The sequence below is a fragment of the Salvia hispanica genome, chromosome 5, assembly GCF_023119035.1.
Source record: "Salvia hispanica cultivar TCC Black 2014 chromosome 5, UniMelb_Shisp_WGS_1.0, whole genome shotgun sequence".
Classification (NCBI taxonomy): domain Eukaryota; kingdom Viridiplantae; phylum Streptophyta; class Magnoliopsida; order Lamiales; family Lamiaceae; genus Salvia; species Salvia hispanica.
In genome coordinates, this window is record NC_062969.1 from 13,085,347 (window position 1) to 13,155,918 (window position 70,572).

General features: G+C 34.2%; 8 protein-coding genes and 1 long non-coding RNA gene across 13 annotated transcripts; 6 read left to right on the forward strand and 3 right to left on the reverse strand.

Moving 5' to 3' along the window:
* Positions 1–919: 919 nt before the first annotated feature.
* Positions 920–5,128, forward strand: LOC125189455. The gene is made up of 7 exons (XM_048086731.1): positions 920–1,286; positions 1,932–2,390; positions 2,485–2,637; positions 3,448–3,663; positions 3,710–3,757; positions 3,840–4,276; positions 4,406–5,128. Exons 1-7 carry the CDS (start codon positions 920–922, stop codon positions 5,015–5,017), a joined length of 2,292 nt encoding a protein of 763 aa, XP_047942688.1. The 3' UTR covers positions 5,018–5,128.
* A 5,585-nt stretch (positions 5,129–10,713) lies between these two features.
* LOC125186283 lies at positions 10,714–13,180 on the reverse strand. The gene is made up of 2 exons (XM_048082637.1): positions 12,401–13,180; positions 10,714–11,789 (listed from the first exon to the last, which is right to left on the reverse strand). Exons 1-2 carry the CDS (start codon positions 13,004–13,006, stop codon positions 11,388–11,390), a joined length of 1,008 nt encoding a protein of 335 aa, XP_047938594.1. The 5' UTR covers positions 13,007–13,180; the 3' UTR covers positions 10,714–11,387.
* Positions 13,181–17,179: 3,999 nt separating this feature from the next.
* LOC125189456 lies at positions 17,180–20,870 on the forward strand. Its single transcript, XM_048086732.1, has 5 exons — positions 17,180–17,453; positions 18,776–19,132; positions 19,227–19,376; positions 19,736–20,166; positions 20,316–20,870. Exons 1-5 carry the CDS (start codon positions 17,180–17,182, stop codon positions 20,868–20,870), a joined length of 1,767 nt encoding a protein of 588 aa, XP_047942689.1.
* Positions 20,871–24,489: 3,619 nt separating this feature from the next.
* On the forward strand, positions 24,490–34,576 carry LOC125189457 (N-alpha-acetyltransferase 35, NatC auxiliary subunit-like). The gene is made up of 14 exons (XM_048086733.1): positions 24,490–24,834; positions 25,278–25,345; positions 28,072–28,227; positions 28,312–28,516; positions 29,775–30,067; positions 30,159–30,302; positions 31,559–31,693; positions 31,806–31,904; positions 32,464–32,520; positions 32,651–32,855; positions 32,955–33,073; positions 33,509–33,577; positions 33,899–33,997; positions 34,072–34,576. Exons 1-14 carry the CDS (start codon positions 24,720–24,722, stop codon positions 34,309–34,311), a joined length of 2,004 nt encoding a protein of 667 aa, XP_047942690.1. The 5' UTR covers positions 24,490–24,719; the 3' UTR covers positions 34,312–34,576.
* A 2,416-nt stretch (positions 34,577–36,992) lies between these two features.
* On the forward strand, positions 36,993–41,925 carry LOC125190362 (putative clathrin assembly protein At5g35200). Of its 3 annotated transcripts, none has more exons than XM_048087641.1 (16): positions 36,993–37,138; positions 37,853–37,965; positions 38,053–38,122; positions 38,225–38,322; positions 38,872–39,013; positions 39,104–39,204; positions 39,390–39,473; positions 39,635–39,685; positions 39,772–39,837; positions 39,918–39,983; positions 40,075–40,155; positions 40,250–40,327; positions 40,404–40,556; positions 40,662–40,737; positions 41,197–41,306; positions 41,393–41,925. In XM_048087641.1, the coding sequence occupies exons 2-16, from the start codon at positions 37,867–37,869 to the stop codon at positions 41,735–41,737; spliced, it is 1,620 nt and encodes a 539-aa protein (XP_047943598.1). In that variant the 5' UTR covers positions 36,993–37,138; positions 37,853–37,866; the 3' UTR covers positions 41,738–41,925. The 3 variants fall into 3 exon arrangements, with proteins under 3 accessions (XP_047943598.1, XP_047943601.1, XP_047943599.1); XM_048087644.1 differs by having other exon boundaries at positions 37,069–37,160; XM_048087642.1 differs by lacking the exon at positions 36,993–37,138 and adding an exon at positions 37,165–37,278.
* A 158-nt stretch (positions 41,926–42,083) lies between these two features.
* On the reverse strand, positions 42,084–43,642 carry LOC125190364 (putative pre-16S rRNA nuclease). Of its 2 annotated transcripts, none has more exons than XM_048087648.1 (7): positions 43,325–43,642; positions 43,174–43,233; positions 42,983–43,095; positions 42,816–42,884; positions 42,687–42,738; positions 42,470–42,606; positions 42,084–42,363 (listed from the first exon to the last, which is right to left on the reverse strand). In XM_048087648.1, the coding sequence occupies exons 1-6, from the start codon at positions 43,583–43,585 to the stop codon at positions 42,472–42,474; spliced, it is 690 nt and encodes a 229-aa protein (XP_047943605.1). In that variant the 5' UTR covers positions 43,586–43,642; the 3' UTR covers positions 42,084–42,363; positions 42,470–42,471. The 2 variants fall into 2 exon arrangements, with proteins under 2 accessions (XP_047943605.1, XP_047943604.1); XM_048087647.1 differs by having other exon boundaries at positions 42,470–42,609; positions 43,325–43,637.
* A 151-nt stretch (positions 43,643–43,793) lies between these two features.
* On the forward strand, positions 43,794–48,028 carry LOC125190363. Of its 2 annotated transcripts, none has more exons than XM_048087646.1 (5): positions 43,794–44,206; positions 45,748–45,844; positions 46,756–46,970; positions 47,177–47,350; positions 47,747–48,028. In XM_048087646.1, the coding sequence occupies exons 1-5, from the start codon at positions 44,009–44,011 to the stop codon at positions 47,831–47,833; spliced, it is 771 nt and encodes a 256-aa protein (XP_047943603.1). In that variant the 5' UTR covers positions 43,794–44,008; the 3' UTR covers positions 47,834–48,028. The 2 variants fall into 2 exon arrangements, with proteins under 2 accessions (XP_047943603.1, XP_047943602.1); XM_048087645.1 differs by having other exon boundaries at positions 43,795–44,206; positions 45,748–45,883.
* A 1,639-nt stretch (positions 48,029–49,667) lies between these two features.
* On the reverse strand, positions 49,668–50,756 carry LOC125186907 (calmodulin-like protein 3). The gene has a single exon (XM_048083394.1). The coding sequence runs from the start codon at positions 50,613–50,615 to the stop codon at positions 49,998–50,000; it is 618 nt and encodes a 205-aa protein (XP_047939351.1). The 5' UTR covers positions 50,616–50,756; the 3' UTR covers positions 49,668–49,997.
* An 11,136-nt stretch (positions 50,757–61,892) lies between these two features.
* On the forward strand, positions 61,893–62,761 carry LOC125187619. The gene is made up of 2 exons (XR_007170642.1): positions 61,893–62,249; positions 62,617–62,761. It is a non-coding gene; the product is annotated as an uncharacterized LOC125187619 (long non-coding RNA).
* Positions 62,762–70,572: the final 7,811 nt, after the last annotated feature.

The following is a 70,572-nucleotide window of genomic DNA, read 5'->3' on the forward strand; positions in this document are numbered from 1 at the left end:
CCGATTTGCCCTAAAATATAATCAAATTAAAACTTCAAAATGTGTGTATTTAAATGGAGTGCTTTGTAATAAAGTTGTTGGAGGACCATTTACCACAGCAAGTAAGTGTACAACTATATACTATTATTGCGAAGAGCGTATATTGTTCCGTTAGATGCCTGGATTTATACATATTTAAGAGTGATGGATTGCTAACTAACTAATTAGCAATCTCAAACTCAGATTAAATCTTAGTCATTAGATTAGAAAATCTAATGGTTGAAATAATGGTTATTATATTTTTAACTAAGAAAATTAATAAATAAAATTAGAGGGTGTTAATGTCAATTCTCTCTCATTAAAATCATCTAAAAACTTTAAATTTACGTAACTCTCTCGATTTAAATTAGTTTTTCGCAAAAAATATATCAAATTAAAGATAATGTTATAGGGATTCCAACGAGATTTCAATTGCATATGTTCCGACGACGTTCGGATGATGAAATTTGATATTTTTAATTTTAGTTTTCGTAAATGTTGATAATCAGATTTTTATCAACAGATACATATAAAAATCTTAATAAAACCATGTAAAAATTTCAATAAATATGTGTTGATATTTCCTTGTACTAATGTTGATATTCTTATGTCATATCGTTGATATTTGTAATATACTATGTTGATATAAAAAAACATTCATGAAAATTATCATATGATAACATAATGGTCATATTACTCTTTTGTTGATATTTTGTCTACTATTTATTGAGATTCGTAAGATTTAATCTCATCCACTCATTTTAAAATCTAAGTATGGAGATTTGATCTTGATTTTGGATTAGGGTGCTATAAGCATTAGAATATGATCTCGTACAACATATACGTAAAATTATAAATCCATAGTGTGCGTTGGTTAGTTGATAGAGTCGCGTTTGAATTAATGACTTTTTCAGAAGAGAAATATGCATGGCAGTGTAGTGTGAACGTAGCAAACTTTGTGACAGTGCGGCCGAGCAGTGGGGGAGATGATGAAACAAATGAATTCAAAGACTGGAAAGAGCAGATGATTTGCCTTCTGGAGAGCCGGGATGTGATGGGGTTCGTCAACAGTGAAATTGTGGCACCAGAGAAAGAGGAGATTGAGCAGTACAAGTTGTGGAGAAGAACGGACAGACTTGTCAAAGGATGGATTCTTGGATCAGTCGGAACAGACGTGCTTCACCGACTGCGGGGTAGTGAAACTGCAAGAGACGTATGGCTTCAATTGGAAAACATTTTCAAACAAGAAGACGACGACGAAGAAGAAGGCAAGACCGGTCAATTTTCATTTTCTCTCCAATTTCCCTCATTTGAATTGAATAGTGGTTTGCTATTAGGATGGCTGCGGGGTAGTGAAACTGCAAAAGACGTATGGCTTCAATTACTAGACAACATTTTAGAAGAAGAAGAAGAAGAAGAAGAAGAAGAAGAAGAAGAAGAAGAAGAAGAAGAAGAAGAAGAAGAAGAAGAAGAAGGAGGGAAGACCGGTCAGTTTTCATTTTCTCTCCAATTTCCGTCATTTGAATTGAATAGTGATTTGCTATTAGGTGGGCTGAGGGTAGGAAGATTTGGTTTCGTTTCAAAAAATTCGGTTAACCAAATAATCAATTTAAAAAATATTTTATTTATATTTTGGGTTTATAAAAAACGTGGTGAAAGGGATATGAGGAGTTTATTCATCATCAAAAACAACATTTTATAGTTACCTGGTTAATCAATTGTTGCGACAAAAATTGGTTTATCAAATAGTACAAAATATTTTTTATATTTTTGGTTTTTTCATATCAATCCAAACATTTTTTATCCACCCTTAGATTATTCAGCATCATCTCAAATAATTAAACATAAACATATATGATTAAAAAATAACAGAGAATATTGTGTAGGTGATGATTATATCAGATATTTGCCAGTATACCAGGCAATAATGAGAGATAACTGGCAGTCCACTAAGAATAACTTCCCAGACTTAAACGACTTAAGCACCAACATTATATCTTCACGTTTGGAAACAATTCTCCACATAGCCGTTTTGGCTGGAAAAAACGATTTAGTGATCAAGATGGTGGAAATAATGCCACCAGAGGCGCTGGCCTTCAAGAATTCCCGTGGAGATACTGCCTTACACAATATTGCCATTGTTGGAAATACAGTAGCAGCAATTGCTTTGGTTGGCAAAAATCCAAATTTACTTCATATTATGAACAATGATAACGACTTGCCAGTGGTCGTAGCAGCTGTAAATTGCCAAAAGAAAACGCTAGAATATTTGATATTGCAGCACGAGACCAACTCTGGCGATCACCCTTCTATATTTCAGGGTCAAATTGGAGTCGATCTCTTGAATGCAATAATATCTTCTGAATATGTTGGTGAGTTCCAAATTAATTGCTTCAGTGCTCTAATGTATATTATACACATTTCATACCATAACTGAATTATATGTATATCCTTGTTTATAATTAGATATTGCATTGGATTTGACTCATAAATACCCAAATTTGGCTCAAAGGGTACATGACAAGTCCGGTAATTCCGCACTATCAGTCATTGCTCAGACCGACACCTTATTCCCAAGGACAGACGCTTTCACCTGGTGGCAAAAGTTTGCTTACCGTTGTAAGTACTCCCCTCGTCTGCGAATAGGAGTCTCATTTCTTTCCAGCACGGGTTTTATGAAATGTTTAGAAAAGTGGGTGAAAGTTAGTGGAATAAGAGTCTTACTTGTGTATATTAGTTTTAAATAATATGTGAATAGAATGAGTTAGTGGAATGTGTGGTCTCTACCATGTATAGTACACTACAAAAAAATGTCAGTTTACCGACGGAATTACCGACGGAATTACCGACGGAACATTCCGCGGGTGAAAATATTTCCTTTTTTAATTGATGTAATTTCCGTCGGTAATTACGTCGGTAAAAACAAAATTACCGATGGATTAGGGTCTTGGGTAAATTTTCCGTCGGTAAAGAGCTCGTCGGTAAAAAAAAAAAATCGATGGAATTACCGACGAAAATACATTAATTAAAAAAGGAAAATTTTCACCTGCAGAAATTTCCGTCGGTAAATCCGTCGGTAATTTGTAGCGAAAATTTTCCGTCGGTAATACCGTTGGTAAATTGACATTTTTTTGTAGTGGTAATTATGAACAGAGACTCGTATTCGTGGACGGACCAAAATAGAAAAACGGTCCTATTCGTGAACGGAGTGAGTACATACTTACCATTACGAGGTGCCACTAAAATATAAATTAAGGCTTTAAGCTATGCTCTTTTACCATGATTTCAGTTTTCAAATTAATTTATCCTTGAAAAATTATAATTTCACATATGTTTGTTGTCGACAAACAACATTTGTTTAATGCATAAATATTTATTTTCTGAATATATGTAGGTATTCATAAATATTTATTTTCTGAATATATGTAGGTATTCGTATAAAAACCAATTCTGAAGAGGAATCTGGTCGCACGACACATGATGTATCCCATGACATTGAAAATTTAAATTGCCATAGTGCATCGCATTGGAAGTACTTGTTTCACATTATCTCTCGAGGAAAGCTACACTTATCATTTCCATTATATATATCGCTCATACTTTACAAAGTCCTTTCCAAATTTGTAACGATTATTAGAATCTATTGTTGCTGGTGACATAAATCTAAGATCCTTGTTGGGTTGATTTACAGGGTGGAAGAAGTTGGATTACATGATTTGGTATGTCATCGAAAATTTAGGTTGGTTAGCACTCCACACTCATCTTGTTTATGTAGTAATGTAATATAATTAATTCTAACAGTTTATTGGTTAACATATCAGTGCCTAACGTGAAGGAGCTGAGGGAGAAAAAATCAACGAGAGCACAAGCACTACAACTTGCGAAGCACTTGTGCGACCAAATAATAACTTTACCTGGAAATGAGGCTTTACCGATATTTGAGAAATCTATTCATAATGCGGCCATCTTTGGGATTAGTGAGCTTGTGGAAATGATAATAGACGCATATCCTTTGACTATTTATTATAGAGACCCTAAGACGAAGAAGGATGTGTTTATGCTGGCAGCGGCCTATCGCTTTGAGAATGTTATCAACCTCTTCCATAATATGAACGACCGCAAATATACGTTTTGGGGGCGTGCAGACCGTCAGAGAAACAATTACATGCACATATGTGGAAAATTAGCCCCATCTGACAGGCTCAATCTTGTAGCTGGTCCTGCTCTACAAATGCAGCGCGAATTGCAGTGGTTTAAGGTACCATTTCAAATCAAATCCCTATGGCCTTTCAACATTTTTAAAACATGAACTTGCAAGATTAGTAGAAGCTAAATAGAAAAAATAAAGAGTTAATATGTATAATAAAATAGTCACTTTGATATACAGGAGATGGAAAATTTTGTCCCTGCTTCACGCAGAACATGGAACAACAAAGAAATGCAAACTCCACAGATGTTATTCACAAGGGAGCACGAAAAGCTAAAAGAAGCTGGAGAGAAGTGGATGAAAGACACGGCTAATGCATGCACCATCGTGGCAGCACTAATTGCAACAGTCATGTTCGCTGCAGCTTTCACTGTTCCTGGTGGGATTGAAGAAGCATCCGGCAAGCCACTTCTGTCAAACAAGCCTCCATTCATGTTGTTTGCAGTGTCGGATGCCATATCCTTGTTCACTTCCATAACTTCTCTGCTCCTGTTCCTTTCCATCCTTACTTCACGTTATGCAGAAGAGGATTTCTTGTATGTTTTACCCAAGAGGTTAAGCATGGGCCTTGTTACCCTCTTCGTATCCATTATATTTATGTTGGCTGCGTTTAGTGCTACGCTCTACATGGTGCTTCAAAGAGATGCAACGTGGTTTGTGGTGCTTCTCATGGCATTCGCTTGCTTACCCATTGCATCATTCGTGCTGCTACAGTTTCCACTCCTTGTAGACGTCATTTATTCAACTTATGGCCCTGGTGTTTTTAATAAGAAAACCAAACGTCGTCTCTAATAAGCTCATATATAGTTACGGTTGTTAGTATTGGACTTATTTTCTTGCACTTTACTCCCAATTTCCCTTGCATGTTGTTGTTAAGAATATTAAGTAGTTTGTACTTGTATTTTTGATGTATGGGTTTGTTTAATAGTATACCACTATTCTCTCGTTTCAGTAGATACATCAGTTGGTAACCGCAAATTGGTCTCGTTCCCATGAAAATGGCTTTTATATAGCCTAACGTATGTGGTTAGTTTTATTTGCAGATCTTCGAAAACAAGATTTCATCACTGGTGAGAATTTCAATCTGTTAGCTGCCATGTCTGCTTTAGAGGTAATGCTGCTTTTCTTTTGAATTGGTGTACATATTGCAAGTATGCATGCCACAGTAGAGCTGAAGTGATCTAAGGAAAAAAGAATATCAGAAATATCAGCAATAGTGTCAATTTTATTCTGGGAGAACAAACTGTTAATGCATACTTACTATTTTCAGGAAAATATATTTTTTTAAAGATTATGGTCGCTTTAAGAACTCTGTTTTGGCCGGTATGCCCTTGGCTTGTTTCTTCTATCCTCCGTGCCTAAGCTCAATTTATTTTTATGTGTGACCTTTGACCAAAGACATTTTTTACTAGTGGGAAGATATATCAATATTTTGAATTTTTTTCTTATTATCTCCATCATATAATCCCTCTTTGTTCTCCTTAGGCACTAGGATTGTTGTGCTTAGATCATGATCTCTAATAGTACTCTAAAGTCCAAAATAGAATAAGAAAATAGCTTCAATGGTACTGCAAAACTTATTCCATTTGGATTTTCGAACAAGATATATATACCCATTTTGGGTTAACATTAAAACAGACTCTACTCACTTTTTTCAGCTTTTGTGAGTGTAAAAAGTAAGTGAATAGAGAATATTCATTTAAGTTTGAGCTTGGTGTAGATGGTTAAAGTAAAAAATCACTATTTAATGCGACATTTACACTAAAAAATGGAGTTTATAGTGTAAATAGTTAGATATGCTCAGAGTCTAATTTTCATGTTTCTTTTTAGAGTGAACTACATTTCAAGGATCTATACTTTCACCGATGGACATTTGCGATACGTATACTTGAAAAGTATCTATTGCGGTCTCCAACTATACACTTTGCTCGTTTCAGGTGCTCTTGCACGTTTTTATCATTTTTTGGGATGAAAATGTCCCCAAATGTATAAAGGGCATTTTTCTGCACTAAGAATCTCTCTCTCCACTGGTTGCATGTAACGATCTTCATAAATTAATTATGCTCAACATAGAAACCTGTGCTCCATAGGAGTTGTGGCTCAGTATATAAGCTAAAACAATTTTCTTTATATAACTCAGAAAATAGGCAGTACGCCCAAGTAGATCAGTTCGACTTGTAATTCAAAGCAGGTTAATGAATGCATAGTTTTAGGAACCATAATCAAAAGCTAATATCCAATCGACTTCTTTGAATTACGATCTCTAAAGTTATTAAGCTATCACAGATGTAAAACCTTTATCTTCTCTCGAAGCATACAATTTGTAGATTACTACCTAGAACCGAAGTCTCCTTGCTAGAACTAAAGCAACAACTCCTAAAAACTCCTAAGATAAATTTGCTTCATTCAAAAGCTCAAATCTCCTAATTATATTGGCAAAGACCTCAATTTCTCCTCTTTCTAATTAAACTACTCATCTCTCGATTATTGTACTCTAATCCACATGCATTTATAAGATTGTCAATCAAAAAAATATATAAGCACAAGAGAAATTGAAATAACTACAAGAGCTAATAAGGAAAAACAATTAATAAATAACTCAAAATCATAGCATGTTTACCAAAAATTCCACAAAAGATGTTTACTACTCATAGACAAGTAAAGACAACAATTAAAGTACTAGACATGAAGAAAAACAAAACAAAACAAAACCCAAGGTTGAATTATGCAGTCTTCGGTCTTCTCTTGTCTAGATCTGCAGAGCTCCGCTCTAATGGAGGATGAAAGAATTATATGTGGAATATAGGATGGAAGAAGTACATAGAGGGAGAGGATTGGAGGCTCTGAGATGAATATTATGAATTAGGTTATATGGTATATTTAGGCTTGAAAAAGGTTTATACATGGTAAATAGTGTTCTCCAAGTAATGTGAAAGATGGTAAATTCTAGCCCTTCAATTAATAGGAAAGATTTGGCAACAATTTCTTTCCTCCCTTAATTTCTGCTAACTTTTTACTGCACTGCGCAACGTTCGTAAAATGACCATAATTTTTTTCACCGAAATCCGGTTTAGATGTTCAAGGTACCCACGCGAAGCTCTTTCATAGACGAAGAGAATGTCATGTAGTAGACACTGATTAGACTTCAAACTTGATGGCAGATTGACTCGAACAGAGGCTGTTGCACCTTGAAACTTTTGCACCTTTTTTCTGTCTTTTTCTATCATTTATCAACAAACATGTCAAAATACCAAAATGTATAAGATATGCAATTTAAGAACATAATTTTTCATGATTGACATTTAAAACGAGCCAAACCTAGGCCTTAAAAACATGCAAAATCGTTGTTTATCAATGCTTATCTGAACTTGCACTAGTTGATCAGTTGTGAGAACAAACACAAATTTCGAGTTTGTATTTTTCAATTTTATATACATATATTAGTTTTTTTTTTTTTTTTTTTTTGTAACTATGATGTTTCTTAAAGATGGTAATCAAGAGAGGTATAGCAAGATTGAGAAGGCATATTGGAAGTAGAGAGAAATAGTGTTGTGTATTTTCTTATATTTTTTATATGCTCATCACCCTAGTATTTATAGGGATATTTGAGTCTCCTTTAGTACACCAATCAATGAGGATTGGAACTCTACACGTTTAGGAACTATACACAATCTAGGAACTCCACTGTAATAAATGATGGGTGGCTATTTATGGCTCCTTTTTTCAACACTCCCCATCAAGTTGAGCAACGGTATCTCCGATACTCAACTTGCCCAAAATTTCTTTGAAGATTTTAGGACTCAAAGCCTTGGTTAACATGTCTGCAAGTTGTTCCTCTGATCGAACGAATGGAAATTCGATGATGCCGCTTTCGAGTTTTCCTTGATGAAGTGACGATCAACTTCGACATGTTTCGTTCTGTCATGTTGTACTAGATTCTATGAAATGTTGATTGCTGCTTTATTGTCACAAAAAAGTTGACTTTTCCGCGAAGGAGGAAAGCCGGTTTCTGTTAACAACATTCTAAGCCAAAGTATTTCCATCAGGCCACTTCTGATCCCTCGAAATTCTGCTTCTGCACTTGATAATGCTACAACTTTTTGCTTCTTGCTTCTCCAAGTGAATAAGTTACCCCCAACAAAGGTAAAATATCCTCCAGTGGATTTTCTATCGACTGGATTGCTTGCCCAATCGGCATTGGTGTATCCATCAATTTCCAAATCTTCATTCTTTTCTAAGAATACCCCATAGCTGGTTGTTCCCTTTAAATATCTCACAATTCTCATGACAGCATCCATATGGTCTTCCTGAGGCTGATGCATAAATTGACTGACAACTCCGACTGCTGACTCAACTTATTTTAACACAAGTGATACCCGCAAGTGTACGGGGCTAGTGTAGCAATTAGCAAGCAAGAGTATCGTATCCCACAGAGACAAATTCGTATCAACTTAACTACCACGAACAAACGTTGACTACTATCTAGACAATCGGAAAAAGTTTGGTTTTTTTCTAACACTACGAAAAGCATATAATAAGCAAATAAACAAGTAAAACCAAATAAACACGGAGTGAAAAGATAATATGGAGAAAATTGTAGAACTCAAGGATCCGATGCACAATTCCAAGCTCTTATCCAATCAAATTGTCTTACCTTTTGGTGTCTCTAGAATTACTAAGTCGACCACAATTATAGATTAAACCCCCTCCCGAGGTGAGAAACCTGCGGATTAGGTGCTAGGATTGAAGTCCCCTTCTAATCCTAAAACCCCTAACTCCCAAAAGCTCGATTAGGTCAAAGACCTCACTCAAAACCTCAACTCTCTCGAGTTTTATTGCATTAAGGTGTGAATTATTCCTATTTCCAGATTAATTATTTCATCTCCCGATTAATCTAATTAATCCTACACAATCAAGTGGGGATCAAGCAATTGAAAGGAATAAACCCAAGAATAATCAATTAACTACAAGAGCAAGGTAAGAACAAAATCAATTGGATAAAAACTATGAAATTAATGCATCATCACCAAGAATTCTACATAAAGGGTTTAGCTACTCATGTTCTTCATAAAAACCATGTTCAAAACAAAAGATCTATGAAATACATGAAGAAAAGATTAAGATACTCCTGTGAGAATGAATCTATGGAATGACAACTTCAATCTTCAATTCTCTCTCTCAAAATGTTCTTGGGAGTGTGTGTGAGTGTTGGAGGCGGTAAGCGTAGAATCTCATGAACCCTAGGCGTTTTTCCCTTTAATCCCCCATCAAAAATCGCGTTTTTGGCAAGAAAATACGCCAAAATAACGTACCTGGCCGGGTAGAATTATAAAGAGTAAAATTCACCCGGCCGGGTGATGATTTTCGACCATTTTCTGACCTTTTCAGCGCATAAACACAGTACCCGGCCGGGTGGTTAATTCACCCGGCCGCGTGTAATTTTTTGGACAGCGCAGTGTTCGTAAAACGGTCATAACTTCTTCTACGGGACTCCGATTGAAGCGTGTATGATACCCACGCGAAGCTCTTTCAAAGACGAAGAGATTGATATGCATTTAAGGCTGATTGGACTTCAAAATCTCCAGTAAAAATTGTCTCAAACCAAGGCTGTTGCACATCCACATAGTTTGTACCTTTTTCTACACATTCTTAACATAATGATCAGCATACCAACATAATAGAGAAGTATATATAAACACGTCCAATAATAGACAAATATGATCAAATTCGTACAAAACCACCCTCTAAAACCATGTAAAATCCAAGTATGTCAATTGCATATGTGATGTCAGGCCTAGTATGAGAAAGATAAATAAGTTTATCTACTAGCCGTTGATATCTTTCACGGTTTGTGGGTTTAGCTCCATCCACAATCTTCAACCCATGGTTGGGTACCATTGGAGTTTCAGCGGACTTGCAGTCCAGTAGGCCAGTTTCGGCTAACATGTCGAGTACATACTTCTTCTGCCTTAGGAATATTCCGTGCTTGGATCTCAACACTTCAATTCCTAGGAAGTACTTCAAAGCTCCCAAATCCTTCATTTCGAACTCCCTGAAAAGATTCTCCTTTAGATTTTGGATTTCTTCGGCATCATCCCCTGTTATGATCATGTCATCAACATATATTATTAGACATGTTATTAATCCGTTCCTTTTCTTTAGGAATAGTGTGTGATCTGAATGGCTCTGTTTGAAGCTATGTTTGAACATTGTCTGGCAAAATCTTCCAAACCACACTCTGGGGGATTGCTTTAACCCATAAAGGATCTTTCTCAGTCTGCACACCTGTCCTTCTCCAAATTTTCCACAAAAACCGGGGGGGACCTCCATATAGACTTTCTTGTTTTTCTCAAGTTCTCCATGAAGAAAGGCATTTGTAACATCAAACTGGTATAATGGTCATTCTTTATATGCAGCTACAGATAAAAGAGTTCTTATTGTATTTAGTTTGGCCACAGGGGAGAAAGTTTCTTCATAGTCTACTCCATATGAATGGTTTCTCCCCAAAGAGGTAGCCAATTTAGAGCGTCACTACTCGATTTTTCTGACTCAATCTCCCCTTGACCGCTAGATTGGCTATAGAAGTATTCGCTTTCAACAAAATCGCAGTACATAGTGGTACATACGATCTGTCGAAGGGTCATAGCACTGATAACCTTTTTGATTTTTCCCATAACCTAAGAAAACACATTTGACAGCACAAGGTGAGAATTTGTTACGGTCATGTTTGGGGATGTGGACAAACACAATACAGCCAAAAATTTTGGTGTCGAGATAGAGGGAGGATGGTACCGAGTTTTGGAAAGAGAAGACATCTAGATGAGTTTTGAAGTTAAGGATCCCTGTGGGGAGACGATTTAGAAGATAGACGGGGGTGGCGATGGCTTCTGGCCAGAAGGACTTTGGGATGTTTGATTCAATGAGGAGGGCACGGGTGATTTCTAGGATGTATCTGTTTTTTCGCTCGGCCACCCCATTTTGTTCTGGTATATATGCACATGAAGTTTGGTGGACAAGGCCATTTTCAGTGAAGAAAGATATCATCCTAGAGTTCACGTATTCCCTCCCGTTATCAGATCTAAGGATTTGGATTTTGAAGTTATACTGGGTTTGGACAAGACGATAGAACTCAGTAAATTTCTTTAAAAACTTCTGATTTTGTTTAAAAAAAATAAATCCAAGTCATACGCGAAAAATCATCAATAAACAACCAAAAATATCGAAAACCTTGTCCTCTAGTAACCGGAGCAGGACCACACACATCAGAGCGAACCAAAGCAAAAGGTGTTTTTTCTCTAGTGTTGTTTAATTTGAAAGAATGTCTGTGACTTTTTGCCAAAACACAAGTTTCACAATTTAAAACATGTGTAGAAGAAACTAACTCGGGAAATAGTAAGCGAAGATAACTTATAGATGGGTGCCCTAACCGACGATGCAAGAGCCAAATCTGTCTGTCAGTTAGTCCGTGAGTTAGCATCGCAGTACTCTGTTGGGCTATCTCATCCACGTAGTACAGTCCATATCGCCCAGTGCCACGTCCAACTATCGTCCCAGTCTTGTTATACTGTAACAAACAAAAATGAGGTTGCATTAGCAACTTGCAGTTCAGATCTCTTGTTACATGACTAACAGACAAAAGTTTGTGGGACAAAGAAGGAACATAAAGACAATTCGAGAGGCAAAGGGTGGGTGAGATAGTGACTGTGCCCGCCCCCTCTACTTGTGCTAACTCCCCACTGGCAGTTTGGACAAAACTTTTTGTGGATTGGGAAATATTGAGGAAGTCCGATGCATCAAAGGACATGGTATCGGTTACTCCACAGTCAAAAATCCAATGGTGATCTTTAGGTCCTATGTTTGATGAAGATGAGTACGCTAAAGCCTGGAATGTGTTTGTACAGGTGATGGAGGGCTGAAATTCAAAAGGTTGGGGTGTGTTCTTGGAATTTTTGAGAGTTGGGGGTGTATTCTCGGAAATTTGGACAAAAGGGGGTTTTTTCTGCAATTTTTTGGTCAACTGGGGCGGATTTGGTAATATCAAAATTGACTGGGGGTTTTGGAATGGAGTTTATTTTCAGATTTTCTCAAGCTTGAGGGGCTTATTTGCAAAATGGAGGGGGTGTTTTTAGAAAAACCCCAATTTTGCAATTCCTTCACAGTAGCCGCCTCCCCAACCTTCCTCTTTCTTTCGGAAGGCGTTGGTGCATCGGTGCTCCGCCGACGCTCCGTCGGTGCGCTGGCCTGGCGCCTCCTCTGCTTCTTCCTACTTCCCAACCACACAACCTCCGACGCCGACGTTCCTTCACTCTCCACCGGAGACGCTGAACATGCCTGCATCTGTTGGTTGCTTTCCGACACCGCAAATTCCATGATTTCAACAATCTCTGGTGCTTTAGCAATCGTACTCCGTCCGTCGACGGTTGGGCCACGGGAAGCAGCGGATATAGATTGTGCAGCGGCCAAAAGTCCATGAATTTCTTCACTCCGATCATGGCTGTGTGTGGCGGACTCGGTGGCAGATTCGCCGCTGGAGTCGGTGGCAGATTCACCGTTGGAATTCTTCGGAGCAGTGACAGATTCGCCGCTGGTCTTCTTCGGAGCAGTGGCAGGTTTACTGAAAGGAGAAGGGACTTGATTGAGATTTGGGGATTTCTTAGGAAGGCAAGGGCTCGTGGCTGATTCTGCAGTCTGATACCATCTTAAAGATGGTAAAAATCGCGAGAGGTATTGCAAGATTTTGAGAAGGCATATTGGAGGTATAGTAAGATTTTGAGAAGGCATATTGGAAGTGAGAGAAATATTGGTGTATTTTCTTATATTTTTTATATGCACATCACCCTAGTATTTATAGCAATATTTGAGTCTCGTTTAGTACACCAATCAATGAGGTTTGGATTGGAACTTTACGCGTTTAGGAACTATACCCAATCTAGGAACTCCATTGTAATGAATGATGGGTGGTTATTTATGGCTCCTTTTTTCAACAATGTTTTTAAATATGTTTTGATTTATGTTTTAATTTTATCATAGCACGTGAAGTGTATATTAATTTTTAAGATAATGTTGTAGATAAATGTGTAATTCAAATAAGTATGTGGGTGTAATTGAAAAGGTATAAAATGTAGGTAGGCATGAAATATTTGGATTTGAATTTGATGTAAATGATCGGAGTAAAATTACTTATGGGATTAAAATACGAAAAATTATATTAAACTAAAATGCATATTATTATGGATTCATCACAATATTTTCATTTAATGCTACAATATTATTTTTAAATAATCATCATGCTCAATTTTAACTAGATATTCCCTCCGTCCCGTTTAAGAGTCATATTTTACTATAAAAGTTTATCCCAGTTTAGGAGTCACATTTAGAATCTTCCATATTTGGACATAAAATTTTACCTCATTATTCATTAAAATTACACTCAAATGTCATTATCTACAGAAAAATAAATTCAAAAAAAAAAAAAACCAAAAAGTCAAAGCATCTCACTTTCCACCAACTCACTTCATTTATTACACACTCCACCAATTTCTTAAAATCCGTACCATAACTAATTGGTACTCCTAAACTGGGACGGAGGGAGTAATTGATATAAATATTTACTCCATATTTATAAACAAAAGTAAAATATAAAAAAGAACTAAAAACTAATAGAGAGAAGAAACTATAAAGCGATTGAGAAATTTTAATTCTTATTCAACAATAGACTCTATTCGCCAACTTCGTCTTCAACGTGTTAGAACTTAGAACATTAGAAACTCTGTCTCCATTTTAATGGAGCAAGATTTCTTAACAAATCTACCATTAGAAATCACCACCGACATCATCTCACTCCTTCCTATTCCATGTGTTGCAATTAGCAAGTGCGTTTGCAAACCATGGCTCAATCTGCTCGAGTTCGACGATTTCGAAATCAAAACTCAACCGGCCCTAGCTCTCATCCTGCAGCATTATGGGTCACCAGGTCGCACGAGATACAAAATTGAATACGAAGATGAAGCTGATCTGGAGAGCCATGATATTCTCAAAGATTTCAAAACATTATACATATCATCAATTAAAGGTGTCGCTGCTATTGGGTCGCTTCTTCTATTTGTTTTGATTAAGCAGGGGTTTATTGCAAAAAAATGCATTCACATATGTAATCCGGTCACTCGTAAATATGTTGACCTTCAATTACCTAAGGTTGACGTCTGTTGTTCGAGCTATGGAATTGGTTTGAGCAAAATAAGCGGGAAATATAAAGTGGTATGTATCAATCCACACAAAGGATCATATCTTGTATACAGAACATGAAAGTGGAGGCACCTAGAAGATGGCGCTCTTTTTGGTTTAGAATTCCAACATTTTACTGCAAAATCTGCAATATGGCAACCCCGTTGGATCTCATTTGATTCGAATGGAAGAATTTGGATTTGTGGTTTTGATGTTGAAACAGAATGTTTTAGCATGTTCTCTCCTCCTCCTCCTCCTCCTCCTCCTCCTTTTGTAGATGGGCGTAGCCGTCCAATCGGGATGTTGTCTGTTTTGGGGGACTGCCTCAGTTATTCATACACATGGAACGATGAAATTGTCATCTGGATGATGAAGAAATACTAAGTCGAGGAATCTTGGACCATAGAGTACGAGTTGAGTAATATTCATTTTGATTTTGATAGGACTAAAAATCTTTATGTTTCTCCTATCAAAATTTTCAAAGATGGTGACATTTTGATGTTGTGGAACACTAATGATCTCATCTACTACTCCAACAAGACTAAAAAAGTTGATATGATTAAGAATGGATTTATAAAGCTTACATTTGCCGTTATTTTCACTCCTAGCCTTATATCACTCGAGAGTTTTGGATTCAAAACTGTTCTCTCGTTCTAGTTTATACTGTTAGCCTCCATTTGTGTGTTACAGTTTATGTGGGTTGTGTTCGTATCTAAGGTTTCTTTGTTTGTAATATTTGGGGTTGGTCTTATCATGTAGACCGGACATTAACTAGCATATACTCCCTCTGTCCTATTAGAAATAAAACGTTTTCCTTTTTAGTTTGTCCTATTAAAAATGAAACGTTTCTAAAAATGGAAACAATATCCTCTCTACTTTTTCTTCTCTCTTACTTTATTCTCTCTTCATTAACTCACAAAATAACACTACATAAAATCCTTTGCCGAAAAGCAAATATTGCATATTTAATGGGACGGAGGGAGTATATTTTAAGGAATGTCGTAGGTAATCTCCTTATAGTTCGCAACGGTAAGTATATAATTGTAATTTATAATTATTTGGTTGTATTTGACTATAAAGATTCTTAATGGTGTGGGTTCACCTGAAAAAATGTGTTCGGCCCGATAGCCCATTTATGACATTTCTAGTTAAAGCCTTATTCTGTTTTCCAGGCCTAATATACTGTTTCTTTTACGTTTCTATTGTAGTGGCCTAGTGGGTTGGCTTCAAATGTTTCTTCTTTAACTTTAGATTAATTTATGGAAAAAAGGTCATTTAAATCACATTAATTTTTGGTGACTTCTGTCTTTATGCCAATCTCATAACTTGTGAAAATATCAAATTCCTTAACTTTTAGAATCGTCCCATAAACGTTTAAAAGTTAATGATATTTGTTTTGACTTTGATATCGTTTATCATTATATCTTCTTTGCATACATAATAATAATAATAATAATAATAATAATAATAATAATAATAATAATCTAAAATCGATCTCTATGATTTAGAACAATGCCAAATTTGTTTAGAAGTTAACCAAAAATTATGATTTAAATAACAAATTTCATTGAATTTTAATCGTATGGAACAATTACAAAAGTTAAAAGAAATTATAATTTAAATCTCTAAATTTAAAGGTTATTGGATTGGTAGAAGTCAACCAAAAATTATAACGCAAATGGTAATTCTTCCTTAAGTAATCAAACCCCTTGATTATTAATAAAAAAAAAATCATATACGTACTGCTTCCAATACTTGCGTGTATCAACAAAGTTGGACCAGAATAACTGAATAAGATAAACGTACCCCATTATTAAACTAATAATTAAATAAATGAAAGTAAACTCATCTTACAGTCAAGTTGGAATAGAACAAGAGTTACCTACCCAATTACTAAAACTAATTAAGTAGAATGTCAACTCAAACGTAATAACCAAAGTTGGATTAGAACAAGAGTTTACCTAATTATTGAAACTAATTAAATAAATGAATGTAAACTCAAATGTAACAACCAAGTTGGAGAAGAACATGAAGTACCTACTAAACTATTAAAAACTAGCTAAAAAATACACAACCTTTTAGTCAGTTTAGGCTTTTCCAGTAAACTTTGAAAGTGATTAAAAAAATATAGGAACTTTGAGTTTGTAGACAATTTCCCACAAAATTCACTTTTACTCATATTTAATCCTACGTAGCGCACCGATGTCATTGTAATCTGATTGCGGTTTGTGGGAAAATAAACAAACTTTGAATGTTGAAAAGAAAAAAATACGCCAAACTTTTTGGGTTGCAACATGTTAGATCTAATACATAATTGGGCAATTTTTTGTTATTTTTTTGTACAACCCACATTTCGTGCTTAAACAGATAATACAATATTAATATTCATGGCTAGAGTTTGTTGGCTCATGTATGCATCAAAATCATAAATACAAAGGTTCTAGTATTTGGAATATAAATTGAAAATTATACAAATTCAAAGCAAATTAAATGCATTGAAGAAAATTAAAATGCTTTACAAGAAAATTTATAGTAGTAACAGATACTTTTTCATTTGAATTATGGGAGTATGAATATTTTATAAGATTGTTTTGTGTACAGCTGCACCACGATGTCCTGATATAGTGGTTCCACATATGGTGGATCCTGAATGAGGCCAAGAGGAGTCGAATATATATGCATGTGTGTGTGCGTGTGATGCTCGTTTAAGGGTTTAACTTTGAAGAATTAATGGCTTTTTGGCGGTGTAGTGTGATTGTAGCACACTTTGTGACAGTGAGGCTGAGCAGTGAGGGAGATGATAAAACAAACAAATTCAAAAACCAGAAAGCGCAGATCAAGCGGTGCAAGCTGTGGAGAAGAACGGACAAACTTGCCAAAGGATGGAGTTTTGGATCAGTCGGTACAGACGTGCTTCACCAACTGTGGCGCAAGGATACTAGAAGGGACGTATGGCTACGATTACTGGACAATTTTGAAGAAGAGGAAAAAGACGACGAGACTGGTCAGTTTTCATTTTCTCTCCAATTTCCCTCTCATTTGAATTGAATAGTACTCCCCCGTGACTCCGTCCCACCATAAGCGATGCGTTTCTTTTTTGCACTCGTTTGGAATAAAATGATAGAAGTATAAAATAGTTACAGGGGAGGAAAAATTGGTTTGGTTTTAAAAATTTCGTTTAACCAAACTACCAATTTGAAACATCTTTTATTTATTTTTTGGGTTTTTCATTGTTGGAAAAAAGTGGTGTGAAGTGATGCGAGGAGTGTATTCATCAACAACTACATTTTCTAATTAGCCGGTTAATCATATGTTGTAGGTGATTTACCGCAACAAAGGGAGACTGATCAGATTTCATTTTCTCCAATTTCCGTCATTAAAATTGAATAGTTGTCCTATTTGCTATTGGGAGTATAAATCTGTTTCCTTAAAAAAAGACGGTTGATCAAGAAAAAAATATATACTATCTCCGTCTTTGAAAAATAGAAACATTTGAAACTATATGGGTTTTAATGCACAATTAGTAAAATAAGAGAGAGGGAGAGGAAAATGAGTAAAGTAAGAGAGAGGAAGAACAAAAAAGTAGTGAAAATAGAATTAGTGGATTATTAGGTCGGTCCTCTGCCTAAAATTCTATTTTAAGAGACGGGCCAATATGGAAATAATTTTTATTTTTAAGAAACTAAGGTAGTATTTTATACTAAAAAAATATAAACTTTTGAAAGAACGTGAGTTTTAATGCATAATTGGTAAAGTCATTAGACATTAAAAAGTTTCTTAAATTAGAAAGTTCGTAATTTCAAGGGACGAACTGAAAAAGAAATGAGTAGTTCATACTTTTAAGGGACACAACAAGTACGTATTTTTTTTGGTTTTCCATATTGATCCAAACATTTTTTCCAACCCTTAAATTATTCAGCGTCATCTCAAATAATTAAATAGAAACATCTACATGATTAAATATTATTTCCGTCGGTTCGCCAATAAATGTGTCATTTCACATTTAGTACTATTTTTGGTATATGGACCTACATTCCACTAATTCACTTCTCTCATATTTTATTACTATAAAACTAATATACTCCATAAAAGTACAATCCAAAATCCACTAACTTTCATTATCTACATTTTTTTTCATAAAGTTAAATAATTTCTTAAAACCCGAACGGGCCAAAGTAATAGAGAATATTAATTGTGCAGGTGAAGTTTATAGGAGATATTTGCCACTATACCAAGCTATAATAAGAGATCAGCAAGCTGCAAGGAATTTCTTCCCAGACATAAACAACTTCAGAACCACGATTATCTCTTCACATTTGGAAACAGTTCTCCACGTAACCGTTTTGAAAGGAAAATCGAACAATTTGGTGAACAAGTCGGTGGATATAATGCGACGAGAGGTGCTACACCCCAAGGATTCCAAGGGGAAAATTGCCTTACACTATAATGCCTTTGTTGGAAATACAACAACACCTGCTTTGGTTAACAGAAATCCAAATTTGCTAGATATTTTGTCTGATGACAACCGGTTGTCGGTGCACACAACAACCATGAATTGCCATAAGAAAACTCTACATTGTTTTATAGCTGAGCCTGAGACCAACTTCCGGCATGACCCTTTTAAATCTGAGAGCCAACAAGGCGTCATTTTCTTGAATGAAATAATAGCTTCTACATATGTTGGTCAGTTCCAAATTAATTCGTTCAATGCTCTAATATATATTATTCTCATTTCAAACCATAGCTGAATTACGTGTATATCCTTGTTTATGATTAGATATTGCTGCGTATTTGGCTCACAAGTTCCCAAATTTGACTCAAAGAGTAGATGACGATGGTGATTCTGCATTATCAATCATTGCTCAAACTAGCACCTTATTCCCAAGGACAGACGCTTTCACCTGGTGGCAGAAGTTTTTTTACCATCGTAAGTACATATATATATACCACATTACAAGCAGTATTTCTTTAATGCATACAAATTTTTTCAAATATAATGTTTGTATTCTTGTAAAAATTATTTCTAAAGAGGAAACTGGCAAATGCAACCCATGACAATGTATTTAAATAGCCATGGTGCAATGTAACTGGAAGTACTCGTTTCACATTTTCTCTCGGGGAAAGTTTCCAAATTTGTATTGATTAGTAGCATCTCTTGTTGCTTGTGACATAAATCTAAGATCACTGTTAGGCTGATTTGGTCGGTTAGCATTTCAAACCCATCTTGTTTATGTAGTAATATAACAATTAATTACTCCTATTATAGTTGATTGGTTAATGTATCAGTGCCTAACGCGAAGGAGATGAGGGAGAAGAAATCAATGCGTGCACAAGCACTACAACTTGCAAAGCACTTGTGCTACCAAATAGCGACTTTGCATGAAAATGAGGCTTTAAAGATATTTGAGAAATCTATACATCTTGCGGCAATCTATGGGATTAGTGAGCTTGTGGAGATGATAGACAAATATCATTTGGCAATTTATTATAGAGATTCTGACACGGACAAGGATGTGTTTTCACTAGCAATGGCCTATCGCTTTGAGAATGATATATACGTTGTATATAATATGAATGAATGCAGATATATGTTTTGCAGCTCCACATACCATCATGACAACAATTTACTACACATATGTGTAAAACTAGCCCCTTATCGGCTCAATCTTGTAGCTGGTCTCGCTCCACAGTTGCAGTGCAAATCGCAGGGGCTGAAGGTACCATTTCAAATCAAAACTCAATTACCTTTCAACATTTTAAAACATGAAACCGACACATTAGTAGCAGCCGACTAGAAAAAGTAACGAGTTAATATATACAGCCTCTCTCTCTCTATATATATCAAATTAGTCATTTTGATATGCAGGAGACGGAATATTTTGTCCTTGCTTCACGTAGAACATGGCCCAACCACGAAAAGCAAACTCCACATATTTTATTCACAAAGGAGCACGAAAAGCTAAAAGAAGCCGGAGAGAAGTGGATGAAAGACACGGCTAATGCATGCACCATCGTGGCAACACTAATTGCAACAATCATGTTCGCTGCAGCTTTAACTATTCCTGGTGAGATTGAACCTGCATCTGGCAAGTCACTTCTCTCAAGCAAACCTTCATTCATGTTGTTTGGAGTGTCGAATGTCATATCATTGTTCACTTCCATAACTTCTCTACTCTTGTTCCTCTCCATTCTGACTTCACGTTATAATAAGGAGGATTTTTTGTATGTTTTACCCAAGAGGTTAAGCTTGGGCCTTCTTAGCCTCTTCGTGTCCATTACATTTATGTTGGTTGCATTTAGTGCTACGCTCTATCTGGTTCTTCCAAGACAACGAGATGTGCATGATTTGTGGCGCTTCTCACGGCCTTCGCTTACCAGCTCAATGCATCATTCGTGTTGCTACAATTCTCACTCCTTATAGATGTCATCTATTTCACCTATGACCCTAGTATTTTTAATAAGAAGACCAATTGCATTCTCTAAGCTCATACGTGTTGTTTTCTCTAATAAGCTTATAATATGTAGTCATAGTTGCTAGCATTAGATTTTTTTCTTTGCATTATATTACCAATTTCCCATGCATGTTGTTCTTAAGAAGATTAAGTGGTTTGTACTTGTATTTGTAATTTATGGGCTTGTTTAATGCTAGTACTATATATTCTGGTTTCAGTAGATATATCAATTTGTAACCACAAATTATTTGACTTTTAAATAGCCTAATGTAGGAAAATGAAAATAACTGTTACATAGTACTTGTCTCATTTAATGTATGTTTAACATTATTTTTTTTATTATTCAATTTATTTTAATCCATGATTCTTCAATCCATTCAATGATCATAAACCCCAAATTAACACATAAATTTGGAAACAGCTCATTTTCCTAATTTGGTAGAATTCTCAGATTTTAAAAGTAAGTGTGAACTACACTATTAGTCCCTGATCTTGTCGAAAAATGCACCAATGGTCCCTTAAAAAAAATTTATATCATTTTTGGTACGATAAAGCTAAAGTAACCCTATGCACCACTTGTGTATAGGGATGTCAATCGGTAGCCCTCCGGGTTTCGGGCCAACCCTATTCGGGTTATCGATCAATCAGGTTGTGATTTTTTTTTCGGGTTATAAAAGTTCAACCCTAACCCTAAAAGCTCGGGTTGCGGGCTAGCCCAACGGGCTAATCGGGTTGCTACCGATAAAATTAACATGCGGTCAATCCAATAACTAATGGTGAAAATTAGTTATATTTATAAGTAAAATATTTAATTATGATATATTTGTGATATATGCTTAAACTCAAACGTAAACACGATCATATACTAATATTTGAGAGTTATGCAAAATAAAACATAAACATCAAGAAATTTTAAAGCATGTTTTAGAAATTTAAATATATTTTTTAGTGAATTTGAAGTTTCTAATTTATATATCTATTATTATGTTAATAAAAATTTAATATATAATTTATATATTTAATATATAAAATTGAAAGTTATTTTTTTAGTAATTTATATCATAAAATAACCAATAAAGTGTTGAATTAGAGTCAAACAAATAGAACGATAGAAATTTTATCGGGTTTCCGGGCCAGTCCATCGGGTTTTCGGGTCTGGCCCTAACGGGTAGCGGGCTAATCGGGTGCCGGCTAGTCGGACTGAAATTTAATCGGGATATAAATTTTCAGCCCTAACCTGTTGGGACTACCGCAGCGGATGACACGGAAAACAAACAGGTCCTTAACGGATCTATTTAGGTGATTATGCAATCGATTCCAATTTCATGCAATAAACATAGATCTATAGATATAACATCAAATAAACACATAATCATGCATATTTGATGTAGATTCAATTGTTACCTCAAACAATATTGATATTAATATCATAGACTAGAAAATACTAAACTTTCTGAAATATATTCTTTCAGTAGATAGCAATAAAGAATACATTTCGGATTAGATCCTTTCAGTGCTTTACCACACCGGTGTTATTAATCTCTTCTTAGGTAAGAGAGAATTATCACAAACACCGCAACCGTACCAATAGGTAGCCAAAGCCTATCTAGGTTGTGAATACGTTTTTCTTCTTACTAGATCTGGCCAAGTCCCCTACTGGAAAACTCATGAGGAGATTCATCGAATTTCCCTACTTGACCTTCTTAGTAAAAAGCCTTAGACTTGTTTATTATATTTCAATAATAAACCATTATATTATATTATTTATTCTCATAAATAGGTAAACAAGTGGACGTGGCGTTTCTCGTATACATGCACAAGCTGACTGTACAAAGGCATGTACGCTCGAAGCATCTTTAGTATACAAACCCCAACATAACCCTGTAAATTTGGCGGGCTATTCAGGCTGGCCCACGGGTTGCGGGCTACACTGACATCCCTACTTGTATGAATATTTAAAGATTTAGGGCATTTTGGACCTTTCTACTCTCCTTTTAATTTTTTTCATTTTTCATCCATCACCATTTTCTTTTATAAACTCAATTATACTTTCATTTAAATAATATTTGATACTTTATGATTTCAAAAATTTAAATAATGAACCATATATTTTAATTTTGCTTTATTTATTTTTAAAATTAAATATTATTTTTATGCAGATTTTTCTATATGTTTGCGAAGAAAATATTATATTTAATAGTAACATTTTTAAATATAAATATTAAAGTGCATTATAGAAAATTCTTTGTGGGATTTAATTTTACTTAAAAATTTGATTAAAATTTTTTACATTTGAGAAGAAATAATATTATAGTGGATGATGGTAATGTTTTATTTAAAAAATGTTACTTAAATATTTAAATGTTTATACTATACTTGAGTGAAAAATAAATATTTTAATTACGTTAATTAAAATATAGTATAGTGAAGAATTTTTTTTAAATATAATAATTAAAATTTAAGTGAATTATATCTAACATAAATTAAAGCGAACTCTTGCAAGTAACATTTTTTCATTAAAAATATTAAAGTGAACTATAGTAACTTTTTCATTATAAAGCTTAATCTATACACTATTCAAGTAATTATTTAAAAAATTTAAGTGAATTAATTTTAAAGAAAATATTTTTGTTGTAAAAGGTGCTTTTATGTATGTCTAAAATAATTGCATGATTGAAGAGGTACTAAAATTGTAATTTCCAGATACTGAAAATGCCCTTCATGGCATTTAGTTGATTTTTCAAATGCTGAGAGGTATAAAAGACCGACAGGTACCAAAAATGTAATTTTTATAGACCAAATAGGCTGTAAAATTTTTTTAGGGATCATTGATGTATTTTTTGACAAGATCAGAGACTATTAGTGTAGTTCACTCTAAAAGAAAAAGAAGATGCCCTTCCTTCGTGCTCAATCTTTTGCTAAAATTAGCATGAACCGCTATAAACGAACCGAAATCTGAAATGTGAAAGATTTGGTAGCATCAGATTTCATGAAAGCAGAAGAATTAAGGGTAATTTGGTCAATTTGTAAATATTATTGTATAAGAGAAATAATAAGGAAAAAGAAAAGAAAATAGACAAAAATTAAAAAATCTCTTATTCCTAAAATTCGCATGACATGATCCTATATTTTGAAATATCAACGAATTTAATCTCAAAGTTGAAAGGCCTACGAATTGAGACATTCTTTACGAAATCTCTCACTTTTATTTCATACTCTGATTTATTTTTGACGATTGTGTGACGCTATTTAATGGTATTTAATGGTGTGTAATTAATGTACTATTTCAGATAGACTAAAGTTTCCATATTCATTGCATTGCATTGTTCCACTATGTTTTGACTTGCAAAAATGATGATGTAGAATAAACGATCGCCCAACAAATTGCCGCAAAATAAATCACAATAGACAATTGAGAATGTTATAAAATTTACAATTATCGGGTTTAAAAGTTAGAATTGACTGAGATTTAAAAATTAAAAAAATTATGAAAAGTTAGAATTGACTGAGATTTAAAAATAATAATTATTAAAAGTTTTGATTTAAATGGCAATTTTCTGAAAATTAAAATATCTTAGGTGTCCCGAACCTCTGGTGCGACTCGGTTACTCTCTTCTTAGCGGTTCGGGCACTCCACGTGCCTCCAATTGCGTTTGCCCTAACACAGTATTGAATTCGGATCCATACCCGGGTCCCAACCCAGCAGTTGCCCTACCGAACTCCATAGCTGAGCAACACTCTCACTCACTCTAGAATCTCCCCCTCTCTCTCTCACACACGAACACAGAACGGGATACTGAAAACGTAGGAATCCAATTATGGCTGAAGCTGACGGAGGAGGGGACGCGAGAGCACCTCTAAGCTCTTCCATCCCTTCCGGCAAGGACACCGCCTGGTTTGACGTCTCGTCTCTCCTCCATCGCGCCTCCAAAGGTCCGTTTCTCTCTCAATTGCGATCACAAATGTTTTCTGGCTTTTATTTTACTTTTTTGTTTTGAATTTATAAATTGGAATGAGAGGGTTGCCCAGGCCGGGTAACATTCGCTGTTTTCTCAGTTTATGTTGTTATTCTATTCAATCGCAGCAGTATTTATTCCCTTCTCAGGCTAAACGATCTATTTTATTAGGGATATATGTAATATGTTTTTCTTATGCAGCAAAATTAAGCAGAAACTTTCCATATAAATACAAGCTGGTGCGGTTTGATTTGAAAAAGAATCAACTTGGAGATATATATGTAGTTTCATATGTAACTCTATTCTGTACTCCCCCTTCCACCTTCCATGCCCAAGTTCCACAAATTCCACCACCCACCCCAGAAAAGTTAATAACTACTGCAGCATCTTAATAATTTTTTACTTGTACTTTATTCACAGACCTTCGAAATGATGAGCTTATCACAGGGGACGATTTCAATTTGTTTGCTGCCATGTCTGCTTTAGAGGTAATACTGCTTTTCTTCCGAAGAGTCGAAGACCTTTCATGAAATTAATTTTGAATTAAGGTATACTGCTAGTAACGGTATAGCTCAAGTGATCCAAGAAAAAAAAATCAGAGATATCGGCAATAGATGTCAATTTGATTATGTGAGAACAAACTGTTAATGCATCCTATTTTCAGTAAAAGAATTTACTATTAGATTATCTTCTTAATGATAAAAGAAAGGTGATATATGTATTTTCTTGTTGCATTAGAAGTTATGACAATATTGTCTTTAGAAATGGAATTTACTATTATTACGAGACATGGGGCAAGAACTATGTTAAACACATTCCTGTTAATTGGCTTAGGCATGAAGTTTTCTAATTGTTAATTGCCTATTTTAGATAGTTGATGCTCTATTAAACTTTGGTTTTGAGCCTATTCTGTGATCAGTGTGCTTTATGTAGAACTCGGGATTAGATATGTTGGCTTTATTTGTCTAAACTTAGCATTTACTACTAGGTTGATTGTTGATGAAACATGTAGTTTGATAATAATCCTGAACTTTCACGCCTTCTCCTCCTCTTTATAAACCTTCCTTTATCATTATGATTTTGCTAGCACTGAGTGAATAGTAGTGTAACGCTCTGCATCATCACTAGCTATTAGCTAATGAGTCCCATTTCAAGTAAGAAAGTTTGGAAATATTCAGATTTCTTTCATCTCCTTGTTTTTGATATTTGAATGAAATGCTTAGCATTTCTATATGTTTTGTATCATAAGTTGAGACATATTATGAAAACCACCCACGAGGACTAGTAAAGAGACTTTGGAGGATAGAATAGGTACAAAAGATTTACTCATTGCTCCTGCACTAAGTCCTTTCAATATATTAAATTGGTAGACAATTTTAAATAACCACTTTTAGAACAATGTGTTATTTTTGTCACTCCCATAAAGAAAGCTTTTAGTCAGAATATCAACTACACCCTTACTAAAGGGTCCCCTCTATTCATTTAAATAGCACATCAAAAGATTACCTGATAGGTCATCACCCTCTCTATCCCAAACTCCAACCTTTCCTTCTCCATTTCAACTCTCCAATTTTTGACCCCCATTCCCCCAACCTTTCTCTCAGTTTACTTGACCATTTGTTTGTGTAATTGGAATATTGGATAAATTAAAGTATGTGATTGATGATCATAATCTTTTGAGTCTCTTACATGTAGCAACTCATTGAAACATCCAATCAACTCTCGGTTCACTAAGTATTGCCAGGATGCAGGGAGATGGGGAATACTAGCAGTTCAAAAATAGTCAATCTACACTAGATGAAAAAATAAAAATTACTAGTAGTATTCTTCTTTAGTCTATACAAATTCTCAGATAAAATGGGATACAATTTATTTTCGATCTGGAAAAGACATTACTGACTCTAATTAAATCATAATATCCAATAATTGCTACTTGTTAAAGAAATAGGGTGGCTAAGTTAACGTAGGTCAATTTTCTTTTCCCTTCAAAAAACAAAAGAAAACTACACATAGGAAATTTCAAACATGACTTCAATTTCTATAGATTTTGGCCATTGTGGATATGCCTTGTATTCAAAAGAGACTTAGAAAACAACAAATCCAGAAGCAGGTTCTTCTTTTCCTGCAACGTCCATTAGGAACTTGATTTGAAGATGGAGAAATTAATTGAGATGAAGAGAAGAACTTAAATGAGAAAGGAAAGATTAATTTTCTTGAGAAGTGGAGAAGAGCTGGCACGTTCATTATTTTTGGAGGAATGCTAGAGTAATTAATTTTGGCAATTTTAAGGGTTTCTGGCCAGATTTAAAGGTTACTTGTATTTGAGTTATTTTAGGAAAAAACGATTTGATAAGATTTGAATGGTTTACTGTTTAGTGGTTTAAAAGGTTATAGATCTCCAAAGCCACCCTGGCTCGCCCCCTTAATGTTGCTTGCTGCAGGCTCGCCTCAGCCAGCTTGGGCGATTCCAGTCAAGCCCCTGGTGCACTTTTGACACCATTGGTTCCACTATTAGATTGGATGTTTCTATGTTTCTCATCATCAATGTTTGAAATTTGTATTTTTTGTGTTCTAAGAAGAAAAAAAGTTAGTAAAAAAGAATACTGATTAAATTGAAAAGTAATTTTATTCTAGACTTTGTATACCAACATGGCTAAGAATAACTATGATCTCATGTTGGAAGTTGTCAAAAAGGAAAATTTTCACTAGCTATTTTCTATGCTAATAGTAATTTGGCACTGTCATTGGTTTGCTTAATCTGTTTTTCCTGTCCTCAAATTTTGAATTAGATTTAAATAAACTGGGTCCAATGTAGCACTAGCTTGTTTTAATAGTGATATTTGGTTTATTCAGCTCTTCTTTAACTTGTGATTCCTCATCTTATAGAAGTTTTCTTACAGAGAAAAAGTACCAACAGCGTATTAAGCACATCTTCTTGTCTTTGGTATGCAGGACTACTTGTTCATCATACTTATATGGGACAATTTTTCTTCCTTTTTAACGTTAAATAGCATGGCGTGGCATGCAAAATATTTAACATCAGATTGTATTTACGTTATCTTAATAAAATTTCTGTTTTTACTACAATATTCAGCTGTAGTCTATGCATAATTTTATGTTAAATGGTGTGGCATGGACATTTTGCTCTGTATTATGCTGTAGTTCCTACTATATTGTGGTTATGTTTTATTGATAAACCTTTTGTTTTTACTAGATAATGGACCCGAAGATGGATTCAGGTATTGTATCTACTTATTATTCCGTTGATGAAGCCATTGAGAATGGTGCTGCTCCTATTCCATTGAGCATTGATAGAACAAGTGATATTCAATGTGTTATTGATATAATGGATCATTTCCTTGCTTGTGAGGTATCGTCGATCAGTAGCCATTCTAGATAGCACTCATAAGCGGTGACCAATATACCCCTCTTAAGTTCATTTCTTTTGATGCAGGCAACATGGCATAAAGGAGGTTCATTAGCGCAAACAGTGTTTTCTTGCATCTACCTGTTGAGGCCTGAGAGAATATCATCTCATGCCCTGCTGCATTCCTTCTGCAGTGTTATACGTGCTACTTGTAGTGCTCTTGTTTCAGCTGTTTCAGAGGCACGCACAAATGAAGTAAAGTACTTCAACGAATCTTTGCTCGTTATTTTCTAAAGATACTTTTAGTGCTTAAAAAATTAATTTATTTTTTCGTAAGAACTAAAATGAATCTTCAGCTCTTTCTTCAAGGAGGTAGAATTGTCAGAAGTTCCCTAGTACCTACCTCTTTAGAAAAAAGAATAAAGTTGTAATTGTTTCAGCATTAAAGATAATAGCTTACATGTGTTTTTAGAGAGAGGGAGAAACGAAAGCAATCACAAAACTAAGTAGTCTCTTTGGCTTGAAATGAGTTGGAGGACTTTAGAGGGTCAAGAGGAATAACTAGAGGAGATCTGGGATATGGTTATGTATAGACTAGCTCGGCAAATATCAAGTCTGAGTTAAGCATATTTTGTATCAGATTTAGAGATGGAGTTGTATAATCTAAAGAGGATGATATTTATATTCAAATGATGACTCGTCCTATTTACTACTTTAATGTCTACTAATAAAATATCTTTGTTTCTAATTTTCTTTTTTTTAAAAAGCTAATAGATTCATACATTCTGTGTCAATACTTCTCTTATATCATAAACTACCCAGTATGAAGGGAAGCAGGATATTGGTACTGGAATTCATTATTTTTGTGTGTGTCTATGCTTCATTCCTTGTCTGAATTTACTGTGGTTTCTGTTCATGGGTAGCATGCCCTCGCTTGCGATGTTTTACATCTGGGTTGAAGATACTGAGATAGCGTCCTTACTTTTTTTTTTCAGCAGCACTTTGGCCTGATTATCAGTCCTTGTATTCTTTTCAATCATAAATGATGTCCACAGGCATACAACATACATGCCTTCAGTTCCGACCCCCAATATTCTTTATAAGCTATCACATAAACTTGTTTTCCTCCTCTTCCCCTTTTTGCCACACCTTCAAAAGATAATACTCCCTTCATCTCATCGAAGTGTCACATTTCCTTTTTTAATTGTAGCATTTGATTTAGCAAGCAGTAGGGTTTTTTTTGTTGTTTAATTGCCAATTCTTTTTTCCCTCTCTCTAAAAACACATGGGGGCTATTATCTTTATACTGTAATCACCTTTTTCTTAACACCCGTGTCCAAAAGAAATGAGACACTTAGAGTCACTGAGTGGGACGGAGGGAGTAGGTAATAATTTGTTTTTTTTACCTGCATTCATTACTTTTATCATTTATACTTTTCAGGCATTGGGTTTATTGTCCTTTTGTCTAATCTTAAAATGTCTCTCTTTCCTATTCTAATGTGACTTCTTTTGCATGTGATGTCCATCATTTTTCCTCCAATAACATTTAGGGATTCTTCTGTGTGTTCAGCACTTTTACCATGTATTAACATGCTTGAGGAAACCCCAAGGAAGAGGCTTGGAGTTGGCAAAGAAACATATTATTTCCTGCTTATCTGAGCTAGATTCCATGCTTAACACTGAAGAATTTCTGAGGCACAACTCTGCATGTGGAACTGTTGAGAATGAAGATGAGAAAACAACTGCCTCAGGTTGTCAACCAGTTGGTTTTGATTCTACATTAAACAGCAGGTCAGCAGCCCCAACTCCGCCCCGTGCAATTAAACTACTAAGCTGGAAGAAGGTAGTTTTATTTGCTGTTTAATTAACCTTTTAATCATCCATCCCAGACATGGAAGTAACTCTGTTATTCTTTTCACTTCTGTTTCTGTCAGGCAGTCAATTATTTCCAGAAGCTTCTGCATGATCTGGATGTTATATGTTCCTACCCTTTAGATCCTGTTTTTGAAGGTGCCATGCGCTTTGCGGTTGATGTTCAGAAGTTTCAACCAGATTTGGTGGCTAGAGCTCATATCCAGGTTCGAGTCTGGTACTTCTCCTTTTTGTCATTTTGCATATTGAAATTTGGATCCCATATTTATATTATTTGATTCTTCTTGAACTGTACCACTCAAAGAACAGTAAGAATAATTATTAATTTGTTGAGAGCATGTTTCACTGGATAAGGGACTAAATATAGAATGTCAAGTTCTGGCTCTTGAAATGTTCTTACTGAAAAGATGGTTAAGGGGATGTATATTAGCAGCTTTAATGCAAGTATTCTGAAGGTTTCCCTGAGAGCTCGGAACTAAGATCAAGAGTCCAGCATAAAGTGAGACTAGTATCTTGATGGCAAAACATCAGATGGGTTGAGGTCCTACAGTCAAAATATGCTATCAGATGGCTACTTGTTAAATTTATGAAGCATAATCTGGTGGAGCAACGACCAAGATATTTGATAAAATGACTACATGACATAAATATATGTGATACATCATAGATGTGTGGTGGAAAGTGTATAGTGCGGCTGAAAATTGAATTCTAAAGTAATGCCTGTCACCCAAAGTTCAAACACTTTTACAGTAAAGCCAAGCTCACTTGCCACCTCTCTTTCTCTCTCATTTGTTTTTGCTGCAAATATCCTGCTGCTGTCTTCATTAGTCTGAATTAAGGGAACTAAGTGAGTCACAAAGTTACAATTTAGTTGGTGGTACCAGGTTTAATATGGTTGGTAATTTGTATAAAAATACACCCGGCATACCCAAGCAACACAAAAAGTTGCCAAGTCTGTACAATGATGGAAATGGACTACTTAGAATTTCCCTAAGCAACAAAAGCCAGTGGGATAAAGCAAAAAGGCCTCAATTGACCAAGTAGATTTGCCTCCTCAAACACATTGGTAACTGTACACCAACTGAACACAAATGAGTTCAAATGTTTAGGATGCATATTTGGATGCAAATAAGTTAGTACTACGTGGAAGAGGATTTTAGTTAATATTTTTATTAAGGTTTCTGAATTGAATTCTTTCTGTGCTCTTGTTAGAGTATAGATAATTTTTTGTGGAAGAGAGACTTATGACTCTTTAGTTATCTGTGGTGGATTTAGGATTTTACCATTTTCTTGAGATTTATTTCAAACTAGCAATTTATACCTTATGTTTCATTTTCTTATTGAGATCTCATTTTTGAATATGGTTAGTCTTCAGTAAGATTTGTCCTTCTGCTGGTTTACTGATTAGTGATTTAAGTCTTATTTTATGCAATGGAATCTCATGCGAATAGCTAATGAACAGCTTCTGCTGGTACAAGATGGGAAGCTTTATGGACGTGAATCTTTGTTTGCCGTCATATGCAAGGCTGCCCTATTACCTGAAGGAGCAAAGAATCATGATATCCAGAAGAATGAGAGTGTTCAACAACTAGGGCAGGTGGACTGCCAATTGTCTTCCTATATTGGCATAACATGGGCTTTTATAAAAAAAAATTCTCCCGACATTGTTAGCCTCTAAAATTTGATGAAAGCATACCTTGTTGATGCAGTTACTTGTCACTTTGTTCCGAGTCCTATGTGCTAACACTGCATGGCAGAGGCGTAAACTAGGGAAGATCTTACAGGATTGGAGAATAATATATGTCCAGGTTTGCCGATAGTCTCAATAAAACTATAGATCACAAAGTACTGCTTTCCATGAACCTGCTGATTTGTTGTCTCGTATTGGTGTTGCATCCATGTTCCCATTTAAATCTTAACTTTGGTTCTTAAGTCTCTTGCATGAGGTTAATGTAGTTAACCCCTAGACTTACAGGTGGTAGCTACTATGGTATTCCAAACATGAATATTGCATCTTCTGTGAAGTTTTGGTTTGTTTAGTTGTGAGTGTTTAGTGCCAAGAAGGGACAGACATTTCTTCCCAAGAATGAGTTAGATGAAATAGGTGTATCTCTTCAGAAGTGAATAGATGCAGGCATGATTAAGAAGTTTGTCATGATTGTTGTTTAAATCCAAATTCTGGGGTACCCAGCCTTAATAGCATTCTCTATCATCCTGACGTATAACTGAATATATAGCAACAGTTGTCCCTCTTTGGTGTTTTTGATTGACTAGCATTGCTGCTGCCTCAGTCTTCACAGCTTTATCTGATTGCTTACCTATACTTGTGGCTGATTGATATTTTTGTTTGCAATTCCTCTCAAACAGCTTGAGTTAGCTTTTAGAAAGGAGTTCGGGGAGGCTGCAAGTACGACGGTTGAACAGGTAGATATCTGCATATTTTCTGATCATCACATCTATTTTCTTGACAACTGCATGCCCGTACTTATTTTAATTTGGTAAGTCTTTTAAGAGTCTACTTGCATGTCCTTGAATCTTTGCTCCCTTCTTGCAGGACTTGTTGTTAAGGGTCTGCAAACATATCCTTATTTGGGTAGAGGAGCAAACATATTGGATAGCTTTACGCTTCCTTATGCTTGGTTTTGAATTAGATCTATATTCAACCGATGAATATTGCATGGTATATTGGTACATTTATAACTACCTGATCAAGCTAGCCGAGAAAACTCATCTCAAAATAATGCTGAGCAATGATTCTAGTGAGTAAATGCAAAGATTCTCTTCTTTTCTTGTCACATTATGATGCAGAACATTCACATTTTTTATGAGCTTTATCAACTATTTTGCTTCATGAGCAGGTCGACGAAAATCGAAAAAGAAGAAGGATTTTGTAAAGGATGTTGGCAAAGACTATCAAGTTCCACCTGTGGTCCAGTTAATTCAGTGCTATATATACGTTGCACAAGGTCTTATGATGGTAATTATACTCTTTGTAGTATCTCAATCCCCAGTTACTTAGGTCAGCTAATTCTTTTTATGCCTGATTGTGTTAGATTCGGTAGAATGTGTATGGATTTGAGCAACAGTGGTTAGTTCAGTCAGATGACAGATAATGCTATTCTTATCAACTGTATATAGATTGACACTAATTCCTAGATTATGTTACAGGGAGCTATGGTCCCCATACGTATTAATCAGTGGACTCTATGATTTTGTACTTTAACCTTAAAAGATAAGATTAATATTTGCTTCAATTAGTCTAAACCTGCTCAGAATGGCAAAGCAGAACTTGGATATAGGAAACCTCAATCTTAGAATTCGAGTGCGTTACTCCAAGTTGAATGACTTATCTTTTACAAAAACTATCATTAGATGCGCACAAACTGCTCTAATTCTTATTCAAAATTTTCAGATGCTTGCTTCCTTACGGAACGAAAACAAGATCTTCTTGTGCCAGGGTCCTTTCAACAGCGAGCATGAGGTATTTTTATTATACTTGTTCCATTGTTTGCGCTTAAGTTCTTTAGTTGGAAAATAGATACTATATCCATTAGTGGCTAACTCAAAACTTTCCAAGCTTCATACCCTTTTGTATCTTTGTTTTCTGCAACTATATATCAATGTAAGAGTCTTTCTTGGTAGAACCTCATCTTCCCTCCCCTCAACTCCTTAGTTTTGATATTAAATAGCATGCATCAGAGGGCTGTGTCAGCAGCATTCCACAATTTTCTTTTACCCATTTTTATATTCATGAAAGCCAGTATATGCAATGATGGTTCCTTGACGTTCACAATCTTTGCAGAGATTTGTCCAGCACTTTGAGCTGTTGCAGAAGGCTTGCCTTCCTGATCATGCATCCTTCTTTTCCTTCAGTGAGACTGTAGCTAATATTCGTTTTTCTGTAAGTATTTCTCATTGTACTATACCTCCTTAAACTATCTTCTTCCATATATTGTGATCCTTATCTTTTCCCAGACCGTATCCATGCATAACTGCTTCAAAGATGCACAAAAAATTGCTAAGGATCTGCGCGGTGGTTTTGCCAATGATCCAGACAGACTGGCTGAGCTTCGCCAGATAGAACAGGTAGCTGAACATAACCATGTTGCTCTAAACCTTCTCTGCCGGTTAGGAAGTCTTGAACCATCGCTCAAAATTTCCTTCGATTTTATTCACCATCCACATTTTGCCACAGCTTCTGTGAAGAGGTCTTGATGACCTAAAAAATTTTGATACTAATCACCACCCACATTTTGAGCCTATTATTTTTTGGACCTTCACCCCAAAAATTGAAGATAAGAATTGTACTATTATTAGAAGGTGGAAGTTATTAAATGAATATACAGCAACCATAGTTTAGAAGCTTCTCTTGCTAGCAATTTTGTGATATTGGAGTTTGTTTATAAGAGAACATATACTCGGAAAAGTCTTGTATCTTGCTTTTCTTGATTGCAGTTTCTATCCAGAAAGTTTTTATATTTTTCTTGATGGTTGATTTCTGTTGAATATTACAAGCTTCTTTTTGGAGTTTTTTTGTGGAAATTCTATGTATATATCCTATATACTTGTGGAATCAATTTCAAATTGTCAAGATATGTTTGTGTTGGATTCCCCTCGTTAAAAATGATATGCATGTGTTTGACTGTTCTCTTTATAATAATGAAAGCTTTTGAATTCAAATTAAATTAATGACACCGTGTTAGGTAATTAGCATTTATTAATTCTATAAACAACAGCTATGCTTAGGGGTGTAAATTTGTGTGTGGAGGCTAATGGGGTTCCTATAATAATTATAATGTCTACTTATTAATGGTTAATAGCTCAGTTACAACTTATAACCCCAATAATTATTGGAGATTAACATCGGTAGCTCGGTACTTTAAAATACTGTAAAATCTCATCAAATTAATAGTCTTAAGAGCTTAAAATTTAGCACTTTCTTTAAAAAATTTACAGTTCAAGATATATTCATTATTAACTCAGCACTTTGTGTTTCTTATTTTGGATTAACCTGACATTTTTTGTTGAGTTAAACGCGCAAGTAGAATTATAGCTTCATTTAATTTTTTCAATTAGGTGGGTGACCTGTAATTGTAGTTGAATATTTGATAGCCTAACACAAAGTTAATACCCTCTGTGGCTCTGTTTTAATTACTTGACTCATTTTATTTTGGACAATCTCAAGTTATTTGAGTCAATTTTTTTTTAATTTAAAATAAATTATCTAATTTTACTTATTTTATTCTTTTGTATTTTATTCACTCTCTTATTTTATTTAACATTAAATACAAAAACACCTCAAGTAACATGGTTTGAAGATAAAGTTGACAAAGAACTAATTCAGCTGTCAACGTGCCTGTTGACCAATATTATTAAAACAAACGCACATTAAATTAAACAAATATATTGTCAAATCTTCTAGATTGTTTGATCTATACTTTAACCAATTACACTACTGGGGTTAAAATATTAAAATTTTTAATTATAAGTATATATTTTAGTTTAGTCGTATATAGGTAAAGCAGGAGGCTTATTTTGTCTGCGTTCCGATCGCTGTAGTAAACATACTTATAATATAAATCATTGCAAATCCTTTAAAATTAACTTAATATTAATAATGACCAATCAAATACTCTATAATTCATCTGCTCCGATTATGTATTTACTGAGTCAAAAAACACAACATACATGATTTATAGTAAATTGGTAGCTCAGGCATAATAATTTGGATTTTTAATTAGCTTCCAACAGTCTTCGATTTTGAAGTGCAAATTCAAGACGAAAATCTTTAATAAATATAAAAAACATGTTACGATGGGATAAAATTGGTGGTCGAAATTCTTAATAAACCAAAAATCATACTATTGTACAAAATGATTTTGTACTAATGTACATGTTCTATTTACGTATATTATCAACTATTGTCTAGTTTTGGTGCTCTGTAGTTTAAATTTCTGACCATAAACAAAATCGACTGGCTTCAAACCAGTTATAAAACAAAGTGCAGAGTGCAGAAGACCTTATATTGAGACCCACATATTTCATAATTTGATATATGTGTCACTATCAAGTATTAACCGACAGATTTAGATTCATCCAAACTTTTGAAATAAAAATAAAATAAAATGGTAGTAATTCTTAATGAGGTTAATAAGTTAGTGATCGATATTAAAAGTCCAAATTAAATTCTCCAATATTTAATACATAGAGCACTTTGGACGTGACGCTAATGTAAAAAATTCATGAAGCCATAGATTTATTTGCGCTGTATAAAAATACATCATATATGCAAAATATACATTTTCACCTTATTTCGATAATTTTAGGTGAATCACCATAATCACATAATTTTATAAGTACTCATTTCGTTCACTAAGAATGTATTCCAATATTGGATAAACATGATTTTTAATAAAAATATGAGATAGACATTTATATATTGTAAAAATTTCCCAATCAAAAGAAAATACTACTCCATTAAAACTCTGAGCTACAAATAAGTTTTCATGCAAACACCATTATTCAAAAAAAAATTGCACACTCTTGGAGTATTAAGTTTTTATTTGAAGCACTTTGATAAAAAAACAGATGTGGGGCATAAGATGCAAATATAATTAGATGGAGGATTTTAGTTAATGAGAAATAAATTTTCACAAATGACCACTCTCAAAAAATATATTTCTAATGATTATAACAAAAATGTAATATGTTTATCTTAAAAGTGAAGTCCACGAAATACTTTTACTAATATTAGTGGCAGAAAACGATTGATTTAATATTCAAATTACAATATAATCCAACAAAAGTATTTATAAAAACAAAATAACGACTGACAGTGCGATACAGGTATAGAATAATTGGTGTTTGCAATTAAATAAAAAAATAAAAAAAAAATGATGCCGACGGCCAACCAGAAAAGATTCATGGAAGTCTTTTTGCAGACTATTCTTTTTCCAGAGACAACAAACAAATTTATAGGACCATCTCTCTCTCTCTCTCAATTCCAAGCTAATAGTCAGAACATTTTCTGCTCCTGATCTCTGTATTGCCATCTCTCGATTGAGGTATTTTCCTTGTCTTTTTTCCTTTCCTGGCTGTGAAGGATTTGAGCTGAAAAAGCTGAGTGTTTGTGAAGAAATCTGCTCTTCTTTTGGATCCTTTCTCATTCTTCTTTGAATCACTGTTAGTTGCTGATTTTGCTATTTAAGTGTTTAATTCATGTGGATTATGGTTTATTATGTCTTGTTTTGTGGAGAAATGCTTTCTTAATTCTGATTCTCCTCTTTTTTTTCTTGGCATATGAGGTGATATTTTTGCTAGTTTTTGTTTCAGTTTTATATATGTGTGTTTCACTGATTCGAGTATTATGCGATGTTTATGGTGATGAAATTTTGTTTGTGATTCAATCGCAGTGTGTGAAAGCATTTATGAGTAAATATCAGCAAGGTTTGGTTATGGCAATTGAAATTTGGATTTTGAGTTTGATTAGGGTTTATTTGTAGATTGAGTGGAGTGTAGCTGGATTTTTTAGTCCATTTTGTTGTGGAAATGATGTGGGAACATTTTACTTCATATTTCGTTATTGTTTGAATCTTTCATGATTTATTATCTGGAGATGTTTGCCGTTTTAAATGTGCTTGATTGTGGATTTGGTAGTATGAGCTTTTCTTATAAGTTCATTTATGGTGTAATTAATTGAAAGTTGAGATATACTTAATGAGGTAAGTTCTATAGTTCATTGGATCTATGTTTGTAGAACTTGCAGACACAATGTCACGTGGCGGTACACAGAGCAGTATAAGAAAAACCCTTGGTGCTCTCAAGGACACCACTACGGTTAGCTTGGCGAAAATAAACAGCGACTACAAGGTACTATTATTTAGGTCCTATTACGTGATCAAAACTCAAATTCTATTCTGATTGCTGACTTTTTTTTTTCAATTTCTTGTTTCACAGGAGTTGGACATTGCTATTGTTAAGGCAACGAACCATGTTGAACGCCCTGCAAAAGAGAGGCATATTAAAGGTTGTTATTCACAAAATATTTAATTTACTTTTATTCGTTGTGTTTACCGGATTCCAATTTTGAAGGAAGCATCTTTAACTGTATCTTCAATCTAACTTCCAGCTGTCTTTGCTGCTGTATCGGCCACCAGGCCTCGAGCTGATGTTGCCTATTGTATACATGCTCTTGCAAGAAGATTGGCAAAAACTCATAACTGGGCGGTATGTAATTATGGCCATGTTGAGCATTGCATGATAATGGTTTCATGGATAGTTGTAATAATAAATAGGCATATGAAAAGATGGATCATAATTTAGTTTGTGGCTCCTTTTCAATTCAACTATGGCAATTATTTGTTGCATCTTTTGTTAGAATCAACAGAATGATTATGCATTATTATAACTTATTAATTTAATGAACTTCCGTATGAGTTTATGCGGGGTAGTTAGGGGCTATCCTTTTTCGGCCCTTACCTTATCACCCTTTTTGTTTTTGATAGTTTCAAATTATTCATATTATTATCTGGTTGAAGATCTGTGTGACTCGGATAAGGTATCCATGAATGATTTGACACTGATCTCGAGCCGCTTATACAGTGACGTCATAAATTGCAATAGAGGCTCTAATTATTAGGATTTTGATATGTTAAATACAGATCTTGGTTTTTTTGATGCTGTTTAATTCATGAAAGCACTATGATGCTTGTCTTGTTATAAGAAATGAACTGCCTAATTCTGATATATGTATATCTCTTTTGTTGAACTGCATAGGTTGCCTTGAAGACTCTAATTGTTATACATCGTGCGTTAAGGGAGGTGGACCCAACATTCCAGGAAGAAATCATTAATTATGGTAGGAGCAGAGGTCATATGCTTAACTTAGCCCACTTCAAGGATGATTCCAGCCCTAACGGTATGATTTTGTTTGCTTTTTGATCATTGGCAAAAGTTGTTAATGGAACAAACTTGTCATTAATATATTGCATTTCATTCTTTTGAGCAGCTTGGGATTATTCTGCTTGGGTACGCTGTTATGCACTATTTTTGGAGGAGAGGATGGAATGTTACCGTGTGTTGAAATACGACATAGAAACAGACCGTCCGGTGGGTTTCTCTTGCAAACACCGATTTACATTAATTTTATCTGTCCAAAATTTTATTTTCTTCATTCAGAGATTGATGTTACTATATCTCGTCAGATCTAAGTGTATCTTCCAATACAAAACTTTATTACATGGATAAATTTCGTTAATATTCTACATTTTTTGATATATTTCATCGAATTGCAGAGAACGAAAGACGCCGACACTCCGGATCTACTCGAACATTTACCAGCACTACAGCAACTTCTTCACCGTGTGATTGGCTGTCAGGTAGATCTATAGTTAATCAGTTCAATGATGGTAGATCGTCTGTAAAAATGCTTCTTTATTGATTTTCAAATTGGTGCCGTTGCATTGTGGAGTAAAAGTAATGTCCTCGTTTAGCTCCTCCCTGACATAATAACTTGAAGTGCGACATTTTCAAAATGCAGCCCCAAGGAGCAGCTCTTCATAATTTCATCATTCAATTAGCGCTTTCCATGGTGAGTCCCGGTTTTACTCTGCTACATATAAAATGGCTTGTTTGTACTTTGTCTATAATCCTGTACCTTTTTTCTCCCCTTCGTAGGTTGCTTCAGAAAGCATAAAAATTTACAGTGCGATAAGCGATGGTACCGTTAATTTGGTCGACAAGGTATAACTAAGAAAGCATCTTACTACTCTAAATATTTCTTACTTTGGTGGCATCAAACTTACAACCTTCATTTCCAACAGTTCTTCGAGATGCAAAAGCACGATGCTCTTAAAGCTATGGATATATATCGAAGAGCTGGAAATCAGGTACAACCTTCAAATAGTTATTTCATGTAGGATCGACAAAGCAAAGCTTCTTTCCAAATTAACTGATTTTGTTGCAATGCAACTTTTCTAGGCCGAGAGATTGTCGGAATTCTATGAAATATGTAAAAATCTTGATGTTGGGCGTGGAGAGCGATTTATCAAGATCGAACAGGTTTGACCTCCACATACTTTTTTGCCAACTATATCACTTCTATTAGCTTTGGCTATGTTTCTCACGTTGTTTATTATGGTGATGAATGGTAAAGCCACCGGTGTCATTTCTGCAAGCTATGGAAGAGTATGTTCGAGAAGCACCACGCGCTTCCACAGCCCGCAAAGATCTGGTACTCATTTCTTAATTCTCCGATTCATATATAGGCATTTCTAAATATGGAGTTTAAATATGTTCGAATTAAACAGGGTGACGATAAGCCTAAAGCAGTCTTGGCTATTGAGTACAAACCGATTTCAGAGGTAAAAGAAGAGCATCTGCAGACGCCACCTCCAGCTGAACCTGAACCAGAGCCTGTCAAAGTGGAGACTGCAGCTCCTGAGCCACCGCCTGATTTACTGGTGATTATTCGTATACTCAATGCATGAAACTACTGATTCATTCTGCTTTGCCATCTTAATATTTCCAACATTCAAGCGAGTGACTGTGTTTGTCGTTGTGCATAGGGCCTGAACGAGCCCACCCCTGCTGCAACTGCGTTGGATGAGAAAAATTCTCTGGCTTTGGCCATTGTTACTACTGGTAAGTTTTCCTACACTCGAGTTTAGACATGCCGGGCTTAGGCTTTTCTGCATCTAATTAAAGAAATGGTAATTGCTGGAATGGATACAACTTTGGACATTTTAACATGATTTTTTACAACCTTGCAACTATAAACACCAAGTTGTAACTTTTTTGCAAGGCCTAGTTTGCTAAAAGATTCTTGAACTTTGATCTGATTTTGAGCAGATTTCTTCTAAATGCATTGAATGTGTCTATTTTTACTATAAGTCAAAGAGTGGTGTCATTGTTACTATATGTAAAACATTTTTAAAAACTTAAATTAGGTTAACGTTCGTGAAGTTTTAAGCAATTAATCCTTTGTACAATGGGGAACTTCACCTATTTTACTCGACTCGCTTTAAGTTTTCGGATAAGGTTGATATATACAAATCGTCGTCTTTGTAACTCCTTACTTTCTTGCCAATACGTGTGTTGCAGAACAACCAGCCTCAACCGGACCAAGCTTCTCAAATGGAGCCACCGGCTGGGAGCTAGCACTTGTCACAGCCCCAAGCTCCAACGAGACCGCTGCTGCAACGAGCAAACTGGTATGTTTCCCCGCTCCCGTGAATGAGTTTTCCATCTACAATCAAAAGCGTCCTTCACTGACCAAACGAACCCTTTGTTTCCAAAGGCTGGAGGGCTGGACATGCTCACGCTGGACAGTCTATACGACGACGCAATCAGACAAAACAACCACAATCACCAGGTCGCGAGCTACAACCCGTGGGAGCAAGGCCCAATTGGGAACTCCATGATGGCACACGACCCGTTCCACGCGTCCAACGCAGTGGCTGGACCGCCAAATGTACAGATGTCAAACCAGCCTAATATGTTCATGTTCCAGCCGCAGCAGCATCCGATGATGATGATGGCCCCGCAGCAACCCATGAATCCATACATGACCGGTGTTCAGCCCCACCCGTACGGAGCAGGTATGCCCGTGCAAGCCTACAATCCTTATTCGGGCCTCATTTGAACGAAAATTCATCATATTCATTTGTTGGACATACTAGGATTTTAAGATGGTTAGCTCTCTTGATTTCTTATTATTTTATGTATTGCATCGGAGATAGATATGGTTGTTTGTATCATATGTTGTGCGAATGAAGTAGATTAGATCAAAATTCATTTTTGAATAATCAAGTAATATAATCTTTTTTTGTATTTTTTGTAAAAATTTCTATACCATGTTGGCTGGGGTGGTGGTTGATTTTTTTTTGGACCGTTTATTACTTTTCTTTGTTTTTTTCAATTGATAAATGAATAGAAATTTGGTCACGCAATAAATCTTGCGATAGATGATATCTTCTCCTCAAATTATATGTACCATTGCTCTTGGATAAATAAACTGAGACGCTTACTGTTTCCAAAAACGGTTATAGGAGTACTTAAGAATTCTATAAAGTAAAGTTGTTTAAAAATGTGATTTTTCATTCAAGAATTACGAAAAGAAGAATACTCCATTTTTGCTGTTCCCGCGCCAAGACAATCCTCCACGTGGCAGCTTATCCGCGCCTTGGCATAATGCTTCACAGCCTAGTCAGAAAATTTGATCTCCTTGTCATGAACTGAACAATAATAGTGGCCAATTCTTTTTCCATCCTGCTCAGGAAATTAAACATTTCAAAGGAGTAAGAAAGCATGAGGTTGATTTTGCAAGAATCAAGCTTTTCAAAGTAAAATAAAAAGGAAGATTATTGCAACTCACTACTAAGAGTTGGTGGTGGGTGAGTAAAAGTCTAAATCCTTAGGGGGACCTTCCCTGAGCTTATTCTGAAGCTCTAGCTGCTTTGGCACAACAGCCTCAATCCCCTTCCCCTCTTCTGAAAAATATCTCTCAAGCACCTTCTGCAAAACCAGCTTAACCCCATCACTTTTACACTCTACCATCATCATTATCATAACCATTCGCCAACCTCACTCACCATAGCTGCATAAGCATCAAGTTTTCCATCGCGCGCAGATTTACTCACCCCTCTGCAATCAACATCATCATCACTAATATAACAAAGCTTAAAAAGTGAGAGGAAATGGAGCTTGAAGGAGATTATAACTGAGCTATCATATGCTCCATCGCCTCGGAAGAGGTCCCGTGCTCATCCTGAAGGTAGACTCTCCAACCCCTGCATCAACACCTCATTAAACCTCCATTAATTAAGCTTTTCTTATCTATGCATTTACTCAGCCACACAAGAGTCTTGATACACAATGAATGGTGTACCTCTCTGCAGCTCGAACTGCAAACCTTCCGGCCACGCTACGAACTTTATTCGACTGCTCTGTTTCCTTCCCATCGCTGCTCTTCGGAAGCCCAATGATGAATTCATCCACTTCCTATTGTAATCACACAAAACTCAATCCATCAATACGGAGCTGATATTAGCTTTTGCAATCTCACATTATATCACAAACCTGCTTTTCAGCAAGATCAAGAAGCCTAAGCTCGAGCTTCTGCCCTCGTAATTCAAGTACCTAATCACACCAACACAACACATTTGCACGACTAACATCTACAATTTAACAGATTATAATCGAATATTTCTATTAACAGTCACGGCATTACCGTTAAGGGGCGAACCGTGAAGCCTTTGCTAATGGCAACGCCCGTCCGCGACAGCCCTAAATCTACCCCTAGGCTAAAGCCGCCGCGCCACGATGGATCGCGTTTCCGGCGAACGGCGTTTGGGGGAATTTGCTCCTCCCACGCCACTGATTCTGCCGCGGACACCGATAATTGCGATCCTCTGCGCAGCGAAATTGAATTTTTGCATTGAGGAGGGAGAAGAGGGTTTAGGGGTTTTAGAGCGATGAATTGAATCGCCATGGTTCAATTTTGTCATTCCCTCCACGCCAAAAGGGCAGGCAGATAAGAACGCGAATTCGGTTTATAAATCGCTACTTGAATTAGACGCGCTTTCGAGAAATGGACGAAGATGGATGATGACGTAACACGTCTTTTTCGTAGCAGTAAATCTGTGTCTCCACACTTTTTTAATCCATTTCTGTATGGTATATGGTGCATAGAAAGTATACAGCATTAATTTATTCAATTCTAGCAAATACAAACAGTAAATTTCCCAATTTAGTAAAGCTTTTTGAGTATGGTTTTGATGGAAGGTTTTGGAATGAGATAATCTCGATTGAACTGATTGATTCCTTTTCTGGAGATTAATTTGCTGAATCTGCATGAGAAGAGTGGTGGTAGAGAGAGAGTAGAGAGAGAGTATTTTGTTTCTGGAAGCGAAACATGTCTGCCGTAGTATGCGGAAAGAGATCGAACATCTTTGAGGAATCTCCGTCGTCGCCGCCTGTTACTAAAAGGATCCGCTGCTCATCGTCGTCGTCGCCCGGCCGTACTTTTTCTCCGCCGACGGCTGCTGCTTATACCTCCTCCACTTCTGCGATCGATCATCTTGTCGCCCTCTTTCCTGATATGGACAAACAGGTTTTTGTTTTTCAATTTCTTCTTAATTTGATGCCACTGTATTTGAGATTTTCTGGTTCTCGCACATGCGTTCTTCCAGCTAATTGATTGGGGGAAAATGGTGGTGAAATTTGTTCCTGGTTGGATCTTAAATTAGTACACTTGTTGTCGTGAATTTTTCTGGTCATTTTAACTGGTAATGTTGAGTTTTGTAAATTTCATGTTTGAGGCACTTTACTACTATTATTGATTGCTTGGCCTCGTACCGTTCATTCTCTTTTCACAATTAGATTGTGATTGTTATACCGTTCATTCTCTTTTCATGGTTAGATTGTGATTGTAAAGCCTAATAAACAGCGGATATGTTCTCAGGAAATATTTCATGTTACATTCTTGTTGACCTACATTGCTATGCTATTCTCCACACCACAGTTTTGTGCTAATTTTGAACTGGTCAGCTTAAAAAGGTTAGATTTTGATATCAACTGGTTGTGAAACCAGTTACATTCATTACTCTTTACCAAGTTTGAACGAACAAGGAAAAAGAGTGAAAGCGTGCATCATATTAGCAACTTAGTTTTGAATTTGTATGGTTGGGTAGTATACTAGTATTCAACTTTCTAGTTTTTTCTCAAGTCACAGTGGCGCTCATACACATTTTTACCCCTTCTTACTTTCTGGAGTGGGTTCTTGATTTTTGGTCCACAGGCCCTGTTCTGCCTTTAATTCTTGAGAACGATCAGGGTTAGTAGCTTTTATATGTGAGAATCTGATGAGCACTACCAGATGTCGATTGTTAAGTTGTCACTTCCTGTTTGTGGTGATATCTTTGATAGTTGTAGTTTTATATCTTGTGGCTATTTTAATAGTGATAAGTAGCATTATCAAGAATATGATTAAGTTGGTGCACAAGTACATGTTAAGATTGTCCATTTTTCTGTGATGTGGTACTGGTATCTACTTGAGAGATCTTGTTGCGCAAGTGAGACAAAATTTTGTATGTTAGTCTTCAAATTGCAACCATTATTTGCCATGTAGTTACTCATAAGGGAAGTTTGATTCCCTTTCACAAGAAGTGATGAATGTACACGCTTCTGCATTTCTCATCATAGTACCACACGTGCTTTACTTCACATTTTATTTCTCCCTTAAAAAATATGGACGAAAAGAATGTGGATCTCATAATTTATTGATTATGATGCCTTCTCGTATTAATTGGATTTTATCATCTTCTGGATTTCGATAATTTTCCAGTGCTGACAGGGCACTTTCCTTATGTAATCCATCGTTATGCTTTCTTGTTTTATATACCCAATTGCTTTGCATAACACCCATTACATGTTCAGTTGAATCATAGTATATTTACTTCAACAAACATCAAAATATGGTATGAAAATTGCTCTTCGTTCTTTGTGAATGGATATGCCATATGTGTCATCAAGTTCTGATTTACTCTCTGAATGGAAGTACTGTTTAGCGACAGTCTGATATACGTTATTCTTATTTCTTGTGCTTAAAATGTTAAAACTTATTAACTCGTTATGAATGGTTTTGGCTTCTAGTTTCTGGAAAAGGCCCTGGAAGAGTGTGGTGATGATTTGGATCTAGCTATCAAGAGATTAAATGATCTTCAACTGAGTGTTGCCGCAAGTTCATCAGGTCTTACCCAGGATATTGACAATCAGTTTTTGGCTAAAGGTGTTTTTCTCAATTTTAATGCATCGTTTGGTAACCCATGCTTCATACTACCTCCATCCTTGAAAAATAGCAACTATTTCCATTTTGGTCATTTCCTTAAAATTAAGCTCTTTCTATTCTAGGAAATTTTTCTCTTACTTCTAATGAGGTGAGACTCATTCTCCACTAATAATACTTCAATAACTTTTTCTTTGTATCTCTCTCTTACTTTACCAATTGTGCATTAAAACCTGGGTCATTTCAAAAGTGTCTATTTTTAAAGGACGAAGGTAGTATGTTTCGATATGTTTTCTGAAATAACACTTCCCTGATACTTGTAAATTCATTGATAGTATATAACAGTAATTTAAATTTCTGAAGATGTGTAGGCTCCAGGCCTACTATATGAATCGTCATTGGTTCTCTATATATCCATTAAGTTCTGCTGCCATTTCCGAATTTCTGTACGACATGGAGGCACATGTTCTTGGCATAGCCTACCTCATTTTAATTATTCTAGTTCTGCTTTATTTCCTATTGTTCTAGCTGACTCCTGAAGCTTGTTCTATTGGAGTCCTCCTGGATATCTCCTGGTGGCCCTGTCCCAAGTGAACAGAAACACTGGACTTGCCTATGATTTCTGACATCTTAACCGAGTTTATCTTTGCCCAGTTCTTTTTGCTGGATGACTGAGTGATTCTAAAACGCACGTTTCTTTGTTTAGTTATCCACCTGCCGTATGACATTTGATTTTCTCATCCTTCATATCAAACAAAAGCACCTTATTCTTTTGCTAAACTTGTACCTCATTTATATCCATTTCTGTTATGTGCTTTGTTTCTGTCCAAATGAGTACTTTATCATGAATAACTTTATTCATTATTCATGTACAGTGGTGAATGATGGGGGCCCTGCTTCAGGAGAGGAACCACATGTTGTAAACAATCTTCCTGTAGATGGAGCGGAGTGGGTGGAGCTTTTGGTTAGAGAAGTCCTGACTGCAGACACTGTAGAGGATGCTAAAGCACGTTTGTCCCAAGCACTCGAGGCATTAGAGAAGTCAATTTGTGCGAATGCTAATGCAGAGGCTGCCAAAAGCTTCCAGAAGGTGAGTTGTTTAATCACTACCTACCACAGATTCATTTAATATTCAATTTCAACTCTGCCCGTCACATGCGAGTGGATTTTTTTTATGCAAGCTCATCTAAATACTTAAGCTAGTCGAAATGAGTATCACTCATCAATTAAAATGGAAGTTGATTCAATACTTGGTAATTTTTCTATTTGCATTTACATTTTATTATTGGTTTTTAGGAGAACACAGTGCTGAAGCAGCAACTAGAAGCACTCATACAGGAAAATACTATTTTGAAGCGAGCAGTTTCTATACAACATGAACGACAGAAGGAATTCGAGGAAACGGGCCATGAGTTGCATCAGCTGAAGCAGCTAGTGTCTCAATACCAGGAGCAACTACGGACTCTCGAGGTCAGTTTTACAGTGTAAAACATGCATAAGCATGTCGATAGTTTAGTTAGCTAGCGATACTACTTTATTGTCAACCTTGCTCTAATCAATCAGGCTCAATGCAAATGAAAAAAAACATTCATTTCAAATACACAAAACATAACTAAGAGGTTGAGGCCACCCACCTTAAATATGCAATATTCCAATATACTGGGAACTATTTCCTCAACAAAAGGTTTTATACTTCAATACCAGAACATGCCAGACCCCAAAAACATGCTGATGAAAGAATCTAGAAAAAATGCAATGATTTTAGGCATTACCTTATCTGAATTTTCAGATTGGGTTATCATATTTGAATATGTATTTTTACAGAAAGTAGGTCCAGTATATGATTCATTCATATTTTTTCTCTAGGTAAACAACTATGCTCTTACAATGCATCTCAAGCAGGCCCAACAAAGTGGTTCACTCCCTGGACGTTTTCACCCGGATGTGTTTTAGTTATTCATCCCGGTGTGTATCGTGTGTGCTATAGTAGAATCAATAATACAGGATCTAGCCTAGATTCCTGGCCCTAGCTGGTATGCGTAATTTGTATGAGTGAGACCACATTATAATATTTGCTGGTTTTTGATGCCGCTCTCTGCTGACATCTGTTATACTTACTAAAGTTAATTATGGCTCCATTTGGATTTCTCTCTTCCTCTCCACACCTCCCCCTAAGTGTGATATGGGCGGTGCATATGCCCTTATAATCGTCGTTACTTTTTGTATAACATCTTCAACATTACAGCGACATACATCGAGCTTGAATATTCTCTTTTTGATTGATGTTAGCATGATCTCTTGTCGATTTGCGTCCGTATGGTTTTATGCGTTTCTCTTTGGAGAATTTGTCTTTGTATCAAAGCTACAGGGTTTGGATGCCTCTTGTAACACGTTATGATATTCGCAGCTGCAGCTTGCCTTCTTTTTACTCAAACAGCTTATATTATATTCCTATTGCCTTTTCTTTTCTGGGTGCATTTTCTTTTTCTTTGTCTTTTCATGATGGTGATTTTTCTTTATGGTTGATCTCCTATTTACCTAATTGGGTGTTTCGTATGAAACTCATCTCATTAATTGTGAATCTTTTCTCTGAATTGGATTCTTGACCTAATATTTATGCGACATAATTCTTGCAGATAATGGTAGTATAAGTATTTAATTTATTTGTGTGTGTGTACCAATTTTCATACTACATATTTACTGGCCAAATATTCAAGTTTGTCCTATTCCTATCATTTTAGCGTTTTGGTGAAAACATCTCAAGTCTCAATCTTTAATGTAATTGCACAAGGGTATCTAACACTTTAAAGGTGTCTTGCAAAAATTTTCCAAACAAATATTCTCTTAGATTTTTGAAAGAAGATAAAATGAAGAAAATTAGAATCTAACTTTGCCAACAATTTTTTGAGTGCGATTGTTCTTCAGGTGTTCAGTCAAGTAGTATCCCATGATTGTAGCAGAACTCTCCTTGGTCGTTGTAACTGATGTTGATATGATCACGAGCTAAAAGATTAAAAATCACAGAACGGTGAAATCTAAATACAACTCAACAAAAAACTTTGGATTGAGCTTTGATTTTTGGCGCATCTCCTTCACTAAATTTCAAATTGAATTGAATAAAACTGTGGACTGATTATTTTCTTTTGTTCCCAAATCTGTAGACGATTTTGCCAAAAAGTTTGTCTGGGACATTTTTAGGCTATTTAAACACTAATACAATCATATAAAATTGAATATTTACCTTTTTATTTTACAATCGTATCTTGTATCTTTAAATAAATCTCCTCTCTTTTCCTTTATTACTTAAGAGCCCTGTCATTTATTATATTATTTCAATTATTTTCTCATAGTTTATCAATTATACATTAAAACTTATATTAATCTAATTAAGTCTATTTTTATCAAACGGATAGAGTAATAAGCAAATAAGCAATAGTGTATCCAATGAGTGTGGGGCACACTAAAACCCGGCAATTTTGGTTGATAACAAGCGATCTTGCATAAAACTGGCCGGTTTTCAACTTTTGTTTTTTATTTTCTTATTTTGGAAATATGATATTTAAAACCAGATTATCCAATCAATTATATTCTTATTTATAACTAGCTAGCCACATTTATTACTGCGCGTGCGTGGTGAGTGCTGACACTAATTAAGTAACAGTAATTGTACCTTGGTTATTGCATCTTATTAGTAGCACACCATACCATAATAGATCAAATCTTGATAATATCATCTCTTCACCAATCTCGACCCTCCGATTCATTATCAAATCAATCAACATATCGGTAAAGAAAACATATGTATCCTCTTTCCAATAACAATATAGTAATATCAAATCTTGTGTGTCCAACTGTACTACACTTACTACAAGTACAGTAATAATGTGAGACACAAAGTGCAGATCTAACAGAGCCCAGAGGATCTCTCAAACCCCACATGTTAAGCCATCTGTACATCCAATTAATAATCCAAACACACTAATCAAGATTCAGGAGTGTCACTAATCAAGTTTCAGAGATGATGATGAAGAGTTAGACATGCTATATTGATGGAAAATCAGTAATAGTAGCAGTTGAATCGGAGTAGAAGAAGAATTCAAATCCGTAAAAAACCCCATCAAGAAACTGCAATAAGCCTTCCAAGGCCCTCTCTCATCATCTTCTTGAACTCCTCAAAATCAACCATCCCATCTCCATCAACATCCACCTTTCTGATCATCTCCTTGCAGTCCTCAATCTTGCTCCCTTCACTGAATCCCAAGGAGGACAGAACCATCCCCAATTCCTCCACCGTGATCCGCCCATCTTTGTTCCCATCAAACACATCAAACGCATCTCTCAAATCCCCATCCCCTCCATCCGCCGCCGCTGCTGCTTCACCGCCATCCATGGACTCGTAGAGCTTGCAGAACTCGTCGAAATCGATGAGGCCGTCGCCGTTGAAATCCACCTTGTCCACCATATCCTCCACGTCCTTCTCTCCCGCCAAAATCCCCATATTGTGGAGAGACTCCCTCAGCTCCTGCTTCGTGATGAATCCGTCCTTGTTCTTATCGAACGTCGCAAACACGCCCCTCAGCCCTCCGATCGGCGGCGGAGGAGGCGCGGAGGAGGCGGCGGGAGCAGGAGAGGGGAGTGAATTGAGCCATGGAGATAGGAGGTTCTTGGTGGGGGAGAGGAGGGTGTAGAGGAGGCCGAGGATGAAGAGGAGAGAGTAGAGCACCACTGCAATCATTTGTGTTTGCTTTCGTAATAGCAACAACAGCAACAAACACAAATTTAGAGAGAGAGAGAGGAAGAAAATGGGGGTTTGGAGTGGGAAAGATTGAAAGGGGGAATAAATATGATGAAGCGTTTGTTGATCCCACAAACCGCGTCAAACTGTCGTAACTGTTAAAAAAAAAAAAGAAAAATAAAGAGATGATTAGTGTTGGTGGAAGGGGTGATTTAATGAGATAGTGGAACTTCCTCTTCTTATTTAATTTGTGCTAATAGTAATTAGTTTGGCTTCTTTTAATCGACCGGTAATGAATGTTGTGTAGATTGATTGGTATGGAAGTTGAAAGAAGACCAGCAATGAATGACAAAATAGAGATGCTAACACACACCACACAATTAGAAATTAGAAACACAACAGCCACGAATAAGCAATAGGAAGTTCCAAGCAGACATACCCTTGCTAATTCACTCAAAATACCTGGCCACTTCATGGATTCTCTATGCTCGGTCAAACACTTGATTATGCCAAAAATTGCCAATCATCTGACTCGGCAAGAAGTGAAAGTCTGGGCACCATCCTTTAACCCCAAGTATCAAGACAGGTTACTCACTTCTCCGCTCCATTCACACCTTAATACCATATTCTTCTTCTAATTGCTTCTCAATTTTCTTCCATATTCTACTATTCTTCTCATTTTCTTTTAAATTCTCCCGTCATTCTCAATTTCTTTTATTTTTTCGGATTGATCCGATTGTGGGTGTCAGTAAACAATTCGAATAGTGTCTTAGGGCAAATGGCTACCCGTCGAACACTGTCAATGCCTTGGGTAAGAGTTGTTTGATTGGACAAAAGAAGGTTAAGCTCAAAGCGAATGAAAGGTGGCGATCACAAATATAACTCTCCTAATTGTGGACGAGTTTAGGTATCACCAAACACCTTGAAAACGTGAATACTATAATACTACTATAAGATTTGTACGTCAAAGCGTACACCAAAAAACACAATTAGAATGAATGGAACTCAATTATAACAATACATTCAATTTCTTGCATCTCGAAAAACAATCGGTACTCCACAGTTGTACTTGTAACTTTCTTTTAAATTTTATTTTCGCAATAATTTGATTAGAGAATATAAATATGCATAACTACAAATTATATGATATAAGAACGAATTAAAAAATATTCGACATATTAATAGATTAATTGATGAGATAATTATACTAAGATTGTGAGTATTAAGTGAAGAAATGTAATAATGTAAGAGATGAGATGAAAATGATGCCATATCACATATAACGACAGTTTCTTCATGATATCAAGATTCTATTCGAATAAACCTTTAACATTGGGCGATTCCCATTGTCCCTGAGGGGTATTTTGGTCTTTTACATATGCGGTTTTTTGTAATCACAATATACAACTCACAAAGTCACCAATGCAGATCAATTGTAATTAACATTGTTGCAAATTGGAATTCTTTATGACACATTAATGTCGTTAAAAATTACGTTGACATATGTGATACCATAACCACATGCGTATACTCATCCGCATATATATTAAAATAGTAAAATTTTAATGTTGTGTCTCTCTATATGTGTGTGTATATTATTAAATATAAAAAATATATTTAAAACGTAATTAATATGTAAGATTTACTAACTCGCACCATAATTAAAATGTAGTTCTCATCTTAGACTCCCCCTTTCATTGACTCGTAATTAATAAGTCTTGGAAGACTTGACATGCTTATAATTTTTAATTCAGTTGAGGTCAAATGAAAATTCCTCATACAAAAGTATTTAATTCAGATTGACATTGTCTTCGAAACATAAAATGGAATGCCACTTTTTGAATATTTCATAGATTCTAGATAATGGTTGAAGAAACATGAAAACATCAAAACAAGGCATAGGCCAAAAAGTAGAGATCATTTAAACAGCCAAATTTGGAACGCGATTGTAATTAGTAAATCACGTAAAGGATTGTGTAGGATAACTTATTAATATTTTATTGGGATCTCACATATATATCAATGTATTTGTTTTGTTTCCCAAAATTAAACAAAAACTTGCATGTGTGAAACCATGCCATGCTTAAGCATTTGTTATTTTTTTTTAATTCGATAAACAAAAATCTTCAACCGTAAAATGATGATCAAATATTCTAAAACATGCCAAGCAGATAAATTCACCACTAAGAACAAATCACAAGAACAAATATCTATTGTCAACGAACATAGACCACTAGATAATATTTCATCCATCCCTGAAAGTTTGTCACACTTTTTATTCTGCACTTGTTTTATAAATAGTTAGAGTGAAAAGAGTGTAAAGTAAGAAAGAGAATAATTTCATTAAGACTTTTCTCTTACTTTATCCTCCCTCCACTTTAACTATTTGTTAGTATTATTTTTATAAAACGAGTGCAGAAAAAAGGTGTGCAGGGACGGAGGGAGTAAAAGAAAGATACATACTCCTTCAAATGAAACGCACAAAACAAACGCTAAACCCTAAATCCACAGAGCAAGCAAGACCGAGGAACAAAAACACAAACCAGCTACCAAAGACAAGAGCAAGGTCACCTCATCAGTGGTCTTTCATTGAAGCCTTAATCCATCGCTTATTATCCAACAATCTTCTATTCTTGATAAGTGTTTTTGAAACCGTAATCCATCACTTAATCTCCAAATAATACTGTTTTTCAAACTCTTGATGTGGATTCATATTTTGATAGATAATTTTGTTCTTAAACTACTAGATAGACCGGCCCATCACGTAGGAGAGGGAGTTCCATTACTTTTTTTTATCAACTTGATCAGAAACATGTGTACATCCAATTGAGAAAGCATAAGATTGGGTCATTAGGCAAGCAAAATGATAAACTCCCACAATTGTAGAAAAATTAGCAAACACTACTAAAATGATAGTATGATCGAAATATATTTATTTGTTTTCCCCATTATATAGTACTGAGTTACCTAGGGGAGTGATCAATTGCTAACTCATCGTTTAATTGCTAACTACAACTAATTTAAGGCCATAGGATTTTAAAAATCGTGTGGTCTACAATTTGCCACGTGTAATTTTCGTTTTTATTAATAAAATCAAAAAAGATTAAAAAAAATGCCAAATTAGGGTTTTAGATGAAAATGTCAATATAGTGTTACGGAAATATCAACATAATGCTTTGAGAATGTCAACACGATGCTTTAAGAATGTTAACACATTGCTTATATTGGCATTCTACATGTATTATGTTGACATATTTTATATAATATGTTGACATTTCTGCTTTACGAAAAAATTGAAAAATTTTCGAATTTTGTTTCAAATTTTGACATCGGAACATATGCATATATGATATCGTTGGAATCCTTATAAAATTATCTTTAATTTGATATATGTTATATGAATTTAAAGTTTTGGGATTTCTTTTAAAAGTTAGTTATAACTAAACATGTAGTTAATTGACATTAATACCCCTATTGATATTTTATGGAATTAATCCTATGGCTTTATTGACGTTTTTTGTTTATCGTATTGATATTTCTTGGTTGATAATCTAGACCCTTAATTTAAATATCTAATGGCTATTATTTAGTTGTAGTTAGCAATTAGGTATTGAGTTAGCAATATAACACTCCCCGAGTTACCTATATAAAGAAATTAGAAACAAAAAAAAGCACTAATTGAATGCAAGCACAAACTCATTTATCACTTTCCCTCTCACTTAGTGACGTACAATCCACGGCAAAGCAGATGCGTTAACATTTGTATAGTGTTTAATTTCTTGTATTTTGTGACATGTTTCATCCTTTTCTTTAGTAATTTTCCAGATAGAACATAATCACACTGTGAGTATGATTTATTCCTTGTCAACTACTACTCCAATTTCACATAAATTTTAGTTAGTACTAGCATTAATGGCTTCAAGTGAAATTCGTGAAGAACATATATTCCTTCTACTAAACACATATATTTAATAATGAATAGATATCAAATGGGTCCTGAGCTTTTCTTATGTGGATCTCAATTACTCAATTAGAATTCACATAAAAGTACACGATTAATGCCAAATTCATAACTTAATACCTAACGCCACTATATGTTTTATTTATTACTACCTAACTTAGTATCTATATACCAGTGTAGTATATGATTTTACATGCATGATTTATATTAATAAATTAAACATTATAACCCATATACCGATTCATATCCAAATAATCACAATATATTTTATTTTTTAAACACATAATTAAGTTTCACACTTTTCATAAATTCCAAAACATTTCATCATCTTACGTTTTCAATATTCTATGGTTTAATTAGGCAATGACTTAGAATTTATGCCCTGAAATCGGGAGCGTGTTATGTTAATTTAGTATATACTCTACTCCTATAATATTGGATGTGAGTAGGAAAATTAAAAAAAAAACGAAGAAAAGATTGGAAATGTCAATTTCTACCAACTAGATTTATTCAAATCCTAAAATGTTCACGAGAATTAATGTATCCTACCAAGTCTTGGTCTTAGGTTTTTTCTCTCAAAAGTCAGACATTAACTACTTAATTAGATAATTCACTAGCAATTCTACAGTTCTTTGTACATACATCATGCACGTGATTTTTTTAAGAATAATTGTTTTTTAAGTGTATAATTTGCAGATTTGTACTTATATATGAGCAATGCTTCCCTAAATGCGTACCCGAATGAATTTCCTTTTTTTTTCATGACACTGAAAAAATGACAAAAAATTATGATTTGCTCCATACTTATATTTTGATTAGTTGGGCATTTAAGAAACATTTCCCAATCTGAAGTCTCAAGTCTTCGACGCGACTAAATGAATTTTGAGGTTATGTTTTGTCAGCCAATCAAAATTAACTATCTACAACCACTTATTTATTTAAAAGATAGTGAAGCTCAGCTCATAACCACTCATCATAAACTACTTCATATATACATTTTTTTTACACCATATACTACTTCATATTTAAATGGAAAATTCCTTAGAATATCACATACGTAAAATATAATTGAGACACCAATCTCTAATGGCAGAGTGGACGATTCCATTATTTTAGTGCATGAATTCTAATTAAAAAATACAATTGAAAATCCTAAAATTTGGCTCATCGAACCTATAATTAAGTTGCTTAAATTTCAGACACTAGTACAATTAATTACTTTAAAGTCGCTGTAATGGACTATACTGTACTCTGTGCATAGAGTTAACTAGTAGCATAATTTAATTATTCTCATTTTAATTATCAACTAATTCTTACCACATGATCAATTTAATTATCAACTAATTCTTACCCTTAGGCATGAAATTTTAATTCAGCACAACCTAAGCAAAAAAGGCTATTATATATTTCACTCAAGCTTTAGGACTGAGGTTAAATTTGTTTGAAATCTAATGCGGAGTTAACTTTTGTATTATAGTATGTTACTAGTAATGCTTGAACCTATCCGAAGATTAAGATACTACAACTATTTAATTGGTTACATGTCAAGTTTACTTTTATTTTAATCAAATCAAGTTAAAGGGATATAGTACAATTTATCTCACGTTTAGCAGTAAATAGCTAGGTTCATATATTGTCTCAAATATAATCTAATTTGTATTGAAATTAATTAATTTAAGTAACCAAAAGAATGCAACTTAGTTGCATTAATCCTAACTTTCTAGAGATTATTATTGCAATAAAAAACTTTATAGGGATTAACAACTATGGTTAAAAAACAAATAAAAATCTATATCAATTGAAGTAAAACACAATCAGCTTCATGAAAGAATTTGTCAAATCATGATTCATGAATATATAGAAGTACCCAGTAATAAAATTAATACAATTTTAAAGCAGAATAAATAGTTTCTTCCCCAGAGCATAAACGGGCCGTATGAGAGTGCCAAAATATAATAGTATAACCCATTAGCCATATTAAAAGGCCCATTTATTACTCATATGGGTCTTTGGGCCTATGATGTTCCAGAATTTAGGGGTGCATGGAGTTTATTAAACTTAGGAAATTGAGGTGATTATAATTTATCAATGACGGTTCTTGCTATTATATATGTCGTGTTTTCGTATGAATATTGCTATTCATTTAGCATTCACAATAGGAAGAGGCCATTTAACTAATTTATTCTCTTCACTGAAAAATCATTATGACTTCGTATTTATCAGTTGTATTGACAATAATGATATCTTATAAGAATAATATTAGAGTCCATTAGGCCCACAGAAAATGAATGGAATTGGAATTAAAATTTTATGGAATTGAGTTTGAAGAAATTGAATTACACAATTCAATTCCAAATCATTTATTCTGTAAAAATAATGTAGTAATTAATATGAAAATGAATTTAAAGAAATTATGTATACACACTCACTGTAATGTATAGTGTGCATAGCATAGCGCATGTAGTGTGTGTGTTGTGTGTAGTATGTGAAGATACCCAATTTTATAACTATTTGTAATTTCGATGATCTATTTTTTATATATAATTTAAATTGCGTAGTTGAGAGAAATTAGAACCATAATTCAATTTCAAATTTGGATACTTTAGAATTGAAAACTCAAATTCCACATCCCTAATTCTGTGATACATAAGCCTTACAGATTTATGACCAATTAATGTCATCATATTGCGATGGAATAGTAAACTCACAACTGAAAGATCATAAATCTGAATTCTACTAATATTTGTAGATCGAAAAATACTATGCTTCTATATTTATGTCAAACCAAACTTACATTTGGAAACACAAATACAATTGTCCCAACTACCACACTAAATCAATCGACAACTTAAGTTTATATAGCAAAAGAAACTTTAGCTAGCAGTATTCATAAACTATAAAATGGTAGGCAAGCTAGAAAAATAATTGGACATAGATTTGAATTATAATGTGATTATCATTGTATGATTGGTTGCAGAGAAAAAGCAATAATATTAATAAGGTAGTAGGAGTTGGAGGAATTTCGCTTTCAACAGGTTGTTGCGTTGTTGAAGAAGTAGACAAAGGATTAAAATGGGCAGCTTTAAGCATAACTTTTTTGTACAAATTAATAATTGTGGGCAACTCATACCCTAATACAGATTGGCATCTCTACTAAAGTTTGTGGTCCCTTTTTAACTTTTATTTTGCATTTTCAATTTGTTGATAATATTGTTTCTCACACATTACTATAGTAATGCATTGATAAGTGACACCTAAAAAGAAAAGGGAGAGTAATAATTAAGCTAAACAACAAACGAAATGTTAGTATTTCTCCAATTATTATAATAATTATATGTATCTTTATAAACTTATCATTGCCTTTCCTTTCTTTGTTTACTTCGTGTCCTATATTTTTGAAGGGTAATTTGCAAGTTCACTATGTCTTTAATTTGTTCTTTTCCAGAGGGTCCATTTTTCATCATAAATGTAACCAAAATATGGAGATTCCACTACCAACTCAATAATTAGTTTTGTAAGTATATGGAATTAAAGTGAATAAAAAACTAAAATTAAAATTCATAAATCTAACATAGGTATACATGATATTCCCTCCATCTATCTCAAGTTTTGATCAAGTATAGGTAATTAATTAAGAAACACAACTTTTATGGGCTATAAATTTAAAATGAGTCCCACTTCTTGTGTTCACAAATATCGTATCAACAACTCTATGGGGAAATTAACGTAGTTTTGAAAATGGTATTGGTTGCTGGATTTTCAATTTTCGAATTCAAATTTCGATAACTCAAATTTATTTATATCTAATTAGGTGATTTGCTCGAGAAAATGCATAAATTTTTTTGATATATTCTTTTAGAATAATAAGAAAAATAATTGGTGGGGGCCGAAGCCCCTAACCCGATTCACCTTTGGTTTTTGTTTTTCTTCATGAACTACGACTGAGATCCTCAGACGTTGGAGCTCTTTTTCGTTTTCATGTTTCACTATATATAAATAGTGCCTTTAGCTTTCTCTCTAGCCAAATGACATTCCCAAAATAGAAATAACATAAAAAAAACTATGCTTTTAATGATTCAATAGATGATAAATTGTTAAAGTGTTTTTTTCCAATGAGTGTTAAAATGCTCAACATTAGAAAATGAGCCTTCATACGTTGTACTTTCTCTTTATATAGATTTTTTGTAATCTTTATTTTGTGTAAAAACTTTTTTATGGTCGCAAGTGATCCGTTGTGAGGTTTAATTTCTTCACAAATGTTCCTGGTAAAAGTGACAACAACTTGAAAATCTCGTGGGTGTGATCAGTGGTGGACGCAGAAATTTTATATTGGGGGGTCCAAATTATAGTTAATATTTGTTACATAAGTTTAGTGTCAACGATGCCAAAAATACTTACTCCGTAACAATATAGAATCAAGAAATGGATAACAAGATATCAATAATTAGAGAATGAACAATATAAATTAAAGGTACATTGATAGTGTCGTCGTTCAAAAAAATTTAAGAAAAAACATAGTATCGTCGAAATAATTTAAGAATAATTACTTTAGAATAAATTTACTTTGTATAATAATACATATGCATGCTAAAGAATTATTTTTATTCTTATAAATTTTACAAATAGTTATGAATGATGTACAAATGTGCAAAAATAAAAATGCATAGCTGGCAAGTAACAAGATTTGAACCTTTCACCTCAAGATTGAGAGCCATAACACTCTACCACTTACGCCACAACATACTTTATCAATTAATTTTGTATATTAAATATATAGCTTAATGTCTAACGGGTGGGGGTTCCAAGAGAGCCCACATAAGTCCGCCATGTGATCCTTACATCCTCATATCTCTTTTAGAAAGGTATCAATCTGACAACACTACAATCACTTCAAATAAAACACCCAAAGAAGGATTTAGCCATTTTACTACATCGATGCCTAAGATCAAGACATCATCATACCTAAAACGAGTTGACTTGCTGATTTAAGAAGACGACTAAGGTTGAGGTAAGCGATTGTTTTCGAGAGTATAAATAAGCGATAACAAAAATAGTAAGAAAGAATCACACGAAGGCAAACAAAAATGCGATATATTGCTCCAATTGGCAACAACTAGAAAATTTAAAAGTGAAAATGATTAGCCAATTTAGCTTAGTAATGTCTAATATTGAGACATTGTCCTGAGGCGAATTAACTTGACGCAGCACACATAAACTTGAGGCGAATTAACTCGATTTGAGCTTGCCAAAGGCAGGTGCATAAGTCCGAGAACGTGGAAGCAGCAAAAGACATCATTAAACTCATAAGAAAAACACAAATTTAAGGCGAACTAACTCGGTAAGGAGCCCATGTTATGTCTTATAGTTATTTTTGTTTCATTTGACAACCCCATCCCTCAATCCCTTCATTGTAAACCTTGGAGAAGTTGAACTTTATCTGAAGTTGGATCAATCAGCCATCGAACTGAAATTTAAAATACAAATATATTGTTGGGGTCATTTTTTTTTTATTTCGGTCCAGATATATAACTAGACGGGTCAATTAAATTTAGTCAACAATCATCGACCCACTCAGATCCCATGTTATAAATTCATACGGTTTCATCCTAAAATAAATTAATAATAGAAGGAGTGACCTATTAAAAATATAAGTTTCAGATCTTCCTTTGCACTTATTTTTATTTTTTGCCAGCACATGGAACATTGCATGTATCTTAATTACGAATTTTATATCGAGCATGCATGTATCGATCAACTAATATTCATCTTTAATTATTTAACGTAATCAACTGATATTCATCTTTATTTATTCATTTGTTTTTTCATTCTTATTAATTCATTATTTTGATTGTATTAATGTAACAATTATGCAACAAATGCTTCGTCAAAGCAGCTCCGGCGGTCGGGCGCCGCCGTTAATTTATTAGGGCCTTCTATGTATATTTATGAGTAGCACTTAATATATATACTTGATTAAAACTTTTATTTCATTTGACATTAAACAATTAATTATTTTTTATGTCAATAGCGAAATACAAGATGCACCTACTCCCAATTACCAAACAAACATGTAGAACGAATATATATATTCAATAAATGGTATACAAATCATGCTCAAATATTTGGGATTCTACCAAAGACCATAATATTGCTATTATGTTGTGCTAAGTTACAATTACTTTATATATTAAGTGTAATTGATTTACTTTTAGGTTAAAATGCGTTTCTGTATAATTCTAGCCTTATATACATATATTCATATTTTATTGTATTTTTCATTTAAAACCGAAATTCGATGAGATATTTTATGTTTCAAATCCAATTTCTCTCCTCACGCACGTGTGGACAATTCAAAATTATTCATAAAGATATCGAATATATTCAAGTATAAAAGCTAGCTCCCAATCGACAAATATTATTAGCAAAGATAACATATGATACTCACATGAATGTATATATATGAATATATTAATGTGTATGACAAGAAAAAAACCACAAATATTGGGGTCCATAAACTCCCCCCATACCTTTTAAACCAAAAATAAATTGGTGGGAGATCATATATATCATGCCCACATGCAAGCATGTGAGGAGGGATGGGATGGTTTTATCATTTTGCCCTTTCTAATTCCACCTTTTAAATATAATGCCGTTGCACCTCATTTTATTTTCTACATATATTCTTGTTATTATAAATCACACACATTTAATGAATATCAATATTTAATAGTCTCTATATATAAGAGGTTGGTCCAGCAATTGAGCATGACATGTGATATGTAGGATCAATTACAGCTATTCATATCCTAATTACGCCAATTTCACTCAACCAATGAGATTTAACATTTTTTTCTCAAGAATTTGGTCCCCACTAGGATGCTACTTCTTAAATAGTATCAAATGTCGGGGATGCTAATAATGCAATGTATCTATATATGACTTTTAATCTGTGAGTACGATAAATAACTACATAAAAATTACGAGAGGCTGCTAGTGGAGTCATGTCGCCTTCAAATGGTTGTTAACAGACCGTTGTTCATTCTTTCGTCTCTCATTGATGGTGTAACGATATGATTGGACACGATATATATTCAATTAATTAATCAAAATTGTACCATCCATATCTTATGACATTAGTGATTAATTAATTTGCATTATGTGGATGTAAATGTGGAAAATTGATGTATAGTTGTTGTTACAAGTAGTTATGATGATGAGGTAAGTAGTGTAGTGTTGATGCATATTTATACCCCACAAGCACTCACAATAAAAGCAGACTACATGTGGGGAAAATTGGGCTTGTTTGTGAGTGAACCCTACTTTGCTTCCTCTATAAAGCTGCTTTCTCACACACACACCTTGTGTTGTAGTGGTCCTTCCTTCTCACTATGTATGGGCATGCCATTTTCATTTTCTTCCCTCCCTCTCTCTCTCACTCTCACTCTAACACTCTTCCTTCCTCCATTTCTATAAATTTCTAGCTAGTTGAAGTCTTGAAGAAGCATTACAAAGCCCACTTCATGCTTTTCCACAGCTTTCTTGAACTACAAATTGCTTCACTTCTCTCAAGAATTGGGGTTTTAAGTTCAAGAAAGCTGTGGGAAAACATGGTGATTATGGGCTACTTCTTTCTCCACCGCGGCCGCCGCCTCAATTCCACATTCTTGTTAAAGGTATATACACTTTTGATATAGTGCATACAATTCTATATGTGATATACCGATTCAATTTGAAACCTCTAGCTAGATTTGTAAGTTTTTATATAGTATATGTTACATGAATTAGTGATGATGGGTGAAAACTGGAGTTTAATTGTGGCAGAGAAGATTCCCTGCAGCTCTTTGTTTCCTCATTGTCATCAATAATTGATATACACTTGATCTTGTTTGCTCTTTTGTTTTTTGGCCCCCTCTCCCATTTCATACATTTCTGTGGAAATAATCGAAAGGCTTCATTTTGTCACCATCATTTTATCTTACAGTGAAAAACTCACTTATCATTACACACTGAAACTCATGTAAATTTGTTTTCTATATGCAGAGGAGACGTAAATGCTCCCTTGCATTCTCAACTGTCACTGCAGCTACACAATTATGACTCTTTTATACTCTCAATCTACCTCTTTTATGTATATATACTTGCTTCACAAAATTCAATGAATAAAGTTATAATGATTACTTTTCAATCAATATAATAATAGCAACTAATTAATTGGTTCATAAGTACTATTTGGTGGATAGCTATTTTGAGATGAGTTTAGACAATCAAGATTAATATCTATTGGATTTGGCTACCAAAATCCAAAAATTGAAGGAGGTGTATATTTTCATGCAAATGAGACAGTTGCTTAGTTGAAAATGAGTGACTTAGTTTTAGAAGATCAGACAAATAGGTATGGCTTTTATTTTGCAAAGTCAGAAAATAGTACTAATAATAGTTGTGTTGCAGAACGCAATCCCCTCTTTTTGTTCGAATTTTCCCTCTTATTTTTGAAGGGATTAATAATTTGTTGGACCACTTGATATTCAGTTATTACTTTACAATTAATTGTGTTACTACTTCTTTTCATATTTTAAAAAGATTTATTGGGTTAGAAATAGGGAGTGTAAAATGCTTCTTCATGTTTCAATAACCTGCTAATTTGAAGCTAGCAGCAATTATTTTTCTTCTTCTGGTTTGATCTTGGACTGAGTTTCGGCGGCACGGTAAGGACACAAGGGGGTGCTAGGTGGAGCTTAGCACCCCCAGCCAATTTTACACAATTTTAAAACTTTATTTTTATAAAATTGGTAAAACTCAATTTTAGCTCCGTTGCATATTTGTATGTGTAAATTAATTAATATGAGCACAAAATTATGATAAAAGCTCATATTTCGGTGATATTTATCTCTTCTACAGTTTTAAGTTGGTTGAATCAATGTATTGGATTTTCAAAAGGTTATATAGTATTATTGGAGATAATAACAAGTATAGTATGTGGAGTGGAACACTTATTTTTGCCAAATTTATCCAAACGAGATTTCAAGCATTATATCTATTGGCTTAAATTACACGAGCATGAATTGGCCAATAGATTCAACTTTTAATTTTATTTAATGTTTTTTTGTTTTTCTGCTTTCCCGAAATGGTCCGGATTGACTATTTATCACAAAGTCAACTGCATTTACTGTCCCAATAGAATTTGAAATGGTTTACATTTCTTTTTGACGGAAATGTAACACAAAATTTAAACTGGATTTGAATTTAATTCTTGATAGCGCACATAGATATGGACTTTGATGGCTCCTATTAAAAATCTAATTTTAAAATGTTTGCTTCTATTAAGTTGTTTGCATAAAATAGTGAATTATTGTTCTGTGAAATGTTGTTTTCATAATTATAAATTGTGTAGGCTCCTAAAATGTTTGCAGTACGAGCTCATCTATCGCACCTATAATTACTAATTTAATATCGAGTTTACACACGTGATCAAGGCTCAAAATAGTTGGCTCGTATTATGAATAAATAACCTTGCTTTACATTATTGGTTTTGAATACTGTCAATTGGTGATATGGAGTACTATATATTCACCTATATTAATTATTATCATTATTATTATAAAAAGTGTGTATTGTTAATAGTTTTGATTTTAGTTTATAAGTTTTGGTTAGTTGGAATTATTTCTATCTAACACTATTAGCTTTAGCTAGTTTTCACACGCATAATTAAATTGACAAGTATAGTAAAAATGGGAAATTAATTTGAAATATAACGGTGAAAAACGACGTGGATAATGCCGACGGAGAGCCAATAATTCCGTCCCAATGTGTTTGGAACGATAGCACAGAGTCATTGTCACACCTACTCATCCATCCAACTTGTAATCATTCACCAAATTAAGCCTCACAAAAATTATACCCACCACAAATTTAATTATATCTACATATTATTTGGTTGTGGTGGACCATACTACATCTACATATGTAGTCTTCGAAATTTTGAAAATAACATATTGAGACAAAATATCACTACCCATAAAAGCTTTTCTTTAGAGATCTATGAACTTCCTACGAAATTATTACTACTAGTGAAAAAAATATCACTTGAAATTGATGATCAACAAATTAAGGGAACTAATATATTCACAATATATAAAAGATATATTATAGTAGTAAATAATTAGGTAGCTTAAATGACAGCAAACCAATAACAAGAATTCATTATTCAATTTCAATCGATCAAAATGCTGCCTCTGGTTAATACAAAAATAAATGGAAAAAGGTAGATAATCAAATTTTCAAACCATATCTTTCAAAACCCTACAAAGACATCTCTCTATCCTAAGCAAAGGCACCACTCTAATGCAATGGTAAAGAAACTTATTGTTAATTCCTAACTCATTTCTGCACCATGAGAAAGGGTGAAAATGTACAATAATCGAAAAAGTAAAACATGAAAATATAATTGTACAGCGATTAGTCTTAACAATAAATCATGAAATAGTACAGAAAACTAAGAAAATATTGAATATGGATGAGATAAATAACTTAAAACAGAAATAATTCATAGACTCAACTCAAGTTGTTCATTTTGAAATTTCAAACAAAAGAAGCGAAGATTCAAGTGTTTAGCAACTGAATAAGATATGACAAATATTGCAAAAACAGAAATCTGCACAAAACTATATAATGCTGTGAATTAAATGATGTGGAGTACTAATAATAATCAAGATTTGTACAAGTAGGAACTGAAATTAATCAAAAGCAAGTCATTTAACATAATACTATATTCCAGCCTGGCTTCAATACAAGTGAATCAAGTTGTACATTATTATCATACGGAATAATTAAATCAAACCGATTATATATGTTTGTCATTTAATCGAAATAGTGGACAGAAGCATTAGATCAGATCCATAGTCATGACAGCCTCATCAAACAAACAAGATTAGGATAAAAATTTTAGAAAAACCTATAATTTTGTTTGTTTATTCTATGCAATTAGAATTTGTCTTTCAGTTTCCCAATAAATCGAAGATTTTTGTGCACCACATTTTCTTCTGAATGTTAAAAATGCTCGGAAATGAAGGGCAGTGGTTGAATACAAAAAAGGCTGTGCAATTGTGTGGTCCAAGAGACATATTTATATACATATACTAGCCAAAAATTATTGAGCAATTTATGGGGTTTTATTGCAATTTAGTTGATGAGATAAATTGGTGCAGTAACTACGAAATTCAAAATCAGCATAAATTATACATACAGTATGTTGGTTTTCTGTGCCGTTTTTAGTAATTTTTAAAGTATATATGTATACATAAAATACATGTAATTAAAAACCATCCATACTTCATTGCAGCTACCGAGTCAATTCATAATTAGCCCATTTTATCACATAATTGAAGATCTGAAATCACAATATTGGTTGTAATTTAAAATGAAAAAATAAATAGTAAATGTAAAATCAAGATGAGCATACAAACATTAAAATTGCATCTGCTATCAGCATAGGAAATTGATCGATAGAAGAGGGCCTTACCAGATCTGCTCTGCTAGAGAGAGAGAGAGTGAAAGGTATGAATTGAGAAGGAATTGTTGTTAAATTTGACCATCATCGTATCTTCCCACAACTTTATTGAACTACAGAGATGATTGTTGAATGATCAACTGCAAATCTAGAGATCTGCAGTTCAAGAAAGCTGTGGAAGAATAAGAAGAGGGCCATTGCTATAAAGTGCTGCAACCCTAAATAGGGTTTCTACTCTCCCATATATATATACATGTATAGAAGTGGAGAGAGAGAAAGAGAGAGAAGTGTAGGTTAAAGAGTAGAAGAATAGCAGTATTTATAGGAGAATTGGAAGTCATTTCCACCAATCCCGAGAAGAATATATGGCCTATTCAAAAGCTGACTACTTGATCCATTATCACATGTATTTTTATTTTTATTTATTATTATTATTAGTATTATTATTTTCAAAATGCTATTGCAGATTTTAGCAAAACTTATTATTTACTTATTGTAGATTCTTTAGCGTTGTAGGGTTTTTCATCAATTTAATACCTATCTCTGTTTTCTAAAAATGGTAGTACTGCATCCGTCCATAAAAAAATAAGATTGTAAGTGACACGAATTTTAATGTATAATTAGTAAAGTAAAAGAGATAGAGAAAAAGGTGGTGGAAGTAGTGTTAATGGATTGTGAGTCCATATTTAGAATGATGTGTAGGAATAGTATTTGTTTAAAACTTTCCATATTTAGAATTGGTCTAATTTTGGTGGACACCCCAAAACGGTAAAATTAGTCTATTTCTTTAATGTGTGGGTAGGATCGATGCAAGGTAGCGGATCCAACGGTGGCTAATGCTTCACTTTTGGGACACATACAAAAAGGTCCCTACATAGATCTGTCCATTCGTGGGCTTGCTGCGTATATCTAAGTATATATATCACCTTAATTTTATTATATCTAGCTATATCTAGGGCGCAGTGTTTAATTATATCTCTATTATAGTCTTATAAATGTGTCTTTAATTTAAATTAATTCTATTTACATCTACCGTACGTTAGTATTCAAATTATCAATTAGAACGTGATCAAACGGCGACCTAGTATTCAAATTGCTTGATTTGTGGGAATCATAAAATTATAAATTATAAAATGGAGCTGGTTTTATAAATAATCTCTCATTATGTGATATATGTGTCTGCTCGAATATTCAGATTAATGTCTTAATTACACAATCTAACCATGAATAAGTCATAGTATTGTATACTCCATATATATGTTTGTACTATTATCGATTTGCATTAGTTGTCTATTTAATAACCATCACTTGTATTTATGTTCTAGCTAGAATTTCTTTAATTTACACCTAATGATATTCTCCTTAAAATCACATTTAATATCTAACTAATGTTGAGTTCAACGAAACATGCATTATAAATTAATCAAGAATAGTTTATTAGTTAGTTTGTCTTTAAATAATAACACGTTGTACATCAGAACATTAATTATAATTAACTACATTACGGTAATAGCTTGCAGTACTTAATTACCTTCTTGAAGACCATTCGAACTATCCGTGCGGACAAATTTTTGAATATCTTCGTAAGTATCAGAAATTAGGGTGAACCCAATAACCCTAATATACTCCATTGGTAGTCAAAAAATAGACAAACTTATATATGATACAAGTTTAAGGTGCAATTAGTAAAATAAAAGAAAGAGAGTGAAAAAGTAAGAAAGAGAGAGAAAATCATAGTACTAGAATTAGTAGTTAGTGGATTATATTGTTGGATCCACATTATTAGTGGTGTGTAATTGATTAAATTTTTTTTCTATATTTAGACTTGGTCTAATTTTAAGGGACGATATAAAATGATTAAAATTAGTCTATTTTTTTAGGACAGGTGAAGTATCATACGTGACTACTACTAGCTAGTATATACCAGTACCTAATAATACTACATCGCTACTTTTATTTCTAGTATAATTTTGTGGGTGAATTTGAATTATGAAAGTGTGACGATCTCACACTAGCTAGATTCAGATAGATCAATTCTATATTTTCTCAAAAAAAAATATTTTTATGGTGAATGTTAGTAATTTATTTACATAAAGAGCGTCCTGGTATTTTTAATGTGTGTGTATGTACCGTGGAATCATATGTTCAAAGCCCCCACCAACAGAAATTAATTAATAGTACATCCAAATTATATACAATAGTACTATATACTACATGCACACCCATGTACCAGTTGTGGATATTGCAAAAGACAATATACCTTTATTTCACGTAGCTTACAATTACCTAAAATAGCCGTTATTTGAAGTTGTGGTAAAATCCATCGATCAATTGCACCAATAACAAAATGATGATATTTAAGTTGAGTCAATTTTTCACTTTTGCATTTAATAAAGTATACGGATACGAATTTTGTTGGCAAAGCTTTTTGTGATATTTATTGAAGATATAACTTATTACTATGATTTGTGAAACCCAAACATTATTTTATCATCAATTAATTAATTAATAGTACTCCAAAAGAGATGGGAATGGTAATAAATAAATTAAGGTTAGTAATAATGATGAATTAAGAGTGAGTCCACATGGTAGCATGTGAGGGTGACCCACAGATGAGATGCACTCCGTATTTTCCGGACAAAGGTCCCTCTGTCGGGTATTCATGTTCCTTCTCGACATCTTCTCTTCCTACGATATCATTTCCCAATATTCTATTGTTATGTAAAAAAAATACTATGTGACACGGTCAATATCTACATTCAACTTATGCAATTGTTGTGTGTGTAAGAGAGAGGTTCATGTGATTGGGCGTTCCATGTTAGGGCATAATAAAGTTAGAACAATGGTGATGGAAGATGTCGACGATGAATGTGTGTTAATGGTATAGATTAGCTGGCAAACACTAATTCTAGTTATATAATTAAGCAGCTGTAACCTTATTATTAAATGTGTGTCCATAGATTGATTAGATGTCACCAATTATGTTTTCTTGTTAGTTCATCTGTCACCTATAGACTATAGTAACTTCATTGATATGTAAATTACCGGTTCATCATTAAAATTGTTTAGTGGGAAAATTGACTATATCAGTAATTTATCGTGCCTAAATTAATAATTTCAATTTTCGTTGTAGAATATCCCATTTTTTTGTTTCATTTCTGTCGATGAGGTTAAATCAGATTATATCCAATTCTTTTTTTTTTTTTTATCGTGTTAGACCATCTCCAACAGTACTGCAAAACCTAAAATACAGTAGAATAATCCCTCCAACAGTACTACAAAACCAATCTCATTATAGGTTTTTGAAGAAAATATACCTATCTTCAGGTTTGCACTAAAAGTATACCAAAAACACTTTTCATAGTTTGAGTTATCGCATTCAAGTCCAAATCAATTCATATTTATTAAAATAGAAGAAGAGAAGGAAGAAAAACTAAAATACAGAGGAAAAAAAAAACTTACACGGAGAAGGAAGCGGAGCTGAGAAGAAGAAACCTAATCCAATCTTATTAATATTTAATTAATTAGTTATTAAATAATGGGTTGGCCCAGTATTATACTCCATTATTCAATATAATTAGAAAAATATAATCTAATTATTTTGCTAAGAGCATCTCCAAGGGAGAAAGGTAAATTGAGAATGTATATTTCTCATTTACTTTCTCAAAAAAGTAATTTTACCTTCTTAAAAAGTAATGTACTCCAAGAAAAAAAGAAAAATTAAAAAGGCAACTAAAAAGAACTAACATTTTATCCTTTTTACCAAGAAGAGGTAAAGATACATTCTCAAAATGAAAGAATGTATAATACCTTCTCATATACCCTCTCCATTGGAGCATAAATTTTTTTGAAGAAAAGGTAAATATGGTAGTTATTTCCCTTTACCTTTATTTACCGTCTCCCTTGAGGATGCTCGTAATTTTATTCCAATACATAACCCAATTTTATTATATATACATTAATAAGTAGCTGTACAAATAAAATCTATGGAAATAATTATTTTATTAGTTAATTAAATACTATACGTGCATTAATACAGTATATTGTAATAGTTATATTAATTAATAAATCTAATATTATACTTAATATTATTTAATTTAATTTATGATATTGATAAAGTGCTATGGGGTTAGCGTGTAATTTTATACTATAAAATATATACGTATGATTGAAAAGTATAAAAAGTTAGTAGGTGAGGAATATTCTTTTGGATTTGAGTTTAGTGTAAATAGTTGGAGCAAAATCAATATTACTATAACATTTGGATTTGAATTTATTGTAATGGTTGAAGATGCTCTTATAGATCCCAAATCAACAAAACCCATTGTTTGGCTTGCGAATTTTCAAGTTTTAGTTTGTTATATAATGAAAATTCTCCTAGCTAGGTATTTTAATATCGCGCCGAAATGGCTACTCCTTAGAGCATCTCCATCCGTGCTCTTAGCTAAGAGCACGGAAGTGGGCCCGGACTCACTTTTACTCCTTGTCAT

Bases quoted from the DNA above. Each gene is read 5' to 3' on its own strand.
- LOC125189455 (XM_048086731.1), top strand. From the start codon at position 920: ATGACTTTTTCAGAAGAGAAATATGCATGGCAGTGTAGTGTGAACGTA. The intron at 1,287-1,931 runs GCAAGACCGGTC...GATATTTGCCAG, and splicing joins AGACGACGACGAAGAAGAAG to TATACCAGGCAATAATGAGA. The intron at 4,277-4,405 runs GTACCATTTCAA...TTTGATATACAG, and splicing joins GCGAATTGCAGTGGTTTAAG to GAGATGGAAAATTTTGTCCC.
- LOC125186907 (XM_048083394.1), bottom strand. From the start codon at position 50,615: ATGATTGCAGTGGTGCTCTACTCTCTCCTCTTCATCCTCGGCCTCCTC.
- LOC125190364 (XM_048087647.1), bottom strand. From the start codon at position 43,585: ATGGCGATTCAATTCATCGCTCTAAAACCCCTAAACCCTCTTCTCCCT. The intron at 43,234-43,324 runs GTAATGCCGTGA...TGGTGTGATTAG, and splicing joins TCACGGTTCGCCCCTTAACG to GTACTTGAATTACGAGGGCA. The intron at 43,096-43,173 runs GTTTGTGATATA...TGATTACAATAG, and splicing joins TTGATCTTGCTGAAAAGCAG to GAAGTGGATGAATTCATCAT.
- LOC125190363 (XM_048087645.1), top strand. From the start codon at position 44,009: ATGTCTGCCGTAGTATGCGGAAAGAGATCGAACATCTTTGAGGAATCT. The intron at 44,207-45,747 runs GTTTTTGTTTTT...TTTGGCTTCTAG, and splicing joins TTCCTGATATGGACAAACAG to TTTCTGGAAAAGGCCCTGGA. The intron at 45,884-46,755 runs GTGTTTTTCTCA...ATTCATGTACAG, and splicing joins CAATCAGTTTTTGGCTAAAG to TGGTGAATGATGGGGGCCCT.
- LOC125186283 (XM_048082637.1), bottom strand. From the start codon at position 13,006: ATGCCTTCTCAAAATCTTACTATACCTCCAATATGCCTTCTCAAAATC. The intron at 11,790-12,400 runs GTTGGGGAGGCG...TGTTTGTTACAG, and splicing joins CTTCCGAAAGAAAGAGGAAG to TATAACAAGACTGGGACGAT.
- LOC125190362 (XM_048087641.1), top strand. From the start codon at position 37,867: ATGTCACGTGGCGGTACACAGAGCAGTATAAGAAAAACCCTTGGTGCT. The intron at 39,014-39,103 runs GTATGATTTTGT...TCTTTTGAGCAG, and splicing joins GGATGATTCCAGCCCTAACG to CTTGGGATTATTCTGCTTGG. The intron at 41,307-41,392 runs GTATGTTTCCCC...TTGTTTCCAAAG, and splicing joins CTGCTGCAACGAGCAAACTG to GCTGGAGGGCTGGACATGCT.
- LOC125189457 (XM_048086733.1), top strand. From the start codon at position 24,720: ATGGCTGAAGCTGACGGAGGAGGGGACGCGAGAGCACCTCTAAGCTCT. The intron at 25,346-28,071 runs GTAATACTGCTT...TGTTTTTACTAG, and splicing joins CTGCCATGTCTGCTTTAGAG to ATAATGGACCCGAAGATGGA. The intron at 33,578-33,898 runs GTATTTTTATTA...CAATCTTTGCAG, and splicing joins CTTTCAACAGCGAGCATGAG to AGATTTGTCCAGCACTTTGA.
- LOC125189456 (XM_048086732.1), top strand. From the start codon at position 17,180: ATGGCTTTTTGGCGGTGTAGTGTGATTGTAGCACACTTTGTGACAGTG. The intron at 17,454-18,775 runs GTCAGTTTTCAT...ATTTGGAAACAG, and splicing joins GGAAAAAGACGACGAGACTG to TTCTCCACGTAACCGTTTTG. The intron at 20,167-20,315 runs GTACCATTTCAA...TTTGATATGCAG, and splicing joins GCAAATCGCAGGGGCTGAAG to GAGACGGAATATTTTGTCCT.